This window comes from Nicotiana tabacum, chromosome 1, assembly GCF_000715075.1.
Source record: "Nicotiana tabacum cultivar K326 chromosome 1, ASM71507v2, whole genome shotgun sequence".
Lineage (NCBI taxonomy): Eukaryota > Viridiplantae > Streptophyta > Magnoliopsida > Solanales > Solanaceae > Nicotiana > Nicotiana tabacum.
In genome coordinates this window covers 35,599,502-35,671,590 of record NC_134080.1, presented here as the reverse complement: position 1 = coordinate 35,671,590, position 72,089 = coordinate 35,599,502, and the positions used below count along the sequence as shown (strand labels likewise).

General features: G+C 38.6%; 1 pseudogene; it reads left to right on the top strand.

The window, feature by feature from the left end:
• Positions 1–12,595: 12,595 nt before the first annotated feature.
• Positions 12,596–56,622, top strand: LOC107813849 (putative L-gulonolactone oxidase 6; annotated as a pseudogene).
• Positions 56,623–72,089: the final 15,467 nt, after the last annotated feature.

Sequence of the window (72,089 nt, the reverse complement as noted above, 5' to 3'; positions counted from 1 at the left end):
ATGTCGATCATGTGTACTTCTACCCATCATGGTTGGTAGAAGATATAGCAGGAGATGTCAAGCCGGGAGTCAATCTGAAAAGCAGGATCAGAGATGATACTGTTGAGGCATAGGTTAAGTATAGGAGGCTATGCAAAAAGGATTCGAGTCTGAAGCTAACATCTGGAACAACATAAAGTGGAGATGGAGGCAATTAATGAATAGAAGGAAATCGCCACTAAGTCCACCGAGAGATTGGAATATCTGGAACAAGGATTGATGGAACTTGAGGGGAAGATGAGAAAGAGGCTTTCAGATTGTCAAAACACGGATGGCAGTGAAGGAGGGCATCTAGTGAAGGCTTACTTATTGTTGGATATGCACGATTTGGGGAACTTGATTGATGGAGTCAAAAGAGCCAAGCACGGGGAAGGTCCTTCCGAAACTAAGTAGACTAACAAATAATGTTCTTTATTGTTTTCTAGCTTAGATTTAGATTTCAATTGTAATAAGGCTAAATGCCATTAGTAACTTTATTATTATTGTCGATTTAGTGAAGGTTTGGCTCATTTTCACATTAATTAAATGACACAATTATTGGGATCAATTTTTTGTCAAGTATATGTGTCTCTTAGGCCTACCTCGGGCACAACGAGGTCCCCAAATTAGGACGCGAATTATTTCATGATTTTGCAAAACATGTTTAATATTTTAAGCATTCTTTCAATACTCCTTACTAACTTGGTTACCTTTTGCTTTTTTATTTCTTTTGATTATTCCCACTCCCCAAGATTGGTTCATGCATACTGAAATCATTAGCATATCACACTAGATCCAGAGGTCCTCCACCTCCTCCTTCACCAAGTGATCCTAACGGCAAAAGCAAAGGGAAAGGAAAAATGGATGATTTGAGTGGTATCAGGAAGGACAACGTTACTATAGCAGAAAACGTCGAAACTTTAGATGGCCGAAGTACTCCGGCACAGAATGAACTGGTCTTACATCTCGAACAGAAAATCCTGGAGCTACAAGGAGAACTTAAGCAGGTTCGAAACTTAGTGAACCTTTCTCTCACCCTCAATGTCCTTGATATTAACCACCAAAATTCAAATACCCAAAACTAAGCACCACCCCAAAACACATCAAACCAAAATTCATCGTCAAATCCTCCAGCACCACACCAGTATCCCACACCTCCTCGGAACCTTAACCCTCCACCAATACCTACTCCTCAACAACAACACCATCATCCAACTCAATACACACAAACTACCACTTATCACACTCCTTAGAATGCACCACAACTTACGCCTAATCCCCAAAATTCAACTAATGACCACTCTTATGCCCAAATTCCCAGAGTTCATCAAAGCAATACAATATACTTGGAAACCTTACACCACACTCCGTAGTAAACCCTATACATACCTGAATAGACCGAGAAAGACCTGCTCATTAAGAACATGGTGGAGGAACTCAAGAAGCTCACTAGTAGAGTTTAGAGTGTCGAAAGTGGTAAAGGCATTGAAGGTTTAAATTATGAGGACTTATGCATTCAACCAGATGTGGAACTGTCGGAGGGTTACAAGCCTCCCAAGATCGAAAAGTTCGATGGAACTGGTGATCTGAAAGTGCATCTGAGGACATATTGTAACAAACTCGTACGAGTGGGCAAAGATGAACGAATCCACATGAAAATGTTCATGTGAAGCCTCACAGGAGATGCATTGTCTTGGTATATCAGCCAGAACCCAAAGAAGTGGGTTAATTGGGTAAGCATCACATTTCATGGAGAGATTTAGGTTCAGCACAGAAAATGCACCAGACGTTCTCTACATTCAAACCCTCAAGAAGAAACCAATAGAAACCTTCTGCAAATATGCTACTCGGTGGAGATTTGAAGCCTCGAAAGTATAGCCAACACTTGAAGAAGAACAAATGAATAAGTTCTTCATCAAAGCTCAAGACCTGCAGTACTATGAAAGGCTTATGGTTATTGAAAACCACAAATTCTCCGACATCATCAAGCTTGGAGAAATAATAGAAGAAGGGATTAAGAGTGGGATGGTGACAAATTTTGAGGCACTCTAGGCCACAAATAAATCATTGCAATCGGGAGGTATTTCAAATAAGAAAGAAGTGGGTTCCGTAATGGTGGCCCAGGATCCTAAGTCTCCTCTCACATACCAAACACCTCCACCTACATACCAAACACCTCCACCCACATACCAGCCTTCACCCCCCAGATACCAACAACTTGTTACCACCTACCACGTCTATAACACTCAACCCGCATATTATCACTCACCACCACCCGCCCACCAAAACTATTAAAAACCACGACCAAACTTCGACCGCAGACCACCTAGACAATACACCCCCTTTGTTGAACCCATAGACCAACTATACGAGAGACTGAAGGTTGTCGGTTATGTCATTCCCAGTCCTACTGTTGTTATGGAGAATTCTTCGCAGTTGATTAACCCCAACAAAACATATGCCTATCGTTCAGGAACTAGGTATGCTTTTGATTAATTTTAAGAATCTAAACCTATGTGTTTATTTATTGCCTTAGTTCATCTGACCTGAGTCCATTCTTGCTTCTGTTTACTGCTTACATAGCGTGCCAAATACTGCCTTATTCAAATATGTCATTAGTATGTTTTCACTTTACTTGCTTATTTGATATCTTGTTTAACATGTCTTACATATGTAACTAGCATGTTTGACTGACTATTGTTTATCTAGCATGCCTAAACTTTGCTTTTGTGTAATTAGCATTCCTACGCTTGTTAATACTTGCCTAGCATGTCCATTTAAGTCCTTGCATATTCTGCCTTACTCTTGCTAAGTTATCTAGTCTCCATAGGGTAACTATAGTTGTGTTGTTTATATGTTTCCAATATGTTTCTGATGTGACCTTTGCTTCATGTTTCAATGACCTGCATTACATTTAACCTATTTAGTTCTATAGAACCCCTTAAAAACTCTACGTGCCCTATTGTTTATGTGCTCTATTATGGTGTATTCTTTGTATTCCCGACCCCTCTTTCCTTGTGTGGAAGCTGTTTGCCAAAGTATTTTCTAAAGCTGTTTGTTTTATGACTTGTGTTCTAATTGCAAATTATTTTTCATACTTTTCTCAAACTATTTTATCACTAAATCAGTACTATTTTTCAGAAATTCTTTTCACTCCTAAGACCTTTCTTTATATTGTTTATCAAACTCTTTCAAACCATTATGCACTCTCACTTACTCTTAGATTACTAAGTCCTGCCCCTCTAGTATGTATACTGCTTAGAGACCCTTGAGACCGCTCTGAACTCTGGCATATCAGGGCTGGCACTCCCACACTGCACATAAATCAGTCCTTATTTGAGAAAGGTCTGGGTGTGAGCACTGCCCGAGATCCTTGAGGTCCTTAGGGAACTCTGACACACCTAGACATGAAATCGGCTATGAAATTTTGGGTATTTGTGGAAATCACTTTGGGCCTACTTCAGGCTCCCTATAGCTTAATTTTTGTTCTATTTATGTAATTTTTATTCAATCATCAGTCTGTAATAGTTAATTATAAACAAATATTTGGGTGAGTAGTAAAAAGGGAGGGTAGTTGTATACGATGGGTAAAGTTGGGTAGATAACATGCCTATAGGGTCCAAAATATGTTTTGTTAGATAATATGCCTATAGGGTTCAATTGTGTTTTATTAGACAACATGCCTATAGGATTTTGCTTTGGTTCAAATAAATTCGGCTTGCTTTACTTTACATAATTAGAAGTCATGCCTATAGGATCTGAAATCAGCTCTAATTGTAGAAATCATGCCTATAGGATCTAAAAATTAATTAGACCTAAAATCAGTTTAACTTTAAGTCACGCCTGTAAGTTTTGAATCAGATTAACCAACCCACTCGTTTCTTCAACGTTGTGTTAGTTAACATCACTAGAAAGCATGCCTATAGGATCCAAATTTCCCGTTTAAAATTATTTATTGTCCTGATCAACAATTAGATATCATGCTCATAAGACATCACTATCACACGCCTAGGCAAGCCTATAGGGCGACTAAAATTCCGCAAACTGTAAAACTACGTTCTGTTATCTGTGACTGCTCATATTCAACAGGTCTAAAATCAGTAGGCAAACTGAATAGGTTTTTGACACTTTGGTCCAAATTCAATACTAAATATTCTCTGCTCACCTAGATATCCTGTTCTAGGGCTTCTCTTAAATACCTGAAACTGTGTTTAAGACGTGCACTTGCTTGCTCTGTTTGTGGAGGTAATATTTGAGCCTTTAATTGTTCTCTTTTAGTCCAGTCCTAATTGTTTTGATTGTCTCCTAGATTTTTCTCCTTTAAGTATCTTAGGATGGTCTAGAATTACCCAAACTAGAGGTCCTAAATACCTCCGGGCCACAAGGAAGGGACGGGTGGTGCACGCATAGGATATCTTTTAAGGTTTCTAGAATGCTTTAGGCTATGACCAAGGGGAGGGAATTGGGTAGTAAGGATATGATGACTGCGTGCTAATGTCACATGTAGCCCCTCATTGAGGAGTGATTACCGGGCATTGCATGGGTGTGATCATGTAGGCTAACCAACCTAGGACCCCTCTTTTTCAATTCCTGTGTGTTTTAAATGAAATTCTTTCACAACCTTCTCCAGTCCCTCAATTATATATATATATATATATATATATATATATATATATATATATGCAAGATTGTTCAAACCTTTCCCTTGATTCCATTACTTGAATCATACATGTACTTAGAATGCAAAAACATGCATTTATTTGTGAATATGTGTTGAAATTATTTACTTGTAAAATGACTAATTCACATAGTTTAAGTTCGGCTGGAACCCACTGTTGTGGACCGCTAGGGGTGCCTAACACCTTTCACTCAAGGTTATTTCTAGCCCTTACCCTAATCTTTGGTGATGCGAACTAGTTCATGAGTTAATCGCTCTAGGTGCCCTAACGCACCGTAATTCGTTAGGTGGAGACTCTTCAAATACCCAATTCCCAAGAGGAAATGAGTTGTTCCCCCATGAATGTCGAAATGCGGACTTCCCCATCAAAAAGGGAAAAAAGATGGCGTGACAAGGCCTTGTATAATTTTTTCCCTGAAGAAGTGGCAATAAATTTCTATGTGTTTTGTTCTTTCGTGATACAATGGATTTGCTACAATTTGAATTGCTACTTTACTATCACTAAATACTTCATTTGGTAACTTGATATCAACTCTCACTTCTTTTAGTAAGCCAATTAACCAAATAAGTTCTGCCACAGTTGTTGCAAGACTTCTATACTCAGCTTCTGTTGAGCTTCTGGAAACAATATTTTGCTTTTTGGACTTCCAAAATAACCTGAAACGAACTTTCTAGAAAAAGGACAGGCAGCCTAATTTGCATCACAATAAGCTGAAAGAGTGTTGTTGTCTTTGCTGGAGAGTAGAATTCCTTGCCCTGGACTGTTTTTGATATATTTGACAATCCTTAGAGCTGCTTCCATGTGAGACTTCTTTGTTCTTTGTAGGAACTGACTTAGTATTTGAACACTAAATGAGATATCTGGTCTGTCATTGTTAGATATAAGAGTTTGCCTATCAGTCTTTGATAGGAATTTATATCTGCCAATTCTTCATTCATCAAGGCAGTAGACTTAGTTTTCTTGATATGTTCATCATATTCTGTAGTTGTAAGCTTCATGTTTACATCAAGAGGTGTTATTGCTAGTTTAGCAGCTGCAATATCTGTCTCAGAAATCAATTCTAGTGTATATTTTCTCTGGTGCATGAGAATGCCTTGTTTTGATCTAGCAAATTCTATACCTAGGAAATACTTTAATTCCCCTAGGTCTTTCATCTTAAAGGACTGTTGTAGATGTGATTTGGTTTCCTCTATTAATTTCAGGGAATCACCAGTTATAAGCATGTCATCTACATATATTAGTACCATTGTGATACCTTCTGCAGTTTTCTTAATGAACAAGGACCGATCATACTGACTTTGCTGAAATTGAGACTTTAAAAGAGCTTCTGTTAGTTTAGCATTCCATTGCCTAGGAGCTTGTTTCAATCCATATAAGGATTTGACAAGTCTGTATACTTTATTCTCCCCCTGACTTGTGAATCCTTAGGGCAGATCCATATATATCTCATCTAATAAATCTCCCGGTAAGAATGCAGTATATACATCCATTTGATGTATATACCAGTGTTTTGTAGCAGCTATAGCTAATATAGTTCTGACAGTTTTCAGTTTGATAACTGGGGAGAAGGTTTCTTGATACTCTATCCCCTCCTTTTGACTGAATCCCTTAGCTACTAGCCTAGCCTTAAATCTTTCTATTTTACCAGATGCCTTATATTTGATTTTGTATATCCACTTACAACCTATAGGAGTCTTACCAGTAGGCAGAATTACTATGTCCCATGTGTGATTATTTTGTAAAGCTTCAATCTCAGTCTACATAGCATCTATCCACCTAGGATCCTTTATAGCTTCAGAGTATAGAGTTAGTTCAGTGGTATTTGAGGTTTCTGTTAAGTAGGCTTGATATGTAGGACTTAAGTGTTCATAGGTTAAGTATTTTGATATTGCATATGGTTCATTTTGTTGTGCAGTTAATGACTCAAAATCTTTCATCCATATAGGTGGTTTATTTCCTCTGCTTGACTTCCTTATGTTTAATTGATTAGTAATTGATTGTGGAATTTGATCTGTTTGTTATAGGACTGAGGTTTATTGATTGTTAGTTTGTACAACTTCTGTGGAGTTACGTTCAAAATATTGTGTGAACTCTTGTGTAGTACTAGGTGTAATTAAATCTTCTTATTGATTTGAATACATGTGACCTTCTAGAGTTGTAGTTTATGGTACTGGATCTGTTATGTGTAAGAGTATGTCTGTTATGTTTGGTTGAATAAACACAGATTTGTTATTTTCCTATTTGTTTTTAAAAGGAATTATGTCTTCTCTAAACTGAACATCTCTGTTTACAAAGAATGTTTTATCTACTAGATCATATAACACATATCCTTTTTGATCCGTAGCATATCCCATGTGAACAGAAGGTTTTGCTCTATGCATTAGTTTATCATTCTGATTAACCAATTTTGCATAGCATAAACAACTTATAACCTTAAGATGTTGTAGTGTAGGTTTTCTGTTATATAGTCTTTCATAAGAACTTTTATTATCAATTACAGAACTAGGCAATCTGTTAACAATATATACAACATCAAGCACACAGTATCCCCATAGTTTGATTGGTATATTTGTTTAAAACCTTATAGCTCTAGTGAGTTCTAAGATATGTAGATGCTTCTCTCAGCTACTCCATTTTGCTGAGGAGTATAAGGACATGTCTTTTGATGAATTACTCCTAGATTCTTAAAGAATTTTTCACAAACTGAATTAACAAACTCTGTACCATTATCAGTCCTAACTGTTTTAACAATTTCTCCAAACTGTATTTTCTTACAACCACACACACATCAGATTTCAATTTCAACAAGAAAATCCATGTCATCCTAGAAAAATCATCTACTACAGTTAGAAAGAATCTATTACCATCAACAGTAGGGATTCTGTAAGGACTCTACAAATCCATATGAACTAACTCAAAAATAGTAGTTCTTATGCTACTGATAGGAAAAGGATTTCTAGTTTGCTTTGCACAAGGACAAGTAGTACATAGATCTAATCTAGCAGATATATCTTGTGCATTTACAGATATTAGCTTCTTGAGAACAGTAGCAGATACATGTCCAAGTCTCCTATGCCAAAAATCAATGTCATTTGAACTAACTTCTTTATTGATTTCTGTCTCCTTAGTGTTTAAACTAATTGCTTTATTTCCTGGTAATTTTTGTCTACTGAGAATGTATAAAGCACTATCTTCTCTACCAATCGCTTTCACCCTCCCACTGAAGAGTTCCTGAAATATGCAAAAAACAGGAATGAAAGCAACTGAACATTTCAGTTATTTTGTTATTTTAGAGACAGATATAAAAGATTATACTTAAATTGAGGTATGTAGAACACATTAGTTATAGTGTCATGTTCTATTAATTCACTAGTTCCAATATGAGTAACTTGAGTAGTTTCTCCATTAGGCAAGTGTACTTTCTTTTGCTGATTTGTTTGTATTAAGGATGCCCTATTTAACAATTCTAAATCAGCTATCATATGATTTATAGCCCCTATGTCTATAAACCATTCTTGAAGAGTATTAGAGGCTAATAGAGCACAAGGAATACTTGTTGCATTAGCTGCTGGTGTTGTTGTAGTAGAAGCAGAAGTTGAATTATCTTTGTTGAGTAATTGCACAATGTGATCATACTGCTCTTTAATGAAAGTGCAATTTGCCATCCAAGGAGTATTGTTTACTTGTCCAATGTTCTAAGGATTGTTCACACTCATTGCATTGCTTGTTAGTTGAGAATTCTGAGAACTGTTCTCATTCCAATTGTTGCTAGACACCTGATTACCCTATATACCAATATCAGATAACATGATGTAAGCACTGTGTGTATTTGTGTTCATTTTCCTTTCTCTATATTCGGGAGGATAGCCTACAACTTTGTAGTAATTTTCTTTAGAATGTCCTCTTATTTTGCATACTTCACAGAATAGATTGAAATTTTTCCTAGTCAGTCTCTGATTATTTCCACCAATCTTGGTTAACATGGCTACATCATATTGATTAGTTCCAGATGTAGGATTTGCTCTCAGTAAGCCAGTATTATTAGCAACTGATTTTTGACTCTCATCACTAATCACCATGACATATGCTTGATTAACTGATGGCATTGGACTCATCAGCAGAATTTGACTCCTAGCTTGACCATTGGAATCATTTAATCCCATCAAGAACTGAAACAGTTTTAATTTTTGCAAATGAACCACAAGTTCTCTTGATTTTGGGCAGTCACACCTAGGTGCAGGGACCAGTGCCTCAAACTCTTCCCACAGATCTTTTAGTCTTGAGAAGTATGCAGAGGCAGATGTTGTTCCTTGACTCAGCATTGCAATTTCTTTATGCAAATTATACGATATTGAGCCATCAACTTTATCAAATCTCTCATGCAAATCATTCCATACAGCATGTGCACTTGAGGCATACATTATACCTCCCAGCAACCCACTGCTAACAGAATTCATCAACCAAGAAAGTACTATGGCATTCACTCGTTCCCAATGATTCCACAAATTTTCTAGGTAACTTTCTTTGGTACAGGACCCATCAACTAATCCTAACTTATTCCTTCCTAACAACGCCATTCTCATAGATCTAAACCATAAGGAATAATTTCAATCCCAGTTAGTTGAAACGATATGATTTGAATGCCACTAACATCAGATGGACGTAAAAACAACAAATGATTATAATCAAGTACATGCAAACCTCCTTGGTTAGGAATTGAAGTAGGTACTCCAGGAGGAACAGTTGGAACTCCATTAGGAACCGTTGGAACTCCAGAAGGAACAGTTTGTTGTTCATTTCCAGCCCTAGCGATCAAGAATTTTCAAGGATTGAAATGACGAAGAAGCAGATTTTAGAACTATTTCGATTTTTTGAATCAAGAAGTTGAATCGAGGTTTCATCTACTGAATTAGCTGATCCTGCTCTGATACCATGAACTAATATCTGGGTTGAACCCAATTTGGATGAATGAAGAAGAAGATGAAAGAAGAAGAAACAGATAGGAAGGTCGATAGAAACTAAGAGAGAAAGAAGTGATACTTATTATCTGAATGAATTACATAGTGGTGTATATCAATATATACATGTAGCTTACCAATTAATTGTCAACAATTAAATAGAAGCTACTAACTAACTAACTAACATTAGGAATGGTTGTTAGTAACAAACTAACCAACTAATATGAAATTACTAGATTGCCCTTTCTAGACTATGTTATATCTTTGTCTACGTCACAATATTAATAAGGGATTTTTATACAAATAGTTGGTTATATTCATCGTTTATTTTTTCTAGCAATATACATAAATTATATATTGATTATACATAATTATGTATATATTATACCTTCACCGACTAATTTTAGTTTAAATGACTTGGTGAACGGATTTTTGGGTTTATTCTTCTATTAATAAAGTTGATGGTCAGAAACAAGGTATAAATGTATAATTTTGTTGAGTGCTTATGCTGCAATGATTTTGGACTTGAGTTTGACAACTTCAACTGCAAAGTCGTTTTTGGTAATTGTACAGAGACGATCCGATTTTATTTTTTTTACCGCACAACGTTGTGTTTAGTGTTGGTATTAGCATATACATGTTTAAGTTGAAAAATAATAGATAGTGCAGTGTACCAAAATAAATTGTACATTTTGGTAAAGAAAAGCACAATCAAAGTAAAACAACACAATTGAGTAGACAAAAAAGTTACGTTTGATAAGAATATTTATTATGTAGTGAGAGTACATGGTCGATGGTTCATTTTGTCGTGATGAGATATTTGGCACTTTTTCTTTCAAAAAAATCGGCTCCTTTTCTCATTATTCTTTATATGGGGAAATATTACTCGATAATAAATTTACTGTTTCGCTTAGGTTAATCATTTGACTTAAGTTAATTGTCTTTCTGCAAAGTTTGTTATTTTATTGGAACGAACTTTTAGATTTTATTTTGTACTCTTTTAAGTAGGTGTGTGCATGGATCGGGTTGGTTCGGTTTTTATCAAAACCAAACCAAACCAACTATATCCGTTTGGATTGGTTTGGTTTTGTCAGGTTTTCAGGTTTTTTGTTATTTATTTTTTTAGTCGTTTGACAATAATATTTCGTTGATATACACTTTCAGGTTAACCGAATTTAGTAATTAAACATAAAAATCAATATGATACCTAAATATTAGTAATAACCACTTCACATTCGAAAAAGATATAAGAATTTAATAGATCTTAACATGATATGAATACGAAAGAACAAAGAGATAGACGTATTCCAGTAATACTTCATAAGAAAGTCATCATATAACTCATTATTTAAGGTCAATAAATATGGAGCACTTCATATTCTATTAAAATTTATATCCCACAAGAGAATCCCAAACATTTCTAGACATTTTTTAAAGAAAATTTTGTACAAAATCTTTAAAAAATATAGTATAAAAATTATATATTTATATGTCGGTTGGTTCGGGTTTTTTACTCAATACCAAACCAAGTCAGGTTTTTTAATCGGTTTGGTTTGACTTTTCGGTTTGGTGCGATTTTTCGATTCGGTTTGCACATCCTTACTTTTAAGCATACACGTGCAACGCACGTGCCGAGAGACTAGTCCCTTAAATATTGATGTGGCAAAGAAAATATATTCAACTGTCGAGAAGCAAAACGAATTGTTAAAACTTACTAATTCTTCTCTTCTTTTTTCTTTTCTTTTTTTCTTTTTCTTCTCCTCTTTTCTCTTCTCTTTCAATAGGCTCGCCGCATTTTCAGTTCCTCAGAAAATAGTTTTAGTCTTTTACCATAGCCGACACCCCTTCCACCATCACCATAAGCCTCCACCCCTTCCCCCATCACCTAATAATGCAGGGGGGTTATTAGGACCCCGTGAACAACAGGTTAGGGCAGTATTTAAAAAGAGTAGTTGGATGACCCAAGCCAATATGATTTTTGTATATATTTTTCATTTTTTTTTTTTTTGCTTTTACTTGTTCTATAGTTTATACATGCTTAGTTTGTTGATGTGATAAAGAGATTGATTTGGTAACTTTAGCTGCACAACAAAGCCATTGATGCTTCAATTTTTCTTGAAATCCACACAAAATGGTCGCTCTAGTTTTTTTTTCCAACGAATATACCGTCAGATAAGGTGTCTAGCGATTATTATTGTTATTTTAGTAAAAAAACTGTGAACTATTACTATTAATAAGCAAAGTATTACACCTAAAGAGCACCTAGAATCATAACTCCCTTTTAGGAAGGTTGTTCTAAATTCTTAGGCCTCCAGCAAAAGAAACTAATTACACCACTGATGAATCGATGTACACATATAAGCTCTCTTTGAGGCTCAAGAATTAATAGTTCCTTACATCCTATTAAAAAATAGGAGCTTACAAGTAATGGTGGTAAAATAGTTAAAAAAATAGTAGTTATAATTTTTCACTCATATTATCCATTAAAATGGATTGGATAATGAATTTTTTAAAACGGATAAAAATAATATTATTCACTTAGAAAATGGATAACTAATGGGTTTAACCTTTATATTATAAAGCATCAAATTTGGGGTTTTTCAAGTTTGGGATACTAGAGATTCTCCCAAAAGTTATCATATTCAAGAAGCCATGAATAATGTGGATATCCATATTATCCGCCGGTCATCACCCTTTTTTATCCGTATTAAATATAGGTATGGTCGGACAATTTATCCGTTTTGTATTTCCTGTTTTTGACCCGCTCATATCCGACTCGACCCGTACGTTTACTATGTTCATACAATTTAAGAAACCCACGTGACACATCCGCCCATGTATCCACTGGTCAATATATGAAACCCAGTCTATTATCCGTAGTACTACTTGTGACTTGTCTATATATTGGAATTGGCTCCCGTAGAAAGAAAGGAACAAGAACGAAAATCACCAATTAACCATGAAAAACGTACGCTTTCAAAACGGCGTTATACGCCAAATTTTGACATCAAACTGCATTTTCTTGATCATGATTTACTTGGTTGAATATACCCTTCCTCAAGATCCCATCAAGTGTATAACCAAAAATTCAAACTGCACCATCACAAATATCTATGGCTCATTTCCGGATCGGAGCATTTGTCGTGCAGCTGAAGTCACGTATCCTACCAGAGAAGAAGAGCTCATATCAGCAGTGGGAAAAGCAACTAAGGAGAAAAGGAAAGTGAGAGTAGCGAGTATTCCTAAGTTGGTTTGTCCTGGCGAGGATGATGGCCTCATTATCAGTACAAAACTCCTTAATAAGGTACTACATACTGTCGTACTCTAAAAAGCTTAAACTATTAAAAATTGCACCCTTTTAAATTATTTTAATTATATTATGTCTCAACAGGTACAGATAAAGGATCGACAAAACATGAAGATGAGGGTGGATAGTGGGACTAATACTAAGGGATTTGATCGATGAGGCAGCACGGGTTGATCTGGCGCTGCCTCATTCACCTTATTGGTGGGGAATGAGTGTTGGTGGTTTGCTAGGTACCGGTGTACATGGCAGCTCTCTTTGGGGCCTGGGAAGTGCAGTGAATAACTATGTAGTTGAGCTTCGGATCGTCACACCAGCTACAGAAGAAGAAGGCTATGCAAAAGTCCGGACCCTTGACACTGCTAATCCTGAGTTCTATGCAGCTAAATTGTCACTTGGAGTTCTTGGAGTCATTTCACAGGTATATAAATCACCTTATTTTCCTTCTTAATTATCTGTATAATATGCAACATGTTCTGAAATTATCAGGAGTTACGTAAAATCTCATAGTAAAATATAGTGGTCGCCAGGTAGTGGAACTAACTTTTGTACATTTTTGTATCATTTGTGAATTGTGATAGAGTATACGTGAAAAAGGGACCTAAAGCCAAAGTTTAATATGAGGCCTAAAAAAAAAACTTGTTAATAATTTTTTTATAATCGATTTCCTCTAATAATTCCCTTTCAATTGATAATATAGCCAACAAATTTAATCTATCTTGAGACATTGTTAATCTTAGGTAAGATTTGTAAATTCTAATCTTGAAAACTTCTTTTCTTTGAGGCAACTGCAACAGAAAAACTTTATTTTTATACGAAAAGTGCTAAATATTTTTTTTAAATACCTATAAATCTATTATTTTAAAAAAAATGGCTCCCCAAAATTTAGGGCCTAACACAAAAGCCTTACTTGGATGTACATTAGAGCCGGCCCTGCCTATATAAAACCCCATGCAATATCAAATGACATGGAGAGTAGCTTTGCTCTCTTTGTTGTTACACAATTAAGGATAGATAAGTATAACATTAATTTACTAAGAACTTTAATCCTTTCTTATTGACTTTGGTAATTACATCCCTTCATGTTGATATATATATATATACCTTTCTTAACACGGTTTTAGAACATATATTATATTACATGTCTGCACCCTTCTTCACACGGTTTTAGAAAATTAGTATTGTTACTCTCTCCGTTCTCATTTAGTTATAATATTAAGTTTTGTTTTTCGAGAGTTAAATTATATAAATTTTGAGTACTTAATATTTTAATATGTATTTTTCACCATATTGATAAAGCAATTGTAATTCATACTTTAATACTTTTTGTATAGTTTTTAAATATTTAAATTTTAATATTAAAACATTGAAATATTGTAATTCATATGTTAGCTTCAATAATTAGTTGGAAATTTACAATCAGTTGACCACTATTTTTAACATTAATGTAATGGACGTATAAGTCTTAACAACCCATTGCACACCAACTAATAGAGCTGTTAGGGGTCGTTTCGTTTAGAAACAAGTTAGGTAGAGATTTTAACACGAAAATCATTTGTATATGAATCAAGGCCGACTCTAATGCTTTAGCTAATAAGGCTTGTGTCTTAGACTCCAAATTCGGAGTTCAATTATTTTTTAGAAATAATAGGTATACAATTATTTAAATAAAATAAATTTAGATTTTTAGTATAAAAATAGACTGTATCGTATAAAAGGAACGATTTTTTTTTAAATATGTAAATAAAGTAACCGTTTGATTATTTAAAAAAACTTGTAAAGTGTGAATTGAAATTGATTTGAAAAAAAAATAGTATAAATAGAAGATATTATATACTCAACCAAATAAAAAGGCTTGATTTTTTTCAAATGTTTATATTGCTTAAAAAATAGGGTTATCAGTTCCTATAATAATTTTCTCAGCGGAAACAAGTTTTTCAAAATTAAAATTGACAAATCCTAGTTAAGATAACCAATGTCTCAAGATTAGCTATAATATCAATTGAAAAGGATTTTTTGGAAGAGATCGATTACAAAATAATAATTAACAACTTTGCATCTCAAAAGGTTAGAAGAATAGACTTTAAACAAAAATATATATTAGAATCTTTAAAAAAAAATTAGGTCTCATATCAAACTTTAGTTTTAGGCCACATATGAGCTTGAGCCGCCCCTGATATGAATTAGTAATATAGGTATTGTGATACAAAGATTATTTGTATCGGACGCTTGGTTATTTGTACATAAAATGAGATATACGAGATAAAAGATAAAAATATGAGTTAATTTTTCAAACCCCAAAACAGACAGAAAGAGTATGAGGGAAGGGAGGGAACTATGGACCCTCCTACATTCTTTTGACGTTAACAAGCTCGGGACGGATACACCTTGGGGCAAGCGGACGTAATACTGTTTCGTCAAATTTTTTATTAAATATGTATATATAGATAGTATACAAAATAAAGAAAGAACACTGTTCGCTACTATAGTGATTTATTCATTCGTTCATTTCTTCAAATATTGATACTGTTTACTAAAAATTCTGCATACGATACTGAACGAGCTTCTCTGTTTTATATATGTAGGTTACTTTCAAGTTACAACCAATGTTCAAACGCAATATCACATTTGTAGAAAAGAGTGATTCAAACTTGGGAGGTCGTCACCCAAGGAAGAAAACATGAATTCGCAGATTTCTCTTGGTTCCCAAGTCAAAGAAAAGTACTTTACAAGAAGGAAAGAAGAACAACTTATCAAAAATATTGTGTCGTGGCAAGCACACACACATAAAAGTGACCCCACTAGACACGGCTTCGTAGACCCCCTAGGACTCCTGAATCTAGGCTCTGATACCAAGATTTGTCACGCCCCGAACCATGGCCTGGGCATAACGCGACACTCGATGCCTGACTGCATATGACCGAGCGAACCAACTGTATGGCTGGATAAACATGTGGTATAACTGTAAGTTAGATGTAAATATATAATATGATGATCTACTAAAGAGTCTGACTGAAATATCATAAATACGGAAAATACTGAAAGGTCTGCAAGTATAAACGAGTAGCCGGCAAGGCTAACACATAAAAGCCTGCTAATATCTGACTGACTGGGTTATGGTCTACGAAGCCTCTAAAGAATACTAAAAATGCTAACTGTTTGCCGGGACAAGGTCCCCGGTATACCTTATTAAATGAAATACTATAATGACTGAAAAAGAGAGGGATAGTGCCCCGAAAGACTGGGGCTCACTAATAGATGATACGAGATGTCCTAGCAAGCAAAATCGTCAACCTGAAAATTGTTACCTGCCTCGCGAGATGCAGGCCTCGGGCAAAAAGGGACGTTAATGCATTTGAATTGCATTGGTATGTAAAACAATTGAAGGAAAGAATTGTAAATATCGTAACTGAAAATGATAACTGATAACTCATAACTGCCAGGGCATACAAGCGGTTTCGACCACCGCTTGCATTACTAGACTTTGTTGCACCGTGCCCTTGTTGGGCCTGAGAGTTATGAGGGGCTATTGAATTGGTGGACTGAGCTACATTGCCTCCATTGTTCTGCTTTGCTGATGGATAATCCCTCAAGAAGTGGCCCTGCTGACCACACCCAAAGCAACCATTTGTGCCCGAACGACACAACCCTGGGTGCCTCCACACGTGTTGCAAATAGGGAAACCAGAGACTCTGTAGCCCACATTAGCATGTGATTGTGAGCCTACTATTTTGAAATTCTGATTTTTCTTGTTGAACTTTGACCTCTGAACTGGTGCACTAGCTGAAGATGGAGCAAGTCCTGATTTTGATTTCTAGAAAAACTGGCGATTGCCTCCTACTTGAGATCTCCCATGGTTGAAATTTCCTGCAAACTTAGCTCTCTTGCTGAATTCCCTGTCCTTTTCTCTCTGTAGCCGCTCTTCTTCCTTCAACCTTTCTTCGTTCCCTTGAACAAAGGCAACCATCTTAGTGATGGTCATGTCATTATTCTAAGCAGCTATATTAGCATTATCAAACAAGTCATCTGAAAGCCCTAAAATAAACCGCCTAACTCTGGCCCTCATATCACGTACCATTTCTGGAGCATACTTAGCCAGAGAGACGAACTTGAGGTAGTACTCATTCACACTCATATCATTCTGTTTAAGTCTCTCAAACTCCAAAGTCTTAGCTTCCAAGACCTCAATGGGTAGAAAATGCTCAAGAAACATATTTGTAAACTCCTTCCAAGTTGCAGAAGCTGAATCCTCCCCTCGGGACTCTTCCCATATTTCATACCAAGTGTTGGAAAAATTCTTCAGCTGGTACGCGGCAAGCTCTGCTGCCTTAGTATCTGTAGCACGCATCACTCGAAATATCTTGTCACGCTCTGAACTATGGCCTGAGCGTAACACGACACTCGGTGCCTGACTGCATGTGACCAAGCAAACCAACTGTATGGTTGGATCAACATATGGTATAACTGTAAGCTAGATGTAAATATATAACATGATGATCTACTAAATAGTCTGACTGAAATATCATAGATGTGGAAAATACTGAAAGGTCTGCAAGTATAAATGAGTAGCCGATAAGGCTAGCACATAAAAGCCTGCTAATATCTGACTGACTGGGTTATGGTCTACGAAGCCTCTAAAGAATACTGAAAATACTAACTGTTTACCGGGACAAGGTCCCCGGTATACCTTATTAACTGAAATACTATAATGACTGAAAAAGGGAGGGATAGTGCCCCGAAAGACTGGGGCTCACCAATAGCAGATACGAGATGTCCTAGCAAGAAGAATCATCAACCTGAAAAATCGTTACTTGCATTGCGAGATGCAGGCCCCGGGAAAAAAGGACGTCATTGTATTTGAGCTGCACTGGTATGTAAAACAACTACAGGAAAGAACTGTAAATACTGTAACTAAAACTGATAACTGATAACTGAACTAAACATAGGAAGTAAGGTTATGAATACTCCCTCTTCTGAATGATGAACCAACTGTTTATCTGAATAAATAGACTGCGGCCTCGGGCCCAAGTATACATATACATAACTGTGCCCTCAGGCCCACAATGCGTAAAGTATTGTCATATATATATATATATGTGTGTGTGTGTGTGTGTATGTATGTGTGTGTGTATGTATGCGTGTGTGTATGTGTGTGTGTGCAACCTCGGTCCCAAGTATACGTATACATAACTGCGACCTTAGGCCCAAATATAGGCGTTCAACATTCAGGAACTTAGAATCAGGAACTCATAAATCATACTACAATACATCAAACTGAAATACATGATACTAGAATAATGAATAGGGCTAGATTGAGATGTATATTCATAATAAGTTGATTTGTCATAATTGAAACTCATAGAATATCGAATGATTATGACAATGTGCCATCTAGAGAATAGAAGTTCTGCTATTATTCATGTAGCTAGGCATAATTACTTTCCGAAAAAACTAGTAATAGTCATAATGAATGGGACGTAGGGAGAATCATAGACATTCCCAAACCTAAAGAGTTAGCCTCACATACCTTAGTTTTGCCCCTTAGTGATACTATAATGATCCACAATACTAAGAACCTTCAATCTACAATAACAACATCTAATGGAACCAATATTAGTAACAAATTCCATAACTTAAGCCATTTAGGCATATTATCAAACACCTTGTAGGCATAAATCTCTATATCCCATTACCATATAATTAGTACATCCAACTACCACCAGTAATCAACAATTTATCCCACCATCATGATTAACCAATTTATAACTTCCAACATCACATATGTGACCATCCATCCACACCCAACCAACAAAGTTCTATTAAATAATCACTTGTTCTATCTCTACCATAGTTATGTAATTAAATTGGGAATTTAATGAATTCCAATCACCATACCAATATTTCTATTACTTATTCATACTCATATTCCCTTAATAAAACCATACATGTAAGTCTAAGGGTGTAGAATTACTTTTTTGGAAGAAATCTTACAAAAACCTCCTTTGAGTTCTTGAAGAAATTTCTTGAAGATCTATCTATGTTATGTGTAGATTTCATCAATACTAGTGTAGAAATAATGGAATTTCATACCAAGATAATGGGGATTGCTTACTTTGAAGAGGGTAGGAGTTGGTGCTCTTGAGTGGGTGAAGAAGAACCCCAAGGGTTGTCCAAATAGAATAGGGAAAATAATCCTGAAATTGTGTTTATAATCCCAGATTTCGGATGCAGACGTGGATGCTTCGCATTCGAGAAGTCCTCTACTCAGGAGCTCGGATGATATGCGGATGCTATGGGATCACTTCATGCCAGCCCCTCTGTTCGGACGCGGCCTCGGATTTTTCGTATCCGCACAGTCCTTTGTCAGCCTTTGGTAATTTGGTCATAACTTCTTGTAGGAAAGTCTAAATGACGAACGGTTTGAATAATTAGAAACTAGACTCAAATACCTTTCATTTGATAGGTTGTGAATCATCTAAAACCTTATATGTCTGTATATATGCTCGTCGAAAATATGGTCGTGTGCGCACTCATTTGGAATTTTAGTCTATCATGTAATTTTCCGACTTGGCTAAGACTTAGGTCTCTCCTTGGGCCCTAAATCCCTTATGATATACCTCGTACACTTATTATCATCACAAATTAATTACCATCACGTTAATACTCATTTAATGGATCCACAACCGATTCAAATTTACGGGGTGTTACATTATCTCCCCCTTGGGATCATTTGTCCTCGAATGATTGTCCTTGTTGTATCTTCGGCTATCTCCAGACCTTAAATGGGTCTAGTTGGAACATGAATATTAATTAACACTTTCATACTAAACTAAATGAATACAAGATTACTGAAGCTGATGAGATACTGAACTGGATAGGTGCTAGACTGAATGGCTACTAAACTGACTAAATATTGAAAGACATGAAGATTGTTATATAAGGTCTGAGGGAGAAGGTTAGTTACCGTCTAGATTCTCTGCTTGCTCTTCAAAAAGATGGGGATATATGGACTTCATGTCTCCTTCAGCTTCCCACGTTGCCTCTTCAACCTTTTGATTTCTCCAAAGCACTTTCACTGAAGCAATTTTCTTAGTTCTGAGCTTGCGAATTTTACGATCAAGGATAGCCACTGGAATTTCTACATAAGTCATGATGTCTTTAACCCCTATAGTCTCCATAGGAACCACAAGAGAAGGGTCTCCCATGAATTTCTTTAACATAGAAACGTGAAACACTGGGTGTACAACAAAAAATTCTTGTGGCAATTCTAACTCATAAGCCACTTGCCCGATCCTTCGCAGGATTCTATATGGCCCAATATAGCGGGGACAAAGCTTCCCCTTCTTCCCAAATCTCATAACTCCTTTCATAGACAAAACTTTCAAAAACACCCAATCATCCACTTGAAACTCTAGGTCTCTACGTCGCACGTCCGAATAGGACTTTTGGCGACTCTGAGCCATCTTCAAATGCTCTTGAATTAACTTGACCTTGTCCATCGCCTGATAGATCAAATTGGGTCCTAACAACTCCGCTTCACCAACTTTGAACCAACTAATTGGTGACCTACACATTCGCCCATACAGAGCTTCGCACTATGCCATCTTTATACTAGATTGATATCTGTTATTATAAGCAAACTCAGTGAGGGGTAGATGATCATCCCAATTACCTTTAAAATCGATAACACACACCCTCAACATATCCTCAAGAGTTTGAATGGTGCGTTCCGCCTGGCCATCTGTTTGAGGATGAAAAGCGAAGCTGAGGTTCACCCTTGTGCCCAACCCCTTCTGAAAGGATTTCCAAAAGTTTGATGTGAACTAAGCATCACGATCTGGGATGTTGGACAAAGGAGTCCCATGCAATTAGACAATTTCTTGGATATACAACTTGGCATAATCCTCAGCTGAATTTGTAGTCTTCACTGGCAAGAAGTGAGTTGACTTGGTAAGTTGGTCTACAATCACCCAAATCGAATTATGCTTCCGAAACGAGTGAGGTAGAACTGTTATGAAGTCCATGTTTAACATCTCCCATTTCCAAACGGGAATTTCTATACCCTGAGTTAAACTACTAGGCCTCTGGTGTTCGCTTTCACTTGCTGACAGTTTGGACACTTAGCCACAAAACCTGCTATGTTCTTTTTCATATCGTTCCACCAATAAATCTCCTTAAGATCATGATACATCTTTGTGGAACCTTGGTGAATAGAATACCTGGAATCGTGGGCTTCTGACATAATTTACTCTTTGAGACTATCTACGTCTGGAACGCATAGTCTGCCTTTGTACCTTAAAGTACCATCATTTCCCCCTTGTTCAAAAGCTGTAGTCTTGTGTTTGTGAATTCCCTCCTTTAATTACAATAAGTAGGGATCACTGAACTGCTTTTTCTTCACTTCGGCTACTAAGGAGGATTCAGCCTTGTTCTGAAAAACAACGCCACCATCTTCGGAGTCCAAAAGTCAAACTCCTATACTTGCTAAGCGATGGACTTCCTTCATCATAGTTCATTTGTCTGCCTCAACATGAGGTAAGCTTCCCATAGAACGCCGACTGAGAGCATCGACTACAACATTGGTCTTCCCCGGATGATAGAGGATATCAACATCATAATCTTTAAGTAATTCGAGCCACCTCCTCTGACATAGATTCAATTCTCTTTGATTGAAGATGTAATGGAGGCTCTTGTGATCTGTAAAAAATGTCAACATGCACCCCATACAAATAATGGCGCCAGATCTTAAGTGCAAACAACATAGCTGCTAATTCAAGATCATGAGTCGGATAATTCTTCTCGTGAGCCTTGAGTTGTCTCGATGAGTAGGCTTTGACTTTACCATGTTGCATTAACTAAGACCAAACCCTGAAGCATCACAATAAACAACGAACCCTTCAGTTCTTTCCAGTAGTATTAAGACTGGAGCTGAAGTCAACCTCTTCTTTAACTCATCGAAACTTTTCTCGCAAGCGTCCGACCATTGAAACATGACTTTCTTCTAAGTTAATCTAGTCAAAGGGGACGAGATAGAAGAAAATCTCTTTACGACACGCCTATAATAGCCTGCTAGACCCAAGAAACTTCTTATATAGGATACTGAGGTGGGTCTGGGCCAATTCTTCACTGCATCTATTTATTGAAAGTCTACTTACACGCCTTCCCCTGAGATGACGTGGCCCAAAAATGCTACTGATTTTAACCAGAATTCACACTTAGAAAATTTCGCATATAACTTGTGATCCTGCAGTGTCTGCAACACAATTCTGAGATGTTCTACATTGTCAGTATCGCTACGGGAATAAATCAAGATATCATCAATAAACACAATAACTAACAAATCAAGATAGGGCTTAAAGGCCCTATTCATAAGGTCCATGAAAACTGCTGGTGCATTCGTTAAACCAAATGATATTACCAAAAATTCAAAATGCCCATACCGAGTCCTGAAAGCTGTTTTTGGAATATCGACTTCCTTAACCTTCAACTGATAGTATCCCGATCTGAGGTCAATCTTGGAATAACACTGGGCACCCTGAAGTTGATCAAATAAATTATCCATTCTAGGAAGAGGGTACTTGTTCTTGATGGTGACTTTATTCAACTGACGATAGTCAATGCACATGCGCAAAGACTCATCCTTCTTTCGGACAAACAAGACCGGTGCGCCCCAAGGTGAGAAACTTGGCCTTATAAATCCCTTATCTAGAAGATCTTTCAACTGGACTTTTAGCTCTTTCAACTCTCCTGGAGCCATTCTATAAGGTGGAATAGATATAGGCTTGGTGCCGGGGAGTAGATCAATTCCAAAGTCAATCTCTCTATCGGGAGGGACTCCGGGAAGATCTTCGGGAAACACTTTGAGAACTCATTTACAATTGGTACCGACTGGAGAGTGGGAATTTGAGTATCTGCATTCTTAACCTGAACCACGTGATAGATATATCCTTTGGAGATCATCTTTCTGGCTTTAATATAGGAAATAAACCTACCCCTAGGTGTTACTGCATCACCTTTCCATTCTAAGACTGGTTCACCGAGAAATTCAAAACTCACTATTTTAGTTCTACAACCCACTGTGGCATAACAAGACTCTAACCAATCCATGACCATGATCACATCGAAGTCTACCATCTCTAATTCTACTAAGTCTGCTACAGTAAGGCGATGATACACTTTGACTGGACATCCCCTATAGATACATCTTGCTATAATTGATTCTCCAACTGGAGTGGATACTTCAAAAGTTTCACACAACTTTTCTAGTTCTATCCCAAATTTCTTAGAAATATATGGAGTTACATAAGAGAGGGTAGATCCCGGATCTATAAGAGCGTAGACATCAAAAGTGAATATCGTTAGCATACCTGTGACAATATATCCCCAAGCCTCCGTATCCTGACGGTCTTCCAGGGCATACAAGCGGTTTCGACCACAACCTACATTACTAGACTTTGCTACACCGTGCCCTTATTGGGCCTGAGAGTTATGAGGGGCTGTTGAATTAGTGGACTAAGCTACATTGCCTCCATTGTTCTGCTTTGTTGATGGACAATCCCTCAAGAAGTGGCCCCGCTGACCGCACCCAAAGCAACCATTTGTTCCCGAACGACACAACCCTAGGTGCCTCTTACCACATGTGTTGCAAATAGGGAAATCAGGGACTCTGTAGCCCACACTAGCATGTGATTGTGAGTCTGCTGTTTTGAAATTCTCATTTTTCTTGTTGAACTTTGACCTCTGAACTGGTGCACTAGCTGAAGATGGAGCAGGTCCTGATTTTGATTTCTTAAAAAACTGGCGATTGCCTCCTGCTTGAGATCTCCCATGGTTGAAATTTGTTGCAGACTTAGCTCTCTTGTTGAATTATCTGTCCTTCTCTCTATGTAGTCGCTCTTCTTCCTTCAACCTGTCTTCATTCCCTTGAACAAAGGCAACCATCTTAGTGATGGTCATGTCATTATTCTGAGAAGCTATATTAGCATCATCAAACAAGTCATCTGAAAGCCCAAAACAAATCGCCTAACTCTGGCCCTCATATCACGTACCATTTCTGAAGCATACTTAGCCAGAGAGACGAACTTGAGTTAGTACTCATTCACACTCATATCATTCTGTTTAAGTGTCTCAAACTCCAAAGCCTTAGTTTCCAAGACCTCAATGGGTAGAAAATGCTCAAGAAACGCATCTGTAAACCCTTTCCAAGTTGCAGAAGCTGCATACTCCCCTCGGGACTCTTCCCATGTTTCATACCAAGTGTTGGCAACATCTTTCAGCTTACTGCCTCAGTGTCTATAGCATGTATCAATGAATTTTTGTGGATCCTCATATAGTTTTGACCCTGAGAATACTGGAGGTTTCATGTTGAAGAATTCCCTATACCTGGAACTACCCGTCTCATGAACAACACATGTTCCCTTCCTTTGAACCTGGGTAGCCACAATCTGGGTGAGCAATTGGATAGCTCCCTTGACATCTATGTTTGAAGCACTAGGCATTGAGCTCAATGAAACCCCTGGGCCGGAGTGTCCTCCTTTTGAACAACATTAGTCGTACCCTCTGGCTAGAAGCTGAGGACCTCCTGGGTACTTTCTCTTTGTAGATATTTTTCTGAAATACACAATTCGCAAGAGTTAGAAAGATTAATGAAAGCATAGCTCTAACTGCACGATCTAGAGTACGAAAGAAATGGAACAATCCTAGATGTCTTGGTGGTTAACTGTTTACACGTTTGGCATGAACACACACATAAAAGTGACCCCACTGGACACGGCTTCATAGGGTACCTAAGACTCCTGACCCTGGGCTCTGATACCAACCTTTGTCACGCTCCGAACCATGGCCTGGGCGTAACATGTCACTCGGTGCCTGACTGCATGTGACCAAGCGAACCAACTATATGGCTGGATCAACATGTGGTATAACTGTAAGCTAGATGTAAATATATAATATGATGATCTACTAAAGAATCTGACTTAAATATCTGCGAAAAATAGTGAAAGGACTGCAAGTATAAACGAGTAGCCGACAAGGCTAACACATAAAAGTCTACTAATATCTGACTGACTGGTTTATGGTCTATGAAGCCTCTAAAGAATACTGAAAATGCTAACTGTTTACCAGGACAAGGTCCCCGGTATACCTTATTAACTGAAATACTATAATGACTGAAAAAGGGAGGGATAGTGCCCCTAAAGACTGGGGCTCACCAATAGCTGATACGAGATGTCCTAGCAAGCAGAATCGTCAACCTAAAAATTGTTACCTGAATTGCGAGATGCAGGCCCCGGGCAAAAAGGGACGTTAGTGCATTTGAATTGCACTTGTATGTAAAACAACTCAAGAAAAGATTTGTAAATACTGTAACTGAAACTAATAACTGATAACTGAACTAAACATAGGAAGTAAGGTTATGAATACTCCCTCTTCTAAATGATGAACCAATTGTTTATCTGAATAAATAGACTGTGGCTTAAGGCCCTATATATATATATAGGCACAAACAGCGGCCTCGGGCCCGAGTATACGTATACATAATTGCGGCCTCAGGCCAAAATACAGATGTTCAACATTCAGGAACTTAGAATCAGGAACTGAGAATCATACTGCAATACATCATACTGAAATACATCATACCGGAATAATGAATAGGGCTAGATTGAGATGTGTATTCATAATAAGTTGATTTGTCATAATTGAAACTCATAGAATATCGAATTATTATGAAACTATGCCCTATAGAGAATAGAAGCTTTGCTACTATTCATGGAACTAGGCATAATTACTTTCCGAGGAAACTAGTAATAGTCATTATGAATGGGACGTAGGGAGAATCATAAACATTTCCAAATGTAAAGAGTTAGCCTCACATACCTCAATTTTTTCCCTTGGTGATACTACAATGATCGACAACACTAAGAACCTTCAATCTACAATAGCAACATCCAGTGGAACCAATATTAGTAACAAATTCCATAAGTTAAGCCATTTAGGCATAATATCAAACACCTTGTAGGCATAAATCTCTATATCCCATCATCATATATTTAGTTCATCCAACTACTACCATTCATCAACAATTTATCCCACTATCATGATTAACCAATTTATAACTTCCAACATCACATATGTGACCATCCATCCACACCCAACCAATAAAGTTCCATTAAATAATCATCTATTCTATCTCTACCATAATTATGTAATTAAATTGGGAATTTAATGCCTTCCAATCACCATACCAAGAGTTCTATTACTTATTCATACTTATATTCCCTTAATAAATCCATACATGTAATTCTAAAGGTGTAAGATTACCTTTTTGTAAGAAATCTTACAAAAACCTCCTTTGAGTTCTTGAAGAAATTTCTTGAAGATCTATATATGTTATGTGTAGATTTCATTAATACTAGTGTAGAAATGATGGAATTTTACATCAAGATAATAGGGATTTTTACCTTGAAGAGGGTAGGAGTTGGTGCTCTTGAGTGGGTGAAGAAGAACCCCAAGCGTCGTCCAAATAGAATGGGAAAATGAATCCCGAAATTGTGTTTATAAGCTCAGATTCCGGACGCGGACGTGGATGCTTAGCATCCTAGCAGTCCTCCGCTCAGGAGCTCGAATGCTACGCAGATCTATCGAAGCACTTCACTGCCAGTCCTTCTTTTCGGATGCGGCCTCGGATGCTTCGCATTCGTGCAGTCCTCCGCCAGTCTTTGGTAATTTTATCATAACTTCTTGTAGAAAAGTCTAAATGATGAAGGTTTGAAAGTAGACTCAAAGACCTTTAATTTGATAGGTTATGCATCATCTAACACCTTATATATATGTAGATATGCTCGTCGAAAGTATGGTCTTGTACGCACTCATTTGGAATTTTAGTCTATCATATAATTTTCCGGCTTGGCTAAGACTTAGGTCTCTCCTTGGACCCTAAATCACTTATGATATGCCTCATACACTTATTATCATAACAAATTGATTACCACCATGTTAATACTCATTTAATGCATCCACAACAAATTCAAATTTACGGGGTGTTACAGTAATGATTAGCAAGATGAATTCTTGATTAAGAATTGAGTGAATATGATGGCTAATGACCATGTAAGAAGCCACTTGGATTGTAAGAAGCCATGATAGATTTGCATATCTATCATGGAGACACATGATAGATTTGCATAGCCACTTGTCGAAGTCATTCAACACTTAACTTTAAGGCTTCATGCAAGAAGCCACTTGGAAATAGATAGAATATTTAAAAAATAAAAAGACACATGATTATTGGTTGTAAATGGATTTTCAAAAAGAAATTTTTGACTTTGCATTATAAATAATACCAACAATAAAGACAGAGCAAGTATTTGAATTTTATAGGTTCTAGATGCTAAGATAATGACATTAGGTGTTAATATCTGGTTTATGAATAATGATATTTGTTCATATTTAGTTAATTTTTTGATACAAAATAAAAAAATTATACTATAGTTATTACCTAACCTTCTAGCTCCGCCTACAATTAATGAAAAATAGCATACAAGGGAGATCACCATTATAATTAAACATATTTGTTTTTTTTTCTTTTTTTCATATGTTGTTTAACATCTATCCTCTTAAATATTTATTTTTAAATAGAGGAGACTCAAGAAGCTCTACGTGATTCTGATGGAAAATGCGAAGTGGAAAACTCACCAAGTCGTTATTGGACACAGCAAAGTATGGGTACACAAACAATGGTGAGTATTTCAATATGCATTAGAATGTTCATATTATAAGTACGTAATCAAGAGAACTATTGTTGAGAGATTATAATTTGTTAAATTCAGGGTGTGTTTGGTATGAAGAATTTTTTTTTGAAAATCAATTTTTAATTTTTTTTTCCGGGTTTTGTTGACTTAAATTTTTTGAAAAGTCCTCCAATTGAAGAAATATTACTTACTTACCAAAAGGAGGAAAAATATTTTTCAAAACTCTTTCTCAACCTTACTCACCCCTCACCCCGCGCCTGTGCCCACTCCCCCCACCCCCCATCCCCACATCGTCACTGCCACTCCAACTCCTAAACTCTGACCTACCACCATCCCCCGCCCTTATCCATTTCGTCTCATACAGTGTTTGCTTAAAATATATATTTTTCAAAAATATTTTTTGCTACCGAATCAATCGCCAAAAAATAAGTATGAAAATCACTTATTTTTCAAGAAAATAGTTTCCTTCGTACCAAAAACACCCTTAAAGATAGTAGAGCACCTGTTTTTTTCCCGCAGCATTTTCAGTCAGCCTCATAAAACCAAAAGCAGTAATATAATAATCTAGAGTAAATCCAGAATTTCAGATATGGTGCAAAACTGCAAACTATATAAGGGAAAAACATATGCATAATAGTGACTTACTATATCTATATTATATTAAAAGGAGAGTAGTGAAGCATGTGGTTAAGCCAAGTGGCAAGCTAAAAAGAAGCCACTTGGCAATTTAAAGACAACATTAAAAATTTGAATCATAAATGGAAACATAATTAATGGAAGTAGTTAATGAATCTTATACTTAATCTAAATAGATCTTAGACAAATTTAATCTATATATCTACATTTAAATTTATATTTATAAGTATATTTATATCTATATTGATTCACCCATAGATTATTTTTTTATTAGCTAGAGATATTGGAGGTAAAAATTAATTAAAAATTCTAATCGAAAAAAATAAAAAAATATAGAAAGACGTAATTGAGATAACCTACGACTATTTATACATTAGAGTAAGTTAAAGTATAAAATAAAATTAAAATTTACTTAAGTTATTAAAGATATATTGAGTTTAAAAATTAAATAAATTCAAGCAGCAAAATAAGATCTTAAATAAAGTATATAAATTATTTATAAGGTAAGAAAAAACTTAAATAATCAGTAAAAAAATATTTTAAAAATAAGAATAATAAAGTCATATTAATATTGATAAATCGGGCAAACGAATATTTTATACGTAAATATTACTACAACATTCAGATATAATGTGTTCAAACAATTAAGAAAATATTTTTTTATTAATATTTGAATTGAGTACAGTAAGTTTAAGTTTGAAAGTATAACATAATTCTTTAAAAATGTAGTCAAATATAGAAAATAGAATAATAAAACTTATTTGAATTTGAGAAAGTTTTTAAATTTTTATCTATATTATATTAGAATGAATGTAGTAGAAATAAATATTAAATTCAAACAAGCTAATAAAAATCCACATGACAATGTAATAATATTAGGTATTTAATAATATAATATCAAAAATAAATAATAAATATAGAAAAAATAAAATTCAGATTTTTTATCATAGAGAAGAAGGGTAAAACTTATTTACATTTGAGATGGGAAAGTTTTTTATATTATGATAAGAAAATTCATAATATGGATAAGTCCACGTAACTCAAGTCTAATGAATAAAATTAAAAACTAAAAATATTGAATAATAGAAATAAATTAGAGATAATATGAGATATTTATAAATCATAAGTTTAAAAAATAAAATAAATTAAATATACAATGCTTAAAATCTTATTAAAATTTAAATAATTTAAAATTTTCGAGCAATATTTTTAAAACAAAATAAATATTTATTTTATGATTAGAAATTATATATTTATCTATATTATATTAAAGAATAGTAGATTATAATGATATTAAAAAAATTATAAGTTAATGAAAAGCCACATAAAACGTAATAAGACTATATAATAGATTAAAATTTGCAAAATTATTAAAAAATTATTATTAGAAATGAAAGGGAAAGGCTATTTGAATTTGAAATTAGAAATTTATTAAAACTACGATTAGAATGTCCAAACTATGGATAATATCACGAAATTGAAGTCTTATTTATGAAAAAATATTAAAATAGAAAATAAATTTCTAATATAGGTAATTTTACTAATAAAAATTAAAGATTAAATTTGTATTAAATCTAAAAAAGAAAGAAAATTTACGTAAGAAATAAAATGATAATGAAAATATTACTACAACATTAACATATAATGTGTTCAAACAACAAAGAAAATATTTTTCTATGATTAATATCTGAATTGAGTGCAGTTAGTTTAAGTTTGAATATATAGTATAATATTTTAAAAATGCGGTCCAATTTAGAAAATAGAATGATAAGAATTATTTGAATTTGAGATGAGATTTTTTTTATTTCATAAGTTTTTATTTTTTAAAATATTATGTAAAGAAATAAAATGACAATAAACATATTACTACATATATATAATATGTTCAAACAATTAAGAAATTATTTTTCTATGATTAAAATAAAATTTTAATAATATAAATAACTTTCTAATATAGGTAATTTTACTAATGAAAATTAAAAATTAAATTTGTATCTTAAAGTTAAAAAAAAAAGTAACTGCATCGAATACAAAAATAATTATAAGAGAACTCAATATATTTGTAACATAATCATCAAATATATGTATTAATATTTTAGACTAATTCAATTTTACAATTTAAAATAAAATATGATATTGTCACACCTCCTTTTTGCGCGCCCGGCCCCGAAGGGTTAAATGCGCGAGGGGAGTTTTTCCAATTTAAGTGACAATATTCGAAATGGGATTATTTATTTAATTCAGAGTCGCCACTTGGGAAAGGTTTGGCTTTTGGTGTCCCAAGTCACCGGTTTATCTTGAATCCCAAATCGAGGAAATTTTCGACTTTTCCAAATGAAGTCTGCGAACCAGAAATTCTAAGTAAGGAATTCTGTTGACCCGAGGGAAGGTGTTAGGCACCCTCGAATCCCGTGGTTCTAGCACGGTCGCTTAAATTGTTATAATGGCTAAATATCTGATTTAAATACAATGTTATGACTTACATGCTTTTATTAAGTTTAAACCGCTTTATCATTATCACTTATTTTTTTTATAGAATTGCAACGTCGTGAAAATGCATCTCGAACCACGTCACAATCAATGCGCCCGTGATCGTCAACACATTTTGACTTCGTTGAGATTTGGATTTGGGTCACATCAATGTGCACCCGAATTTAAGAATATGATTTAATTAAGCCGCGCCTAAAGAGCCTAACGCGTTATTATTTTTTGAGAAGGCCATGAGATTCACTAAACGGCCTAGCCTGAATTCTAAATATTTATTATGATTATTTATCGAGGGCCCCGCAATTTTGCATTTTTATTTGGCGAGGCTCGTCTCTATTTTAGAAAGGATATCCTAAAGTGGCTACATTTCTAATACATTTGTCCCTAAAACTAGAAGAAGAGGTACATGCTAATTTAATTATATGCTTTGGCCTGATCCAGATTCTTATGATTAATTATTTACAAAGTTAAGAAAACATTATACTTTAATGGAAAAATGCTTTAATTTGACAAGAAATCACATACGAGCTAACGAAATATAACACTTAATCCGAACAATTCTTGAGTTGACCTTAACTAAACTTATTTAGGCTAGATTAAAGGATTTAGCTACTAGATATTGTTACTAATGGGACTTTGAATGTGACCCTATGTACTGCCTAACGGAACCCAAAAAAAAACTAAATGAAACAGAAACAGCATTGTATAAGGTCAGAGTATACATACCCCGTACTAACAAACAACTACCGAACTAAAACACAAAGGGCTAAACTCAGTCGAGTATCAGTACATACTTTCATACTATTGAATTATAAACTAATCAATTTTTACAGACCCGTTAATGTACCATGAATATTACAACAAATACTTGAACTTCTTCAACCTTTTTCATTTCATGCTTTCGAACTGTTTCAGTTACATCACTATAGGGACTCGAAATGTGTACCTGGAATGCTGGAATGCTGAAATGCAAAGAAGAAGAGGAGAATAACAGGGAAGATCAGCAGCAGCAGGAGTCAGAGTAACAGCAGTAATCAAAACAACACAGCAGAGCAAATTCTATTGCAAGGGATGGAACTATGGTTGAAGAGAAAATAGCCAAATGATAGCAGCACACAGTGTGGTGGAAACAGAACTCCAGACAATCCAATTCCGAGATACACCAAATGCAACAAAACACTGCCAGTAATCTCGATTGAAACTTAGAAGAAGCAATACTACCTAACAAATTGACAACAGATGAACTTCAGACAGACAAAACTAAGTTTCTGATTTCCTATCTATTTTATTTTTTCTTGCTCTCTTTCTATTTCTGTATATATGTGTATCTATGTATGTCTCCAAACCTCTCTTCTCAGATCTCTCCCAGTTCTCTCTGTCTGTCTGTGTGTGTCAATGTGTGTGTATCTCTATGTCTATGTGTGTATATCTTTCTTAGAACTTCAGCTCTCCTTCTTCTTAATTCCCCTTTTTTTCTCACAATTTCCCTCTGTCCCCCTCTTATGTGTGTCTGTCTCTCCTCCTCTCTCTCTCTCAATGTGCCTCCCTTTTATAAGCCTTAACATCACCCCTTTTACAGCTTGATAGACAATTAGAACACCCTCACATGTGCTCTCTTATTTTCAGATTCCACTTACTATTTAAATAAGAACACAACCCCATGATATTCCCTGGCAGACTTACCTTTAAGTAAGGTTTAATATTTCTAAACTAAAGCAGGATGTGGGCAGCATGGTATAATCTGACAGCATATGCTGTCAAACTATTTCAAATGTAACAAAGGCCTTTATGCCCATGTTGTGCACAAGTGCACATGCCCTCCAATTCTGACTGCAGCTAAACAAAACCAAACTTTTTATATTTCTGATTCAGATTAACAACTATAAGTAGCTAAATTCAATTCCTAACTGATTCAGACAATGCTTAACAGAAGCAGATCAATTTGTTTATTGTTCAAACATCTGAAACTAATTGACGACACATGTCGACTCGAATATATTAGTTATAACACATACAATCAAAACCAAAATCAGACATTTAACAGTATAGGACACATGATTCGAATTGTATTGACTAAGCAGAATTGTGCCCGGGGAATCAGTTAATCAGTTCAAATTTGAAATTTAACTAATTGCACAATAAATACATACATACATATTATCAGAACAAGTAGAAGAAGAAACTCAATCAAACAACAAAGGTTCGGGCAAGGTGGATAGGACACAGTTAATAAAACTCGAAACACAGATTTCACAAAACATGAACAGCTTTTAGAACAATCGCATGGACTAAAACAAATAAAGAAAAGAAAGCAAACTCGCCTTAAAACCCGAAAAATCAAAAGCCTTAACTTGGATTCGGATAGACCTTTCTTAAGGCCGAACGGACTTTAATCGAAGTGTTTCTCAGAAGTGTTTCTCAGATGAGAAACACTTCGATTAAGGTCCATTAGACCTTAATCTCTTCGGCTTGAACAGATACGGAACATGCACGGAGAAACCTAGGGTTCAAAAAAAATTAGATCTGGGATTCGTGTTTCCCTGGTTAGATTCGGACCAAACCAAGCATGGTTTGGTCACGGGGAGGGGTCTGGGGACTGTCTGGTGTGAAGTTGAGGTTGATTGGTGTAAATCGGGTTCCAACTCGAATCTTCAAATAAAGATTCGAGAAGGTGGGAAGGGATTCGAACTAAACGGCCAACAGATCAATGTTTAGGGCGGTGAGGGGGTTCTATGGTGTTAAGGTGAAGGCCACCGGCGTTCATGCCGCCGGCTTTCATGGTGAAGGTGTACAGAGGCGGCTCTAGGGTTTGGGGTTCTTGTGAAGACGATGAAGGCTGGGGTTCGGATAGGGGGGCAGGGTAATGTTATGAGTTTATATAGTTAGTGGGTAGGTGGATCTTGGCCGTTGGATGAGATGTGATGAAGGGCCAGGATCCTTTGACTAACAGGGAACGGCGTCGTTTCAAGGGTAAAGGGTTGGGGTCGGTCCGGGTGAGACGGGTCGGGTCTGTTAGTGGGTTCGGGGTGAGAGATCTTGGCCGTTGATCTTTCAGAGATCAACGGCTCAGATCAGCCTGGATAAAAACGACGTCGTTTGTATGTTCTCGAAGTAGGCTAGTTACGGACCGGACAGGCCTGGGTTTTGGGCTGAGTTTGTTTGGGCCAATTTGTTTAAAATTGGCCCAAGTCCGAAAAAAGATTTTTTTTTATTATTTTTTATTTTAAAAACAAAACCTACGTAAATCAAATTAAAATTAAATAAACACTTAATACAATTATTTGCACACATATTAAAATATTTTAAAACAGGTAAAATCAAACAAAAACAAAATCACGGACAAAGATGCCTATTTATGATTTTCTATTTAACAACCGGATTACGGTTCAAATTATGCATGACACATACATTTTTTGTATTTTGTTTTAATAAAAAATAAAAAAGGGCAAAAATCATAAATAATTAACAAAGTGCCATGTAAAATCCAAATTTGTACAGCAGGACCATTTGTTATTATTTTTTTTATTCTTTTGGAGCGATTGTCGCGCAAGACAAAAATCACGTGCTCATAGCTGCCCCTCTTTGTTCGGAAACACGAAGGGTTTTCGTGCAAAGATAAAGTGAGCGGATATGAGCGATTTTTGCCTATGGACTACTCCGTGTGAAACATGTTTTGAAAGTTTTGACCGAATCTTGCTTCAAAGATTTCCTACATATCCCGGGCTAAACAGGAATCAGGTCAATGTAGTTCGGAAAGCTTTGGTAGTCGGGGCTACCATGGGATTGCAATGCTTGCTGTTACTGCTGTTGATGTTGTTACCGCTGCTTTACTGACCGCCTTATTAATACCAAAGAAAAATTGAAACTGAACTAAACACTTATATGCATGTCAACTGCTAGTTACAAGATTCCTATCTATGATTCTTTTGCGACTTGATCTTGGGTCTTAGCTGATTCTGCTTGTAGACTCCGATCTGAATCTTGATGCTTGCAAGTTGTAGGCGCCTATTTATTTCTGCGATACTGAATAGGACGGGGTTGGTAGAACTCGGGACCTTGATCAAATCTTGGAGCGATCCGCCTTCCATTTTCTCCGGTGTCTCGGGACATCTTTTTTCTTTTTCTTCTTAGATTCTGAGTTGAGACTCATCTTGTGGGTCGTTTCGATCCGTGTGGCTCGAGGTTAGACCTGCGGGAAAAACAAATGAACGAAATTTTCTGCCCCAGTTTCACTAGGAAAATTTTGTGAATTATTTGCCAGGAAGTTCATAAAATTGATGAAAGAGGATATGCATGCTCAGTTCAGGGTTGGAGCCCTAATATCGACTAGCTGGGGAAAGGTTCAGTTTAGAGTTGAAACTCTAATACTGACCAACTGGGGAAAAGTTCAGTTTAGGGTTTAAAACTCTAATGCTGACCAAAGGAAAAATTCAGTTTAGGGTTTAAAACTATAATGCTGACTGAAAGGGAAAGGTTCAGTTTAGGGTTTAAAACCCTAATGCTGACTGAAAGGGAAAGGTTCAGTTTAGGGTTTAAAATCCTAATGCTGACTGAAAGGGAAAAGTTCAGTTTATGGTTTAAAACCTTAATGCTGACTGAAAGGGAAAAGTTCAGTTTAGGGTTTAAAACCCTAATGCTGACTGAAAGGAAAAGTGCAGTTTAGGGTTTAAAACCCTAATGCTGACTACATGGAAAAGCTCAGTTTAGGGTTTAAAACCCTAATGCTGGCTGAATGAAAGAGTTTAGTTTAGGGTTTAAAACCCTAATGCTGACTAAAGGAAAAATTCAGTTTAGGGTTTAAAACCCTAATGCTGATTGCATGGAAAAGCTCAGTTTAGGGTTTAAAACCCTAATGCTGGCTGAATGGAAAAAAGTTCAGTTTAGGGTTTAAAACCCTAATGCTGATTGCATGGAAAAGCTCAGTTTAGGGTTTAAAACCCTAATGCTGGCTGAATGGAAAAAGTTCAGTTTAGGGTTTAAAACCCTAATGCTGACTAAAGGAAAAAGTTCAGTTTAGGGTTTAAAACCCTAATGCTGACTAAAGGAAAAGTTCAGTTTAGGATTTAAAACCCTAATGCTGACTGAAGGGAAAATTCAGTTTAGGGTTTAAAACCCTAATGTTGATTGCATGGAAAAGCTCAGTTTAGGGTTTAAAACCCTAATGCTGATTGCATGGAAAATCTCAGTTTAAGGTTTAAAACCCTAATGCTGGCTAAAGGAAAAAGTTCAGTTTAGGGTTTAAAACCCTAACGCTGACTAAAGGGAAAATTCAGTTTAGGGTTTAAAACCCTAATGCTGATTAAAGAAAAAATTCAGTTTAGGGTTTAAAACCCTAATGCGGACTGCATGGAAAAGCTCAGTTTATGGTTTAAAACCTTAATGCTGGCTGAATGGAAAAAGTTCAGTTTAGGGTTTAAAACCCTAATGCTGACTAAAGGAAAAATTCAGTTTAGGGTTTAAAACCCTAATGCTGACTGCATGGAAAAGCTCAGTTTAGGGTTTAAAACCCTAATGCTGGCTGAATGGAAAAAGTTCAGTTTAGGGTTTAAAACCCTAATGCTGACTAAAAGGAAAAATTCGGTTTAGGGTTTAAAACCCTAATGCTGACTGCATGGAAAAGCTCAGTTTAGGGTTTAAAACCCTAATGCTGGCTGAATTGAAAAAGTTCAGTTTAGGGTTTAAAACCCTAATGCTGACTAAAAGGAAAAATTTAGTTTAGGGTTTAAAACCCTAATGCTGACTGCATGGAAAAGCTCAGTTTAGGGTTTAAAACCCTAATGCTGGCTGAATGGAAAAATTCAGTTTAGGGTTTAAAACCCTAATGCTGATTGAAAGGAAAAATTCAGTTTAGGGTTCAAAACCCTAATGCTGACTGCATGGAAAAGCTCAGTTTAGGGTTTAAAACCCTAATGCTGGCTGAATGGAAAAAGTTCAGTTTAGGGTTTAAAACCCTAATGCTGACTAAAAGGAAAAATTCAGTTTAGGGTTTAAAACCCTAATGCTGACTGCATGGAAAGCTCAGTTTAGGGTTTTAAAACCCTAATGTTGGCTGAATGGAAAAATTCAGTTTAGGGTTTGAAACCCTAATGCTGATTGAAAGGAAAAATTCAGTTTAGGGTTTAATACCCTAATGCTGACTGCATGGAAAAGCTCAGTTTAGGGTTTAAAACCCTAATGCTAGCTGAATGGAAAAAGTTCAGATTAGGGTTTAAAACCCTAATGCTGACTAAAAGGAAAAATTCAGTTTAGGGTTTAAAACCCTAATGCTGACTGCATGGAAAAGCTCAGTTTAGGGTTTAAAACCCTAATGCTGGCTGAATGGAAAAAGTTCAGTTTAGGGTTTAAAACCCTAATGCTGACTAAAGGGAAAAATTCAGTTTAGGGTTTAAAACCCTAATGCTGACTGCATGGAAAGTTCAGTTTAAGGTTTTAAAACCCTAATGTTGGCTGAATGGAAAAATTCAGTTTAGGATTTAAAACCCTAATGCTGACTAAAGGAAAAATTCAGTTTAGGGTTTAAAACCCTAATGCTGATTAGCTTGGGACAAATTCGAGAACAACAACTGACCTCTTTTTTTTTTGAATTTTCTTGTTTTAGTAAAAAAACAAAAGAGAGTTTCGTGGAAACTTACCTTTCGAGTGAGTTCCTTATTGCCAAGATATTTCTTGTACCCATGTACCTCCTTCTTCGGGCGACACCTGCTTCTTGCACGGTTGTCTTGGATTATACCTGTTTCAACTTTTCAGACAAAGAACAATTATTAGTTTGGAAATGACGGTCGGTTCGGTGACCTAGGTCGTTCCCAGTTGCTTTGTTGCGTCCTCATTCCTGTTGCGAAATCCTGCCCTTGATTTGATTCAAATGGTGAAACTTTTTTGACTTCTCAGGCTTTGTATTTCCAGATTCTGTGATGATTTGCCTCGTAAGGCTCTTTTCTTTTCTCTCTTTTTTTGTCCCGTTTTGCTTGGAGATTCTCAACGGGGATTTTATTGGAGGTGTTCTGTGGGGATTTGTACCAAAGGAAGCCCCGTGGGGGAATATTTACAAAGTGGATTCTTTGTGTGGATTTTTGTACAATGGGGCATGCTGGGGATTTGTTTCGAAGCGGGCTTTCTAGGATTTGTTGGGGTAAGCTTGTTGGGGAATTTTTACAAAGGGACTCGCTGGGGATGTGCTGGGGAAATTCCAACAGGATTTTTTTTTCTACTTTTTTTTTTATTTTTATATTGGGGAGACTCTGTGGGAGGATTGTACAAGGAGAGACTCTGTGGGGATTCGTCCGAAGGCGGACTTGCTAGGGGAAATTTCTCTTTTTCCCTCTTTACTTCGAACGCCATCAAACGTCATGATTCATCAAGTTTGGACAGACGTACCAACGAAATGGGGTGTTTTCCTTCATGAAACGGAACTCCGTGAAAACAAACCTGCCACCTGCCCTCTCCGGTGTATCCTGAACTTGGGGTTAAAACATAAAAGGGATTCAAAAAGAAACAAAGAAAGGATAAAACAAATTTCAGGAAGGAAGTGTCCCTTTTGGGACGAGAAAGACTTATCTGAGGAAGATAACGCTGGCTTTAAATGACATGACATGCTCTTTGTACTGGACGCCTGACCTTCCATGAACTTGCGTTTCTCCGAACCAGAACGGATCTGTAATTCCAAACCGGTGGAACTTTGCCGAGACCTCCTTGGGGTGGAGTCATTCTTTTCGGCCAACAACGCCCTTTGCGGGTTTTCGCCGGCTGACCTCTCTCATTTCTCTTCCTGTAATCGCTTGATAGCACTCTTTGTGAGTTTTTACTAAACAAGCTCTCTCATTTTGGTTTCTCTACTCCCGTCGCCTCGTGGTGCCCGAAGGTTTTCACCGACGAGACTCTCTCATTTTATCTCTCTCAATTCAGAGTGTGCCGGTCTCCATTTGTGACGCTTATTGGTTCCCCACTATCTTTGGTAATTGATTTGAAGGCTTGTGCTTGGTAAAGAGAGGTGGATGATACTAACTTCTAAACTGCTCGACGTGCCCCGGTTTCAATTTCAGGGTGAATGGGATTTTATTGTTGGTGTGACTGAACCTTAGGGAGAGGCTGCCTATGTAACGTAGTTCAGGCCTCAATCAATGTTTTTGTTTTGTTGTTGTTGTTTTTTTTTGTAAGCGGATCAAAGGTTTGTAGAGAGAATTGGGCAGTGTTTGGGGAGTAGTGGGGAATAAAACCTTCATCATTTCAAATGTGTCAAGACTACTGGAGTATAATTCAGACGTAGTATCTCTTGACTGCATCCGCATTTACTGCTGTGTCGGGGTCATTTCCTTCGATATCACCTAAATACAATGCTCCTCTCGGCAATATCTTCCTTATGATGTATGGGCCTTTCCAATTTGGAGCAAACTTCCCTTTTGCTTCCTCATGATGCGGCAGAATACGCCTCAGTACCAGCTGACCTACTTCGAAATTCCTGGGTCGGACTTTCTTGTTGTAAGCACGGGCCATCCTTCGTTGGTACAACTGTCCGTGACAAACCGCGGCCATTCGCTTTTCATCAATCAAAGTCAATTGCTCTAACCGAGTCTTGACCCACTCGCTGTCTTCGATTTCTGCTTCGACAATGGTTCGAAGCGAAGGAATTTCTACCTCTGCCGGTATTACAGCCTCGGTCCCATAAACCAAAAGATAAGGAGTCGCTCCTACTGATGTGCGTACCGTAGTGCGATACCCCAACAATGCAAATGGTAACTGCTCATGCCACTGTCGGGAACTTTGGATCGTTTTCCTCAAAATCTTCTTGATGTTTTTGTTCGCCGCTTCCACAGCACCATTGGCTTTCGGCCGATAAGGAGTAGAATTCCTATGCGTTATCTTGAATTGCTCGCATACATCTCCCATTAAGTGACTGTTCAAGTTGGCTGCGTTATCTGTAATGATAGTCGCAGGAATACCGAAACGACAGATAAGATTTGAGTGTACAAAATCCACTATAGCCTTTTTAGTGACCGACTTGAGAGTGACAGCTTCTACCCATTTTGTGAAGTAATCGATGGCAACCAGTATAAACCTGTGTCCATTCGAAGCCTTCGGTTCGATTGGTCCAATGACGTCTATGCCCCAGGCAACAAATGGCCAAGGTGCAGACATGGGATGCTGCTCCGTGGGAGGTGCATGAATCAAATCACCGTGCACCTGACACTGATGACACTTCCGAACGAAGCTAAAGCAATCCTTTTCCATGGTCATCCAGTAATAACCTGCTCGAAGGATTTTCTTTGCTAAGACATACCCGTTCATGTGAGGTCCGCACACACCTGCGTGTACTTCGTGCATGATCTTTCTTGCCTCCTCGATATCGACACATCTTAGAAGATTGAGGTCCGGGGTCCTCTTATACAACAATTCACCGCTTAGAAAGAAACCACTTGCATGCCGCCTAATGGTCCTCTTTTGATCTCCAGTAGCGTACTCGGGGTATTCTTGTGTCTTCAGGAACCTTTTGATGTCATGGTACCAAGGCTGCGTATTTGATCCCGCCTCGATTACATTGCAGTAACCATGTCTTTCCTTGATTTGGATTTCCAAAGGATCGACGTGGGCGTTGCCCGGGTAGGGTAGCATTGAAGCCAAAGTAGCAAGTGCATCTGCCAGTTCATTGTGACACCTCGGGATATACCTGAACTCTATTGATGTAAAGCGCTCGCTGAGGTCCTCCACATGCTGTCGATAAGGGATAAGTTTGACATCCCGAGTTTCCTATTCGCCTTGGGCTTGCCGGATAATCAGGTCAGAATTTCCCATAATCAGTAAGTCTTCGACATCCTGATCGATTGCCATATGCATGCCCATGATGCAGGCTTCATATTCAGCTGTATTATTTGTGCAAAAGAAACGAAGTCTAGCTGTGGCGGGATAATGCTGACCAGAAGGCGAGATCAAAATTGCCCCAATCCCTACACCCTTGGCGTTCACAGCTCCATCAAAGAACATCTTCCAAACATGAGCTTCCTCCGAGACCACTTCTACGGTGTTTACTTCTTCATCTGGAAAGTAGGTATCCAATGGCTCGTATTCCTCATCGACCGGATTTTCGGCCAAATGATCTGCTAGCGTCTGGGCTTTCATTGCCGTGCGAGTGACATAGACTATGTCGAATTCCGTAAGCAAGATTTGCCATTTAGCCAGTCTCCCAGTAGGCATTGGTTTCTGAAATATATACTTCAAAGGATCCAACCTGCTTATGAGGAATGTAGTGTGGGCTTGGAGATAATGTCTCAGCTTTTGAGCAACCCATGTGAGAGCGCAGCATGTCCTTTCCAGCAGAGTGTATTTGGCCTCGTAGCCGGTGAATTTCTTGCTCAAGTAGTAGATTGCTTGCTCCTTCTTTCCGGTTACGTCGTGTTGCCCGAGGACGCAACCGAAAGAGTTCTCCAAGACTGTCAGATACAAGAAAAGTGGCCTCCCCGGTTCTGGAGGGACCAAGACTGGGGGATTCGAAAGGTATTCTTTGACTTTATCAAAGGCTTCTTGACACTCAGTTGTCCATTTAATCGCCGCATCTTTCCTTAACAGCTTGAATATGGGCTCACACGTGCTTGTCAGCTGGGCAATAAACCGACTGATGTAGTTCAACCTGCCCAACAGACTCATCACGTCTTTCTTTGTTCTCGGGGGAGGTAGATCTCTGATGGATTTTATCTTAGTTGGATCTAGCTCGATACCTCTCCTGCTTACGATGAAGCCCAAAAGTTTGCCCGACGGAACTCCGAAAGCGCATTTGGCTGGGTTCAGCTTCAAGTCATACTTCCTTAATCTCTCGAAGAATTTCCTCAAGTCTTGGATGTGATTATCCTGCGTCCTGGACTTGACTATCACGTCGTCCATGTACACCTCTATTTCCTGATGCATCATGTCATGGAAAATGGCAGTCATGGCCCTCATGTAAGTAGCCCCAGCATTCTTCAAACCAAATGGCATGACCCGGTAACAGTAGGTGCCCCAAGGCGTGGTGAAAGCAGTTTTCTCGGCGTCCTCTTCATCCATCAATACCTGATGATATCCAGCGTAACAATCTACGAAAGACTGTATCTCGTGTTTGGCGCAATTATCGACGAGGATGTGGATGTTGGGCAGCGGGAAATTATCTTTAGGACTTGCTCTGTTCAGATCTCGGTAATCTACACATACCCGAGTTTTCCCGTCCTTTTTTGGTACTGGAACCACATTCGCCAACCATGTTGTATATTGGACTACCCGAATCACTCCCGTTTTCAGTTGTTTGGTGATCTCCTCTTTAATCTTGTCACTGACCTCAGTTTTGAACTTTCGTTGCTTTTGTTGAACTGGAGGACAATCAGGATGAATCGGCAATTTATAAACCACTAGATCAACACCTAGTCCCGGCATGTCATCATACGACCAAGCAAACACGTCTTTAAATTCAAAAAGAAGTTGAATTATTGCCTCTCGCGTTTTCTTGTCCGTGTGAATGCTTATCTTGGTCTCCCGGATTTCTTCCGGGGTTCCTAAATTTACCGATTCAGTATCATTCAAATTTGGCTTAGGTTTATTCTCGAAATGTTCCAACTCTCGGTTTATTTCCCTAAAAGCTTCTTCCGCATCATATTCTGGTTCTGGGTTCATTAATTCGCAGTTAAATAGCTCATTGTGATCTGGGCATGAAATCCGCAAGCATGTCATATTTAAAGCCGCATTATTATAACTGAAAAGAAAGATAAAAGGAAAAATAACAAAAATCAGAACAAAAGAAAGAATGGGAAAGCAACGATGATGATTTTTTTTATTTTTCTTTGGGAAGTTGGAAGACAACACCGTTTACAACTTAGGAATTCAAAACAACAATTGAAAGGAAGAAAACGTTCAAGTTATGTCCTGGAGATAACTTGTGACACAGGAAAGGTGGCAGGACAGGTCTACCCGGACTTCCGTTTAGTCGGGAATGGCGTGGCCTCCCAGTTTTGAAGTTTGGCGTTCGGCCCCACGTACATCATCTCAGCAATGTTTGTGCCTTCACCTGGTTGAACCATGTGGACCTCGTAGAGCATATTTCTCATCGCCCCACATATCTCCTCGATTTCCTCAGCTGTGAAGACCTCATCATCTTCTTCTTCAGCGTACCTTGGCCTGATGAAAGTTGCATATAAATCCGGCAGTGGTCGAGGTAACTTCCAACCCTCATTTTTTCTTTTCTTTGCCCACTCTTCGTCTGCTGGAGTAGGTTTGAAACCTAGTCCAAAAAGTTTCTTGGTGACTAGCAAGGTAATGGGTTCTGTTATTCCCTGAAGGGTTCGTCCAAGCCCCTTCCCTGGCATGAATCCGTGCCGGATCATCTCTTTAGCCACCATAACCGAGGCGTTAGACAAGAAAGGCTGGGGCAGGGTATTCCCTCTTCGTGCTGCTCTGCCAGTACAATCTCAAAAGCTTGATAGACCGTATGTTCGCTCCCTTCTCTCGGTTCCAGATATGGAATGGATGGGTCCCGATAAATAGCATGCTCGTCTTCCCCATGGACCACAATCTCTCGGTCTTCGTACTCGAACTTCACCATCTGGTGAAGAGTGGAAGGCACGGCTCCTGCCGCATGGATCCAAGGTCTGCCAAGGAGAAAATTGTAGGACGTATCCATGTCGAGCACCTGAAAGGTTACTTGAAATTCGACTGGTCCTATGACCAATAACAGGTCTATTTCTCCCATGGTATCTCTCTTGATGCCGTCGAAAGCCCTTACGCAAACATTGTTGGGTCGGATTCTTCCGGTCCCAATTTCCATTCTTTGTAGCGTGGAGAGCGGGCAAATGTCAATGCCTGAGCCCCCATCCAACATTACCCGCTTGACATAATAGTCTTCGCATTTAACTGTTAGATGAAAAGCCTTGTTGTGTGCCGCTCCTTCCGGGGGTAGATCGTTCTTGCTGAAAGAGATATGGTTGACGGCGAAGAATCTTTCTGTCATCCGCTCTAATTGTTCCACCGAGGTTTCAACTGGCACATATGCTTCATTCAGGGTCTTTAGTAAGATCTTTTGATGCTCGGTCGACCTCATTAACAATGACAGCATGGACACTTGCTCGGGGTACTTGCGCAGTTGATCTATCACTTCGTAATCCGGCATTTTCATTTGTTGGAAGAACACTTCCGCTTCTTCAACACTCACGGGCTTCTTTGGCGGGAAGCGCCTTTGTGTGGCGTCGTTTAGTTCTTGGGTATTTGAATACCTTCCAATGAAAGTATTCTCTGGAAGTTCTCCCATGACCTCTTTACCTTTGTACATTACCAAAGTCTTTTGATAATTCCACGGCACTATGGACGGGTTGGTCATTGGCTTTTGTGGCACGCGTCCGATAACCACTGGCTCGTTTAGCCGAGGTGGTTGAATCGTTCCCCGGACCACATAGGCCCCTTTTGGCACGTACATAGGTTTTGTCTTTTTGATTCCGAAGTTCTGCGTCTTCTCAGCTCGACCTCGTGGTATGTAAAGAACTCCATCCTTTACCGGTACCACTTTCTTCTCCACCTTCTTTTCAGGCACTTTCTTTATAGCTTTGGCCTCCTCCCCTTTTTCTGGTTTCTGGTCTGTTTCGGGCCTTTTTCCCGTGTCGACAATGGCAATTATGGCTTTCAGAGCAGGGTCGAACTCTTTGTCTTCACAAATCATTCCGATCAGCGGCCCATTATGGTGAGCAGGTAATGGATTGTTAGTTACATTCGGGATCTCCTCGTCCCTTAGCACTATTTTCCCTTGCTCTATCAAGTTTTCGACCACTCTTTTCAAAGACCAGCAGTCATTTGTATCATGTCCCTCGGCCCCTGAATGATAGGCGCATCTGACTCCAGCTTTGTAAGAAGGTGACGTCGGGTTTTGCCTTGTTTGAGGGATTGGTTGCAAGAAACCCAACTGGACCAGCTTTGGGAACAAAGTTGAGTATGGTTCACCGATGGGCGTGAAAGTCCGCCTTCTAGGTGGCTCCTGAGGGCGGAAGTTATTCTGCGGGGGTTGTGGGTTATAGTGGTTGCGGTAAGGAGGCTGATTTCTGGGAGGTGGAGCTGGGCCTCGGTTGGCTTGTTGTGGCGGATGGGTATAAGGTTGGGCATTCATGACCATATAAGGTTGATGAGCATATGCCAAATTTGAGTGGGGGTAGTAGTGTTGTGGGGCTCTTTCCGGAAAATGGGGCCTGGGATGACGATACTCCCTTGCTTCCGAGGCTGCCATAGTTGTATCTTCCTTCTTCTTCCCTCTTGTCATTCCTCCGGACCCGCTTTGGATGGCCTGGGAAGTCGCCCTTATGGCTGCTTGACTCAGAATCCTACCTGTTTTCAGGCCATTTTCCACCATCTCTCCAATCTTGATCGCTTCCGCGAATGGCTTACCCATGGCTGACATCATGTTTTGGAAATAATCAGACTCTTGAGCCTGGAGAAAAGTAGTGACCATCTCCACTTCATCCATGGGAGGCTTCACTCTTGACGCCTGTTCACGCCACTTAATAGCATATTCTCTGAAGCTTTCTGAAGGTTTCTTCTTCAAATTCGACAGAGAGTTTCGGTCTGGCGCAATGTCGATGTTATACTGGAATTGTTTTACAAAATCTCTGGCGAGATCATCCCATATATGCCATCGGGACATTTCCTGATCCATATACCATTCCGAAGCTATCCCTACTAGACTTTCCCCAAAATACTCCATCAGCAGTTCTTCTTTTCCGCCGGCTCCCCGCAATTGGTTGCAGTATTTCTTAAGATGTGCAATGGGGTCACCGTGCCCATCGTATTTCTCGAACTTTGGGGTCTTGAAACCCGTTGGCAGGTGCACGTAAGGGAACATGCACAGGTCGGCGTAAGAGACGCTCTTTTGTCCGCTCAATCCTTGCATATTCTTCAAACTTTGTTCAAGGCTTCTCATTCTCTTGGAAATCTCATTTTGTTCTGCAATTCTTGGGTTCTGATCCTGCCCGGGTGCAAGCTCGCACTGAGGCGGTAGAGGATTAGTGCTGGTAGCGAACCTGGTTGGTTCCATTGAGAACGATGGTGCTTGGAATGTAAAAGAAGATGAGTCAAAGCTTGGCTTGTACGTGGCAGGCTGTGTCGTAATCGGGCAAGGCGATGCAGTAAAGATGTTCATGCTTGCATCGGTGGATGACATTCGGGGACGAGGCTCAGAAGGCGATCCAGCAGAGAAGGCTGAGGTGGCCGGGTACCCGAATGGGGTGGCAGGATAATTTATGGGGACATTAGAAGTCCCACTTGACCTGGAGAATAATTCGGGGAATCCTGGGACGGCACTTGGCGGCTCTTTCCCATTGTTCCAGTCATCTAGCATTTCCAACATGCGGAGCCGTAGGATTCTATTTTCCTCCGCAGTCGCGGATTCAGGTGTGAGGACGGCTGAGATCGAGCTTTCCTTGGAAACAGGGATTGTTTGCAATGGGATTTCCGAAGACATTTCCACACTTCCTTTTGACCTGGTGAAGTAAGAGTGAGTACTGCTTCTGGTCCTAACAACAGGTAGTTGAACACTTCTCCTTGACCTCGTGAAATATGAGTGTGAGGCCAGACTTTCACCAAACCAACCGTCTTTTCAAAAACCCTAGAAATGCTCAACGACAAACGCACGGTTAATTTGCAGCAAATAACAGATAGTCAATCTCACGTTGGGCATGATGCACCTATACAGTTAAGTGGATTACTACATGTTTGCTACGAGAGCATGCGTCATTCCGGCATTTTCCTCTTATTAGTTTTCCCCCATTTTTTTTTTTTTTCTTTTTTTTTTATTATTATTAATTTTTTATTATTTTGCAGTAAAAGAAATGCGACCGGATCCGATGAGGATTGCCTACGTATCACGATGCCTACGTGAATCAGATCATTACGTAGTTCAAAAAACACAAATGAGCGTAAAAGAAGCAACCTCTTTATTGTTGAAATGGTCTATTACAAACTACATTTTGCGAAAGAAAAAGCAAACTTCGAAAATAAACCTAGACTCAAAATAGGCTAAAAATCACCCTGATGGGAAAAATAGGCAGAAAATGCTAAGATACAGATTTGACTTATGAGTGCATTATGGTTTTGAAAATTGGTGTCCGCGGGGCATCGTCCGGCCTCGCCGCGGTCCTAGGCGTGAGATCCCTCTCAAGTTGCTCCAGCTCGTGCATAGTCTGCTTGACATAACCCATCACTGCCGAGAGGACGGTAACGCTGGACATGTTCTTACATTGTAGACATCTTCTGGTGATGGCATGGGCAATGGCCTTGATCCTATCTCTGGTTTGCTTCTTCTCTACGAGTAGGCGTTTTATCTGATCGCTGCATATCTTGAAGACTTGAGCATCCTGTACATGCTGATGCTTCAGTCGCCGTACTTCCAACTTCATCTGGGCTATTGAGTCGTACCAGTATCTTCTCTCAATTTGGAAATCCTTGGCCTGATTAACTGTTTTGATCTCAAGTGCAGCCATTTCTCTCTTTATTTTAGCAACAGTTTTCTCGTGGTCGCCTTCCAATTGATTCAGGTATCGGCGATGCTTATCTACTCTTGTATCCCACTGTGCCCTGAGCTCGGCTATGACGTTTTCAGATTTCTCCAAACCATCTTGCCATTCCCTGATTTCACTTTTTAACCTTTTTATCAGCTGCTCGTCTGATCGACGCCTTGGCTGTTTATCTGCATCCACCCTTATCTGTTTGACCTGGGCTCTGAGCATTTTGTTTTCCTGAATTAACCTGTTCCGTTCTCCCAGATTGGTAGCAGCTTGCACGTTGTGCTCATATTTCAAGCCTTCTACTTGTTGCTTTAACCTGCTGATTTCGGCGCAATAGCCTCTTTCCTTTGCTAACCAATCCCACTGCCTTTGCGATGATTCAGTGAAATTCCGGATGTGGGGTCTCTTAGCCGGCCTTTCATGCTCAAATTCCCTTCTATACCATGCAAGGTAACCTGGCGTTGTCTCTCCTTTGGCTCGATCCCGCACGCAAGTATCTGATTTCAAATATTGACACTCACTCCAGATTTGGCGAATTTTCGCTTCTGGGAATTGTCCGTTAGGACTTATCTCAACTGCTTGAGTGCTAAGATCTTCCTCATGAGGTACTGTCTGGCATCTTCCGAACTGTCTCAAAACTCGGCAGGGTGCGTAAGGTTGAATGCTCTTAAGCCCCATCAGTAAGAAATGAGTTTTAGCTGCAGACATATATAGGATCTCATCAATAGGCAACCATCCTAGCGTCCATTGTATTTGGCTGGCAGTAAGAGCTTGAAAGAACGAGGTCCATGCCATGACTCCTTTGGGCAAACTGATCTCTTTGGTTCTCGTGTAAGATTCTTCTATGCAGGTCTTTGCCGGGGAACCATGGCCCAAAATCTCGGAATGATGGCAGAGGTGCTCGGTCATCCATATCTGTAGGAGCAAGTTACAACCTTCGAAGAAATTTCCCCCAGCTTTACAAACTGTAAGAGCTCGAAAGATGTCAGATACCACCATAGGCGCGAGAGTACTGTCATTTTGCGTGAGTAAAGTGCTGACGACCCCGGATATCTTCAAATCAATGTTTCCGTCTTTCCTTGGAAATACCAGAAGGCCCAGGAACATCATTATGAACGCTACCCGTCTGTGCTTGTCCCACTTCTGACGAACACCTTTGCTGCACAGTTTGTTGATTGGATTGTTGAATCCCCCCTCATGACCGTACCTATCATATATGAAGCATGGAGTACAAAATCCGGCTGCCAGATCCGGGTTGTGGACTGTTCTGGGTATCTTCAATGAATCTAGGAACCGATGTACCGTGACGACTCTTGGGGCGACCAAGTATTTTTGCCTTAACGGAAGTTCAGCATTCCCGATGTACCCAGCCATTTCTTCCAAAGTCGGGGTGAGTTCAAAATCAGAGAAATGGAAAACATTGTGCGCCGGGTCCCAGTAGGTAATCAAAGCTCTTATGATATCTCCCCGAGGCTGGATTTCCAACAAACCCACGAAACCTTTCAGATATTTCTTGACCTCATTTTATCCTTCAACACCTAGATCATTCCATCATAGTCGTAACTTGACAGGGATTTTGGTCATTATTGAAAAATGTTCATTTTGCATCGTGCTCATTCTGCACATTTATTAAGGTGATTTTAACAAAAATGAATTGACTCAAAAAATATTTTACAAAGGGGATCAAGTTTTGAATACGGCCTTTAAACACTTTGGGGACGAAGATTTTAAGGCTGTGTGGGTCAACTGGACAAAAATGCTAAACAAGACCCAAAGGTGGCTGTTTATGCAAAGTCAGCCTTCCGGCGTCCCTTTTTCGGAAACATTCAGCCATTTATGATAAAACAGCGTCACCCGACTTATTTATGACTCTTTTTATCGTTTTTTTTTTCAAATTAGAAAACTCAATATTGCCAACACGACCTTTCAACGCCTCAGTGACGAAGATTTTAAGGTTGTGTGGGTCAACTGGACCAAACCTTAAAAAAAACCTTATGCAAAGTCAGCCTTCCGGCGTCCCTTTCGGGAACATTCGGCTATTTACGACAAAACAGCATCACCCGACTTATTTATGACAGATTTAAAATTTGACATATATTTTTGGCTATTTTTAGCAAAAGGGAAGGTTGGACACCACCCCACTTATTTATGGCAAAATTTAAAATTTGACACGTTTTTATTTATTTATTGATTTTTGGCTATTTTAGCAAAAGGTGGGGTTGGACCCGATGAGGGTTGCCTACGTATCTCACATCCGGTGAGAATCAAACCGGCGTAGTTCTCGCTATCGTGAATAGAGAAAATCAAATAAACCTAGAAAACAAGAATGTATATTTTTATACTATTTTTGAAAAGAGATAAAGACTAAAGAAAATATTTACTATTATTTTTTTTTTTAGGAAATATTTGGATTATTAGTCTGAATTTATAAAAGGGGTACTACAAAAGAAACAACATTTTTTTTTGAATTATGAATTTTCCGTTTTTTTTTACTTTTAAATAAATACCTTCTCTTTTTTTTTGATTTTGAAAATGATAAAAGGAAAATTTTTATATATTTTTTTTTAAAAATCAAACCAGAAGACCATCTCTTTTTTTATATATATTTTAGAAGAAATTCCGGCGAGGTTTCGACACTACTTGGACATTGGTTTTTCCAAAAGAAGTAATTATCTCCCTACGCTGCTATTTTTCCTTTTTAATTTTTTTAAAAACCGGTCAGCATGCGGAACTGAAGCAAATAAATGCGCAAAACAAATAGGATGCAGCAGGATGGTCTTTTCATTTCCGGTTGCCTGTCCTAGACGGACCCAACCCCTGTGTTGAGTCCCCTAAGTCAAATGCAACATGATGCAAATAAGCGTTCCTACTAGGGATCCGGCATGAAGTCAAGTTATTCTAGGTTCGTAACCTGGGTATTTGTTCTAGACTGTGTACCCGAGCGGACAACTCGAGTCGAGGAGGGGGCTACGTACCGGGGACCCGCGAGATCGTCCGGCTTTGTAACTTGTCCGGCCTCTTTCTTATTTCAGGTATTGACATTAACAGAATAGGGAGTCTCGACCAGCGAGCTTCTCCCCGGAGGTAAGGAGAGAAGGGTTTCGGCACAGTTTATATATAGTTCAGATAATATCAAAGCGGTAAAAGACAACTTTTAGCACGTTATGCAAAAACATGTAATAAAGATCAGATAATAAAGCCAAATATAACAATTATTCTAAGCTCGAATTCTTGAACCCTGAACCAGTGGTTCTGGGTTAACCAATTTCCCCAGCAGAGTCGCCATAGCTGTCACACCTCCTTTTCGCGCGCCCGGCCCCGAAGGGTTAAATGCGCGAGGGGAGTTTTTCCAATTTAAGTGACAATATTCGAAATGGGATTATTTATTTAATTCAGAGTCGCCACTTGGGAAAGGTTTGGCTTTTGGTGTCCCAAGTCACCGGTTTATCTTGAATCCCAAATCGAGGAAATTTTCGACTTTTCCAAATGAAGTCTGCGAACCAGAAATTCTAAGTAAGGAATTCTGTTGACCCGAGGGAAGGTGTTAGGCACCCTCGAATCCCGTGGTTCTAGCACGGTCGCTTAAATTGTTATAATGGCTAAATATCTGATTTAAATACAATGTTATGACTTACATGCTTTTATTAAGTTTAAACCGCTTTATCATTATCACTTATTTTTTTTATAGAATTGCAACGTCGTGAAAATGCATCTCGAACCACGTCACAATCAATGCGCCCGTGATCGTCAACACATTTTGACTTCGTTGAGATTTGGATTTGGGTCACATCAATGTGCACCCGAATTTAAGAATATGATTTAATTAAGCCGCGCCTAAAGAGCCTAACGCGTTATTATTTTTTGAGAAGGCCATGAGATTCACTAAACGGCCTAGCCTGAATTCTAAATATTTATTATGATTATTTATCGAGGGCCCCGCAATTTTGCATTTTTATTTGGCGAGGCTCGTCTCTATTTTAGAAAGGATATCCTAAAGTGGCTACATTTCTAATACATTTGTCCCTAAAACTAGAAGAAGAGGTACATGCTAATTTAATTATATGCTTTGGCCTGATCCAGATTCTTATGATTAATTATTTACAAAGTTAAGAAAACATTATACTTTAATGGAAAAATGCTTTAATTTGACAAGAAATCACATACGAGCTAACGAAATATAACACTTAATCCGAACAATTCTTGAGTTGACCTTAACTAAACTTATTTAGGCTAGATTAAAGGATTTAGCTACTAGATATTGTTACTAATGGGACTTTGAATGTGGCCCTATGTACTGCCTAACGGAACCCAAAAAAAAACTAAATGAAACAGAAACAGCATTGTATAAGGTCAGAGTATACATACCCCGTACTAACAAACAACTACCGAACTAAAACACAAAGGGCTAAACTCAGTCGAGTATCAGTACATACTTTCATACTATTGAATTATAAACTAATCAATTTTTACAGACCCGTTAATGTACCATGAATATTACAACAAATACTTGAACTTCTTCAACCTTTTTCATTTCATGCTTTCGAACTGTTTCAGTTACATCACTATAGGGACTCGAAATGTGTACCTGGAATGCTGGAATGCTGAAATGCAAAGAAGAAGAGGAGAATAACAGGGAAGATCAGCAGCAGCAGGAGTCAGAGTAACAGCAGTAATCAAAACAACACAGCAGAGCAAATTCTATTGCAAGGGATGGAACTATGGTTGAAGAGAAAATAGCCAAATGATAGCAGCACACAGTGTGGTGGAAACAGAACTCCAGACAATCCAATTCCGAGATACACCAAATGCAACAAAACACTGCCAGTAATCTCGATTGAAACTTAGAAGAAGCAATACTACCTAACAAATTGACAACAGATGAACTTCAGACAGACAAAACTAAGTTTCTGATTTCCTATCTATTTTATTTTTTCTTGCTCTCTTTCTATTTCTGTATATATGTGTATCTATGTATGTCTCCAAACCTCTCTTCTCAGATCTCTCCCAGTTCTCTCTGTCTGTCTGTGTGTGTCAATGTGTGTGTATCTCTATGTCTATGTGTGTATATCTTTCTTAGAACTTCAGCTCTCCTTCTTCTTAATTCCCCTTTTTTTCTCACAATTTCCCTCTGTCCCCCTCTTATGTGTGTCTGTCTCTCCTCCTCTCTCTCTCTCAATGTGCCTCCCTTTTATAAGCCTTAACATCACCCCTTTTACAGCCTGATAGACAATTAGAACACCCTCACATGTGCTCTCTTATTTTCAGATTCCACTTACTATTTAAATAAGAACACAACCCCATGATATTCCCTGGCAGACTTACCTTTAAGTAAGGTTTAATATTTCTAAACTAAAGCAGGATGTGGGCAGCATGGTATAATCTGACAGCATATGCTGTCAAACTATTTCAAATGTAACAAAGGCCTTTATGCCTATGTTGTGCACAAGTGCACATGTTGTGCACAAGTGCACATGCCCTCCAATTCTGACTATAGCCAAACAAAACCAAACTTTTTATATTTCTGATTCAGATTAACAACTATAAGTAGCTAAATTCAATTCCTAACTGATTCAGACAATGCTTAACAGAAGCAGATCGATTTGTTTATTGTTCAAACATCTGAAACTAATTGACGACACATGTCGACTCGACTATATTAGTTATAACACATACAATCAAAACCAAAATCAGACATTTAACAGTATAGGACACATGATTCGAATTGTATTGACTATGCAGAATTGTACCCGGGGAATCAGTTAATCAGTTCAAATTTGAAATTTAACTAATTGCACAATAAATACATACATACATATTATCAGAACAAGTAGAAGAAGAAACTCAATCAAACAACAAAGGTTCGGGCAAGGTGGACAGGACACAGTTAATAAAACTCGAAACACAGATTTCACAAAACATGAACAGCTTTTAGAACAATCGCATGGACTAAAACAAATAAAGAAAAGAAAGCAAACTCACCTTAAAACCCGAAAAATCAAAAGCCTTAACTTGGATTCGGACAGACCTTTCTTAAGGCCGAACGGACTTTAATCGAAGTGTTTCTCAGATGAGAAACACTTCGATTAAGGTCCATTAGACCTTAATCTCTTCGGCTTGAACAGATACGGAACATGCACGGAGAAACCTAGGGTTCAAAAAAAATTAGATCTGGGATTCGTGTTTCCCTGGTTAGATTCGGACCAAACCAAGCATGGTTTGGTCACGGGGAGGACGAGGGGGGTCTGGGGACTGTCTGGTGTGAAGTTGAGGTCGATTGGTGTAAATCGGGTTCCAACTCGAATCTTCAAATGAAGATTCGAGAAGGTGGGAAGGGATTCGAACTAAACGGCCAACAGATCAATGTTCAGGGCAGTGAGGGGGTTCTATGGTGTTAAGGTGAAGGCCACCGGCGTTCATGCCGCCGGCTTTCATGGTGAAGGTGTACAGAGGCGGCTCTAGGGTTTGGGGTTCTTGTGAAGACGATGAAGGCTAGGGTTCGGATAGGGGGGCAGGGTAATGTTATGAGTTTATATAGTTAGTGGGTAGGTGGATCCTGGCCGTTGGATGAGATGTGATGAAGGGCCAGGATCCTTCGACTAACAGGGAACGGCGTCGTTTCAAGGGTAAAGGGTTGGGGTCGGTCCGGGTGAGACGGGTCGGGTCTGTTAGTGGGTTCGGGGTGAGAGATCTTGGCCGTTGATCTTTCAGAGATCAACGGCTCAGATCAGCCTGGATAAAAACGACGTCGTTTGTATGTTCTCGAAGTAGGCTGGTTACGGACCGGGCAGGCCTGGATTTTGGGCTGAGTTTGTTTGGGCCAATTTGTTTAAAATTGGCCCAAGTCCGAAAAAAAAAAATTTTATTATTATTTTTCTTCTTTATTTTAAAAACAAAACCTAAGTAAATCAAATTAAAATTAAATAAACACTTAATACAGTTATTTGCACACACATTAAAATATTTTAAAACAGGTAAAATCAAACAAAAACAAAATCACGGACAAAGATGCCTATTTATGATTTTCTATTTAACAACCGGATTACGGTTCAAATTATGCATGACACATACATTTTTTGTATTTTGTTTTAATAAAAAATAAAAATGGGCAAAAATCATAAATAATTAACAAAGTGCCATGTAAAATCCAAATTTGTACAGCAGGACCATTTGTTATTATTTTTTTTTTATTCTTTTGGAGCGATTGTCGCGCGAGACAAAAATCACGTGCTCACAGATATTATTCTGGTTAAAGGTAAAAATTAATATAAAAATAATTAAAATTTATAGTAGGGAAGAGAATGTAGTAAAACAATAGAGATAGTGTGAGGATACTTATACATTAAATTAATTTAAAAATAAATAAATTTAAAAATTTAATTATATAAGTTTAAATGATTAAAAAAATTGAATGCATAAAAATATACCAAATTTCAAGAATAAAATATTTATAGTTATTAAAGACTATTAAAAGAATAATAAGAAAGATATTAATTAAGATAATAAAAAATTATATGATAGTAAAATAATTTTAAATAATAAATAATACAATAACTATAAGAAAAAATAAAAAAAAAAGAATTTGCATAAAAATAATGTGATGAATAAGACATATTTAACTTTTAGATAAAAATAAAGTGATAGTAAGAAGTTTGTTAAAATAATATGATCTAATGTGCTCAAACAAGACAGATCGCAACATGATATATTTAATATTCTTTGATACTGACAGCAAAACGAAGTGCAAGTATTAAAATCAAGTAGTTAGGTTGCTACAAATAAAAAACAAAATAGGTTGTGCACTACGAGATTTGAACAATAATTTCATATCTTACTTCATATTTAATATCTAATGTTATATAATTTTTATCTGAGAGGTTTATATTTTAAGGTTATTTGCACATTATTCAAATAACCAACATCACAGTTTAACATGATTTGTGTCCGCGCATCGCGCGGGTACTAATACTAATACTATTAGAAAGGATTTTATTCAAAAAGAACAATCTTGGGATCCTTCTCTTATTTGCAAAACTAAAAAGGAATATTACAGCTAAGTCTCTGCATCCACCTGTTGGTACAGCTAGTCCGACAGCAAAATGTCCCCATTAGAAAATAAATTTGCAGATTTTATGTTTTAACACCTTTGCACATAGAAACCCAAACAGTTGCTGATTTACAGATTATTCCTCTCTTTAAATTTAGCTTCAAATCGAAAATTTTGTATCCTGGAGGTAGACTAAGAATGTGTTTGATACGATGAAAATCATTTTCCATAAGAATACTTTTCATAGAAAATATTTTCTTAAAATATATTTTTCGATGTTTTGTTGTGGACAAAAAATATTTTCTAAGACACACACACATATATATATATATATATATATATATATATATATATTATAATAATAGTAGCAAATAGGAGTGAGTTTTGTTGAAATTCTTAACTATGCTAGATATTAATAACAATGTCTTAAGTGTTAGTTGAAGAAAAGTAATATAAAGTTTCAAGTATAGATAGATGTAAGGAGATTGACGTCTCGATCATAAGTTAGGAAGTCACTTTTTACAATTTGATAAAAAAAAATTAGTTGAACACATATTCTGTCAACTAAACACAGAAAATGATTTCCTCGTGGAAAATATATATTTTCATGGAAAAAATATTTTCGTTGTACCAAATGCACCCTTTCCACTTACTTATTAGTTATTATCTAGCTTGTGAAGAAAATTTTTAGATTGAAAACTAAAGTTATTCTTATTATATTCATCTTACTAGGTATTCTTTTCACGGGCTATCCTTTGATCGGACCACAAAATCGTCTACAAGCATCTGGCAGTTGCCTAATCAATGATGGAATTCTTGACGATTTAGTATGCCCTTGGGATCCAAGAATAAAGGGTCTATTTGTTCACCAAACAACATTCAGTATTGGTTTGTCCAAAGTAAAAAACTTTAAACAAGATGTGCAAAAACTTGTGGTTTTACGGCCTAAGGCATTATGTGGTTTAGACCTTTACATTGGAATCCTAATGTGGTATGTCACAGCTTCAAATAATTACTTGGGACATCAAGAAGATGCAGTGGATTATGATCCTTTAGGGTTATTTTCTAATGATTGGACAGATCAAATACTTGGGTTAAGGAGTGGATTGTCCATTGTAAAGGGAGGTTGTGCTTTAGAAGGACTATGCATTTGTTCAGAGGATAGCCATTGTGCACCAAAGAAGGGCTACTTTTGCAAACCTGGGAAGGTTTATGTAGAAGCAAGAGTTTGTACTCTGTTATCGTCTAATATTCTTTAGTATTTATGATGAAACTAATTAATTTGCCTGCGCTTCACGCGGTCCTTAAGATTGATTTTATTATAATTTTATTGACATCCACATATTTTTATTCAAATAATAACATATTTTTATCTCAAGAGTATTCAATGAATTATTAGGGAAATAATACTCTCTAAACAATCTTATTTTGCGCATCTTATCCAACCACAACATTTTCTTACTAATCTAATTAACTGGGATTTGTACTGGATAAGCCCTTAGTAAAACCCTCCCTATCAGCTACAAAGAAGTTTTCCGCTACAAATAAAATCTAAACGCAACTTTTATATATATATTATGATATTACATTAATTTTAAGAATACTATATAAAAAGAATCTACTAACATGTGTTTGGTGCTGGTTGCATGAAAAGCTCAACATTTCACTGTTTCAAGCCAACCCTCTTTCCTCTAACTTTAAGAGAACATTCTAAAATTTACAAACTCATTTCATTTAACTCTCATAAATTCCAAGACGCATGCTATAAAGGAAAATCAAGAAGTAACAATTGTACCCGTCCATTAAATGTTGGAGAATACAAAAGCTAAAATATATTGAAGATTATCTGTGTGAACATAGGATTTTATCTCCTCTTTTGCAAATGAAAAACTTGTTCTTCAATTCCTTGCTAATCCCATAAATGAAGTGTCACGACCCCAAACCGAATTCAGTCGTGATGGTGCCTCTCGTGAAACAAGGTCAGCCGACACAAACCCTCAAACCATTTAAGACAGTTATAATAATTGATTTTAAGTCATAAATAAACTATAAATCCCAAAATAAAGAGTGAAATAGAATAATTACAGAAACAACACAGCCCGACATCGGGGTATCACCAGTCATGAGCATCTAAACATCCGTCTAAGAGTATGAAAAGATTACACAGTCTAGTACAAGAAAAGTAAAGATAGGAAGGAGAAGCAATGGGCTGCGAACGCCGAGCAGCTACCTAGTCAACTCCGGATAAGCCTGCGGTGGAAACAAATCAGCCATCGCTAGCGTGGCCCGAGACTCCTGAATCTGCACACAGGGTGCAGGGAGTAATGTGAGTATGCCAACTCAGTAAGTAATAAAAGTAAAGGCAGCTGAGCAATAAGAAAATATATAAAACACAGCAAAATGATACAACGAGGCAGTATAAAACCAGAACAATGCAGTAAAATGGTAAAAGCTCGTAGAAACACCTTAGTTCAATAAAAACCTCTTTAAAACATCTTTTAGCAGTTTAAACGAGTGAATGAAAAACAGGGAGAAAAGATAGATACATAAAATTAGCCCCTCGGGCAAAATACCAACAGAATCAGCCCCTCGGGCTATCTCACAATCACTTGTATCAGCCCCTCGGGCTATATCACATCTTACACTGGGTACCCGCGCTCACTGGGGGTGTACAGACTCCGGGAAAGGCCCTTTACGACCCAAGCACAATAACAAGCCATCTCGTGGCATAATCAAACAGGCTCTCGGCCTCATAATCATGAATCAGTATAATATTGATGTGGCGCGCAGCCCGATCCCATAGTATCCTCACAACACAGGTCATTGGCCTCACTCAGTTAGAATCTCACAAGCCACTTGGGTAACAGTAATACATGATGCTCAGCCCAAAAATATCATTTAAATTATCAAAAACGAGTAAATATAGATGAGTTGTGAAAACAGTAGAATACAACATGACTGAGTACAAATATGAAGTCAAAAACAGTGAGGAATAGTAGTAAAAATTCCCTAAGGGTCCAAAATAGTTGGTACGAGGCCCAAATATGGCATTCAACTCAAAACATGATGATAGCAAATAGTTTTCAATTAAATACGCGGTTAAACAATCATATGGGACGGACTAAGTCACAATCCCCAACGGTGCACGACCCCCACACTCGTCATATAGCGTGTGCGTCACCTCAAAGTAGCACAGCAATGTGAAATTCGGGGTTTCATACCCTCAGGACAGCATTTACAATCATTACTTACCTCTATCCAGTCCAAACTCTAGCCTGTGATGCCTTTGCCTCTCGACTCGGCCTCCGGATGCTCCAAATCTAACCAAATCAGTATATAATCATCAAAATATGCTAAGGGAACAACGCCCACTCGAAAATAATCAAATTACAACACAAATTCCGAAATTTACCAAACTCGACCCCCGGACCCACATCTCGGAATCCGACAACATTTATATCAATGGAATGCTTATTCCCACACGAGTTCATTCATATCAAAAGTACCAAAATCCTCCCACAAATGACTCTTCAACTCCCTAATTTTAGGTCTCCAATTTTCCAAGCCCTAACTTCCAATTTGCTACTGATTTTCCATAGATTTCAAGCTTACAACCTTAAAAATCATCATAAAAACGAGTTTAGGGACCAAGGAAATTGAATTCTCCCTTCAATTAGCTCTCCAAAGCTTCTTCCCGAATGAAATATGGTGAAAATCCACTCAAAATTGCGAAGGGTGAAATATATATATGTTTTGACCCAGGATTTTTGCACCTGCGGTCCTTTCACCACACCTGCGTTACCGCATCTGCGTCCAAAACACCGCATCTGCGGTTTTCACTTAAAATCAGAAGTCCGCACCTGCGCCTCACCCTCTGCACCTGCGGTCTCGCAGGTGCAACCAATCATCCGCACATGCGATTCAGCTCCTTCATGCCAACTTCCGCATCTGCGACTCGCCTTCCACTTCTTTGGGCTCGCACCTGCGGTCCCCAAGCCGTAAGTGCGGTTATGACAGACTTCAGCAGCTTCAGCTGCAAGTCTCCAACTCCAACTCCCCGTCAACCATCCGAAATCACCCCGAGGCCCCCGGAACCCTAACCAAAAGCACGAACAAGTCATATACCACTATCCACACTTATACCAATCTCCGAAATGCCTAAAGAAACATCGAATCAACCAAATGACATCGGATTCAAGCCTACGGTTCCAAAAATCTTCCGAATTCTGCTTTTGATCAAAAAGTCTATCAAACCTCGTCTGAATGACCTAAACTTTTGCGTACACATCATAAATGACACAACGGACCAACTCCAACTTCCGGAATTCCATTCCGACCCCTATATCAAATCTCACCTATCAACCGGAAACGCTAAGATTCCAATTTTGCCAATTCAAACCTAACTCTACTCCGGACCTCCAAAACACATTCTGATCACGCTCCTAAGTCCCAAATCACCTCCCGAAGCTATCCAAACCATCAGATTCACATCCGAGCCTTTTTCACATAAGTCAACATCCGATTGACTTTTCCAACTTAAGCTTACTCAAAAGAGACTAAGTGCCACAAACATTACCAAAACCTCTCCGAACCCGAGCCAACCAACCTGATAACACATAATACAGCTGAACAAGGCAATAAGAAGCAGAAATGGGGGAAACAGAGCGCTAACTCATGAAACGACCAGCTGGGTCGTTACATCTTCCCCCTCTTAAACAAACGTTCGTCCTCGAACGAGTCAAGAAACATACCTGAAGCCTCAAATAGGTGAGGATATCTACTCCGCATCTCCCGCTCGGTCTCCCAGATAGCCTCCTCTATGGGCCGACCTCTCCACTGCACTTTCACTAAAGCAATATCTTTTGACCTCAACTTTCGAACCTGACGCTCCAAAATGGCTACTGGCTCCACATCATAAGTCAAATCATCATCTAACTGAACCGTGCTAAAATCCAAAACATGAGACGGATTGCCAATATATTTTCAGAGCATAGAAACATGAAATACCGGATGCACACTCGATAAGATGGGTGGCAAAGCAAGCTCATAAGTCACCTCCCCAATCCTCCGAAGCACCTCAAAAGGCCCAATGAACCGAGGACTCAATTTACCCTTATTCCCAAATCTCATAACACTTTTCCTGGGTGAAACCTTCAATAGAACCTTCTCACTAACAATGTAGGACACATCCTGAACCTTCCTGTCAGCATAACTCTTTTATCTCGATTGCACTGTACGAAGCCTCTCTTGAATCACCTTCACCTTGTCTAAAGCATCCTGCACCAAATCTGTACCCAATAGCCTAGCCTCACCCAGCTCAAACCAACTAACTGGAGATCTACACCGCCTCCCGTACAAAGCCTCATATGGAGCCATCTGAATACTCGACTGGTAACTGTTGTTATAAGCAAACTCTGCGAGCAGTAGAAATGGATCCCATGACCCTCCAAAATTAATGACACAATCACGCAACATGTCCTCTAATATCTGAATAGTGTGCTCCGTCTGGAGGTGAAACGTTGTGCTCAACTCAACCTGAGTACCCAACTCTCGCTGTACAGACCTCCAAAACTGTAAAACAAATTGAGTGCCCCTATCTGAAATGATGGAAACTGGGACACCATGCAAACAAACAATCTCCCGGATATAGATCTCTGCCAATCGCTCTAAAGAATAGGTAGTACACACAGGAATGATGTGGGAGGACTTAGTCAGCCAATCCACAATCACCCAAATAGCATCGAACTTCTTCAAAGTTTGTGGGAGCCCAACTACAAAGTCCATAGTGATATGCTCCCACTTTTACTCTGGAATAGCCATCTGCCTAAGCAAGCCACCCGGTCTATGATGCTCATATTTCACCTACTGACAATTGAGACACCGAGCTACAAATCCCACAATATTCTTCTTCATTCTCCTCTACCAATAATGCTGTCTTAGATCCTGATACATCTTTGCGGCAATCGGATGAATAGAATACCGTGAGCTATGATCCTCCTCTAGAATCAACTCCCGAAGTCTATCTACATTGGGCACACATATCCGGCCCTGCATCCTCAATACCCCATCATCACCAATAGTCACATATCTAGCATCACCGTACTAAACTCTGTCCTTAAAGACAAGCAAATGAGGATCATCATATTGGGGCTCTCTGATGCGATTAAATAAAGAAGACCGAGAAATCATACAAGCCAATACCCGACTGGGCTCCGAAATATCCAACCTCACGAACCGATTGGCCAAGTCCTGAACATCAACTACAAGAGGTTTCTCTCCAACTGGAATATACGCCAAACTCCCCATACTCACCGCCTTCCTACTCAAAGCGTCGGCCACCACATTGACCTTCCCCGGATGGTACAAAATAGTGATATCATAGTCCTTTAGCAGCTCCAACTATCTTCGCTGCCTCAAATTAAGATCCTTCTGCTTGAACAAGTGTTGGAGGCTACGATGATCAGTAAATACCTCTCAAGACATACCATACAAGTAATGCTTCCAAATATTCAACGTGTGAACAATGGCAGCCAACTCCAAATCATGAATAGGGTAGTTCTTCTCATTGGGCTTCAACTGACGAGAAGCATAAGCAATAACTCTACCCTTCTGCATCAATACACACCCAATACCAACTCTCGAAGCATCACAATACACGGTATATGAACCTGAAGCTGATGGCAAAACCAACACTAGAGCTGTGGTCAAGGCAGTCTTGAGCTTCTGAAAGCTCTTCTCACACTCATCCGACCACCTGAATGGAGTACCCTTTTGAGTCAACTTGGTCAAGGGTGATGCGATAGATGAAAATCCCTGACTAAACCGACGGTAATAACCCGCCAAACCAAGAAAGTTGTGAATCTCTGTGGCTGAGGATGGTCTGGGCCAACTTTAAATCACCTCTATCTTCTTCGGATCAACCTGAATACTCTCACTGGACACCACGTGCCCTAAGAAAGCCACTAAACTGAGCTAAAACTCACACTTGGAGAACTTTACATAAAGCTTCTCCTCCCTCAATCTCTGCAACACAACTTTCAAATGCTCCACGTGTTCCTCCTGACTACGTGAATACACTAGAATATCATCAATAAAAACTATGGCAAACGAGTCGAGATAAGACCGAAACACGTTGTTCATCAAATGCATGAACGTTGTTGGGGCATTGGTCAGCCCAAAAGACATCACCAAGAACTCATAATGACCATATCGGGTTCTGTAAGTTGTCTTAAGAATATCTGAGTACATGATCTTTAGGTGTTGATAACCTGAACGAAGATCAATCTTGGAGAACATTCTCGCTCCCTGAAGCTGGTCAAACAAATCATTGATACGAGGCAAAAGATACTTGTTCTTGATTCTTACCTTGTTCAACTGCCTGTAATCAATGCACATCATCATCGTGTCATCCTTCTTCTTCATAAATAGAACAGGCTCACTCCAAGGCGACACACTAGGCTGAATAAACCCCTTATCAAGGAGTTCCTGAAGATGCTCCTTCAACTCCATTGGTGCCATACGATACGGTGTTATAGAAATGGGCTGAGTGCCCGGCACCATATCAATACCAAAATCAATATCCCTATCTGGTGGCATGCCCGACAGGTCTGCAAGAAACACATAGGAAAAATCCCGCACAACAGGAATAGAATCAATACTAGGAGTCTCTACACCGATATCCCTTACAAAGGCCAAGTATGAAAGACAACCTTTCCCAACTATCCGTTGGGCCTTCAAGAACGAAATCACCCTACTGGGGACAAAATCAGTCGAACCTCACCACTCAATCCATGGCACACCCAGCATAGCCAATGTCACTGTCTTAGCATGACAGTCCAAAATAGCACGTCACGGAGATAGTCAATCCATGCCTAATATCACATCAAAGTACACCATACAAAGCAATAACATGTCCACTCGGGTCTCCAGACCCCCAATAGTCACCACACACGACCAGTACACATGGTCCACAACAATAGTATCGCCCACCGGGGTAGATACACGAACAAATGAAACAAGAGACTCACGGGACGTATCCAAATAACGAACAAAATATGATGACACATATGAAAAAGTGAAACCGGAATCAAATAACACAAAGGCATCTCTGTGGCAGACTGAGACAATACCTGTAATCACAGCATCTAAAGCAATAACATCGGGTCTAGCTGGAAGTGCATAGAAACGGGCCTTACCATCACCTGATCGACCTCCCCCTCTAGGGTGACCCCTAGCTAACTGACCTCCACCCCTAGCTGGGTGGGTGGGTGGTGGTGAAGTAACTGGCATTGAAGCCGATGGCTAACTCCTCTGCTGAGATGAACCCCCAAAACGTCGAGGACACTGCCTCCACATATGACCCAACTCTCCTTTTTCACATAAGTCAACATCCGGTTGACTTTTCCAATTTAAGCTTACTCAAAAGAGACTAAGTGACTCAAATCTTACCAAAACCTTTCCGAACCCGAGCCAACCAACCCGATAACACATAATACAGCTGAACAAGGCAATAAGAAGCAGAAATGGAGAAAACAAAACGGTAACTCATGAAACGACCGGTCGGGTCGTTACATGAAGTCTTTTTTCTAAATACGGTGACCATTCTTTGATGGTGCCTTCATATGTTCAAGATTTTTTTTTCATAAATATATGTTTAACCCAGCATCAGTAATATATATATATATATGAACCAGACAAATTATATTAAAACTTAATCTACCAACAAAGAAAGGGGAAAAAAGACACCAACGATTGATCCCTAGCTAATGGATATTGGAGAAATATAATATGATAATCTTACGTCTTGAACTTCGTGTCTCGAGATCTTGCTATCCAACCTACAAGAATCAGACGTAATAGAAGAAGAAACAATAATGAAGAGATCCTAAAAGATATTACCTATGAACCTAAATACATTTTTCGTGTTAGTAAGAACTCACACATTTATATACCCAAAAAAATTAACCCAACCAGTTAAGCACCATGTTACCACCCTGAAGTTCAATGCATATGAATAAACCAACTTAATAACAGAGTAATACAATAACATAAAAAAAAGTTGTACGAAAGCATATTAAAATGCTAAAACTCATAAACAATTGAGTTCAATGCATATGAATAAACCAATTTAATAACAGAGTAATACAATAACATAAAAAAAGTTGTACGAAAGCATATTAAAATGGTAAAACTCATAAACAATTGAGTTGGCCAATATTTGTATAAAATTAGCAAACAAACGTAAGATCTAACATAAGAGTTGGACCTTTTTATAAGCCAAAACATTCTTGAATTATTATGCATATTGAATCTCCATCAGACTTGTCAAATGGGTCGGGTCGACCCACAAACCGCCCCACATAACCCATTAAAATTGGCCCTTTAACCGGCTCATGACCCACGAAACCCTAATCGGACCAACCCATTAATTTAAGGGGCCTAGGCCGAGCTATAATATTTTGACCCACTAAACCGGACCGGACCCGAACCGATAGCTGACCCACGGGTCAACCGGCCTAGATCAGCTCTCATATATATATTTTCAGATAAGTGGTAAAAAAATTGAATTCAAACATTGAAGAAAGAATATAGTGCCAGACACTACGAGGCGTCTTGTCGAAACAGTCGAATTCTATATGTTTCTTAAGTTTTGATGTTAATAAAGTATGATCTTTCTTTCATTTTTATTCTAACTGGCTTCAAGCTAAGACATGTAGTAATTTCAAGTTCGTATGATTTTTCTTTCATTTTTATTCTAACTGGCTTCAAATACATGTAGTAATTTCAAATTTGTATATATGTATGAAGTTTGAAATTTTATCATTTACATTTGTTTTAAACTTTTTAAATTAAATTGGATTCGGCCCATTAGGGACCGGGTTAAGGGGTTACGGGTTACGGGTCCGAGTCGGGCCAATATATTTTGATTAATGGGTCAAAATTCTCTGCCATGCCTGTTCCAACATACGCTCACCATATCAATAACTACACGCAACACCAACACATGGCTGCATACCTTAGCTGAATTCACAACTTGCACCACGTTACTCACAGGACCACAATAACATTCTCTGATCAAATAATTCAGAATTCCACGAATCTGATGCTCCCATTGCACCTCATGACCTACATAGTTCTTGCTCTAACTCTTACAATACCGCCACGACAGAAGAGATGTGTAGAAATTCATAACCGATTGCCGAATCAACAAATTATTGGTTCTACACCTCTAACAAGAACCATCACCTCATTCTGAACCAAATAGTGGTCTTAGCTCCTTAATATACTTCATATAATCAGATTGCACTGATCCTAAATCCAATGATATCATCTCACCCAATACGAACTGCTCAGGAAATAAGCCACCCCAGACATGATCAAAAGTCTCATATGATGCCACAACGTGCCAATAGGCTTCCAATTCGAATGTGATACAAAAGGAAAACGAACTCTGGAAGGGACTACTCAACTCACGCTGCTAATATGGATTTCCTCGAAAATGGAAAACAAGACACACAAAAATTAGAATACAGAAGACTGCAGTCAACATCACACTGTTGTGGCGTGCAACCTGATCCAAATACATACCCATGGAGGCGTGCCACCAGATCCACACATAGAATTCACATAAGGAGATATACATCGAGTTAAATTTCTCATTACAACAAAATATCGAATATCGATCACAAGTATGCTTAGTGCATAATACCATCCCTAGGGAGATATATAGTGCCATAGGCTACAAAACTCAAGCACAACTGAGGTGCGATATATGATCTGAATCTTGAGAGTCATCCTGCTCATATAACATCATCACTACGCGGAACCTCAACACATAAAAAATTCACCAAGCCATCTCACAACTCATACGGTGAAATATATCATTACATGAAATAACTGACGACAAAATAGTACCCCGACTACTTGTCCAAAGGAGCGCATTGCTGAAATGAACACATCTGGCCTGATATAGAGCCCATATTCACATTTAGATTCATCCACAGACCTCAAGCTTATTCTGATCACACTGAACTAGGCTAATAACCTTTCAAAGGTCCATAATAACTCCCCTTTTCTCATAACACACAAGAACAACCATCATAACCGGAGTAATCCTCCACAGTCCACACCCAATAAACCGAGTGCCCTCCAGGCATCAATTCTCAATTTAACAACATCACCACAATCTTCATACTTGGTTTAACTCTTCAATCAATCCAGTGACTACATGCCACACTTATACAACCCTCCTGTGGGGCACGCTCCTACAACCTTCCGTAACAGATGACAGGTCTGTACATCTAAACTACCGGCCGCACTAACGCTGAAAAGCGATCTAGAATCCTTAACCAGGATGCAAATCCTTTTTCACAAAAACAGCGATCTCAGGTGACGCTGAAGACAATACCAACTTACTTTAAACATCAAAACTCCTTTCCTACTCATCCGAGCTCATGACATTCTTGCCAATACCTAACTGCAACCTTGATCCTCACTTCCAAATCCATACCACTCACTGCACCCATCATGCCAATATACGTTAGGACACGATTTTCATCACAACTCCAGAACCACTAATAGATTAACATTTCATCATATAAAACATTTCACTTAACTCACTTCAGGAGAACCATAGCAACATACAAGTGAAATCTCATAACCATAAAATATACAAATCTTCAAGTAGTGATCTAAGCCACCATAGCCCTTCTGGGATCCACCTACACATAACAGGCCATAACAGTGGAATACTTATGAATAACATCAATTACGGCGGCCGACAGGTCTCACCCATACCGTCACAAATCACTTGCATAACTTAATCACACTAAAGGATCTAGTCACTATCATCATCATGCCAATTCAATCATGGTTAACCAATCTACTTCTTCTAACTTAACCTCAATTGCCTTAGGAATAATAATAGTTCCATTCAACACATAGCGAACTCAATCCGCACTCATCCCGAGTGACCTTGAATCACGAGACCCTGCTCTCTCAAATCCCACGAACCATTTCATACCTCCCTTGTGCACGCATTCACATCCTCAACTGGTATGCCCATTCTGATAATCCCACTACGGATCCGAAGTCTTTTCTAATTTTCCTCCCAAATGCTAGGCTGCAAGTCAAAACATCATAGAACATCCTGGGTCTCTTCTCATAAGCTGCTACAAAAGCTTGATTCTTATCCGTACCTATAGGCTCGAAATCATTAGGCACCACACTTTACCCCTATGAATCCACTAGGAGCGTTGTTGAGAGCCACCCGCTCTGACTTGGCCTCTAATATAATCAACTCCATGAATCTTCTAGTACATGAATACCTTCTAGGCGAAGCACTCGACAAAATCACTTCTCTTGAAACCCGCATCTATACAAGTCATAATTCCTAAATCCTTCCCCAAGTATGAACATGAGCCAAATAAAGCCAACCATAGCACACATTTAACAATTCCTTTGCTCGAATTACCACTTATGTTCCTTTCCCGTAGCTGAAATAACCCATCAATATGCTAATAACCAGAAATCTCGCAAGTAGTTAACCATGCAACCCAATCATAGGCGGTGGGACTCTCCCACTTAGCTTGAAGCCACTATTATACGCCTCTAGAATTCACCAAGATTCTTTATCTCTTATTGACATGACCTCACGCAATTAAACCGCCAGATCCCTTGAAATCATTCCATTAGCACTTCACATATTCGACCTCTTACCGGAATAGCCAGTAAAATCCTCCGCAGAAGCTTCGCCAACCATGCGACCGCTAACCTACTCACAGGGAATAACCCACCTATGGAAATCACTTTCCGACATCTTCCAACGCTGCTGCATGGGGTACAATCACTACGACATCAATAACCCATCCCGAGTCCGAGCTCACTCTCTAGATGCACAAGTCCATTCACCCCTCGTGGACATCAATTAGATATGCGGCAACATCCTTCCAATTCAAAGTTATGTTGTATCCTTCTTCATGTCAAGTAGCTCCTTTCCATTATATCAAATCTCCTGCCGCATAATAGCCTATGCTCCAAATTAAATTCGTAGGCCCTAATCACCAATCTCTAAAATGCCCAAATCATTCCAAACTCCACTCAAGGTGTGTGGTCATCCTACCACCAAGCCCATATGCAACTCTGCCACTCTCCCACTTTGGCGGAACTCACCCCTTTAATCGACTACTCGACCTTTTCCTCTTATACTTGGTCTTCTAGAAATTTTAACCACCGCCTGACACTCCCAACATGTCCTTCCTCATCCTTTGTTGCTCAGTTGTTGCCTTAAATAAAATCCATCTTCGTAACACTTGAATCCACAAATTGCTACTAACTTTAAACCTTTCCGAAGATCATCGATCTCGAGCCATCAACATTAGAAACACCGATTCAATCCTGATTCACCACCCATCGCGATCTCTGACAGTCTCCTCTTCATTATTATTTCACAATATCCCTCCCTAAAGGCGAATTGAAGAAAACCATAACACCGGCGATCTCAACATATTTAATCGAGGACGACGATACCACGTCACAGATGAAAATTCCACCACGCTCGAAAATACCAAGCCTCGTTACTCCATCAACCCTAATCTGAACATCCTTAGCCTGATTGCCTTTCCCCCGCCGAGAATAAAATATCGAATCTCTAAATCATGCACTGAGTAAACCTCCCTTCAAGCCGTCCACTGCCCCGACACAGAGGCAAGTATCCTACCATCACATTAATACTGCGCGATAATTGTTCATAAGCATCATCGCGACTTGTGCCTAGCCTCAGAGCTCTCACAAGTACAACTACTGAGCTAAAACGACATAATATCTTTCCACAAGGCAACGACAATAGCTCACCCAACTATATCGGGAGAAACATCCCGCACCACATTTGTAGTACTATTACAATTCTTCAATTCTCGATTTATAACAAGCGATTCGCGTCGCATAAGATTGAGTAGGAAGGAAACAAGGGCATAAGCCTCAAGGAATCAAATTGCACGATGAGGAATCAAGAAGGGAGGTGCTCCTATCAGTCTTGTAGCCTCTCAAAGATAAGTACAAACGTCTCCGTACCGATCCGCGAGACTCTACTAGACTTGCTCATGACTCATGAGACCTAAGGGAGCCTAGTGCTCTGATACCATGTTGTCACGACCCAAATTCCACTAAGGGTCATGATGGCACCGAACACCGCTGTCAGTCAAGCCAACCAAAATACTTAATTAAATTCTCGTTTTAATAATTTTTGAAAACTATGATTTTCTTTCAATTTTTCCAGTAAAAGATAAGCGTTTCAAATCAAATATAAATGTTAAGAAGTTAATACAAGATACCCCATAACCATCCCAGAATCCGGTGTCACAAGTGCATGAGAATTTACTAGGAATGAAATAAAAATATAGTAACTGTCTGGAACATAAGTAGACAGAAATGAAAATACAGTACAATACTCTGAAGGAGACTCTGCTGGCTATGGTCGTCTCGATAAATGCAACTCACCTGAGTCTCTGTATCAACCATGCCGCTATGCCACTAGCCACACATAAACCTGTGCAACAAAAATGCACAACAAGCATAGTATGAGTACGAAAACAACGTGTACCTAATGAGTATCCCGTCTAATCTCGAAGAAGTAGAGACGAGAGGTCGACTTCGACATTTACTAGTGGTCCAATAGTAATATATTTTTAATGCGAGTAGTCATGGATTTATTAAGAACGACAGTAATTTTAAATAAATCCCGAACATGTAAAAGTTCCTTTTTATATGAAGAGTCTCCGGATTCATAATCTATTAATTAACAATTGTCTCAAGTCGGGGAGAGCAAATATCAATATCAATAAATCTCCAGGCAAGCAATACAAGCATGCGCAAATCATGTCGAGGTCGTATGGCCCGATCCAACATAAATGTAAAATGTGCACTGCCGAGGGTCGAACGGCGCGAACCATAGATGCATCTATATAATCTACCGAGGTGTTCGGTTCTTCCGAAATTAAACACACACAGACAGTCAACCAAAGAGTCAACATGGAACAATTATCCAAAGAAAAGCCAATTCTCTTTTAACAATTTAAGAAAATGAAGTTTAAATCTTTTTAAAAATTCATTTACTAATCTGATATGATTTAAGTAATTCAAATTGTCAACAAGGTTACAAATATTTCAAGTATAGCATGTTTTTGGGCCCTAGACTACCCGGACAATAGCATAATAGTAGCTACGCACAGACTATCATCACCTTGTGCATACGTAGCCCCCACAAATATGAGCACATAACCAATTATTTCACCTATGGGGACAATTCCCTCTTACAAGGTTAGGAAGGAGACTCACCTCGCTCTGAAGATCCATAACCGCCATTCCACGCTCTTCCGAAGACTCGAATCGATGCACAATGCTCCAAAACTATCCAATAATTATGCAAATCCATTAATATATGTTCAATTACTCATTACAATCCGATTTATAACAATTCCTAACCCCGATCGAAAAGTTGACAAAATTACCCTCGGGCCCACGTGCTCGGCTTCCTAAATTTTTCGAAGATAAAATTTACCCATAAACTCACGAACTCAAATATATGAGTTTCTCTTAATTTTATACCTAAAATCGTGGTCAAAATCCAAGAATACGAATTTTCTAGGTTTTCCCTCAAACCCCAAGTTTCTACTAATTTCCATGTCCAAATTTGTATATAATCATGTATTTTAACTAAAAACTAGCATAAATTACTTACCTCATGCTTGGTAGTGAAAATGTCACCTCAGAGTTGCTCCAAAATCGGCTCCAATGGAAGAAATGGGGTTGAAATTAACCCAACCCCCCATTTAAAAGAACCTCACTGCTTCCAGCATTTCTGCAACTGCGGTCCCTTGACCGCTTTTGTGGTTCCGCAGGTGCGGCCTTTCTACCGTTCCTGCGATTTCTCACTAGGCCCCCTTTTCTGCTTCTGCGCCTCAACAACCGCAGGTGCGGTCCTGCTTCTGCGGCTACATGACCACATCTGCGGTCTCTTCACTTCTGGTCAAAATCGTGTTTGCGCCCCTCCTAGCCACTTCTGCGGCTCTGCACCTGCGGCCCAATTCTTGCAGGTGCGGTTATACTAGAAGGCAGCAACTTCAGCTCTTCCTTCAAATTCTAATTCGATCCGTTAACCATCCGGAATCCACCCGAGGTCCCCGGGACCCCAACCAATCATACCAACCAGCCCCAAAACACATTACGGACTTGCTCGAGGCCTCAAATCATATCAAACAATGCTAAAATCATGAATCGACCCCCAATCCAAGCTTAAGGAACTTTAGAATTTCAAACTTCTACATTCGATGACGAAACCTATCAAATCACGTCCGATTGACCTCAAATTTTGCACACAAGTCATATTTGACATTACGGACCTACTCCAACTTCCGGAATTGGATTCCTACCCCGATATCAAAAAGTCCACTTCCGGTCAAACTTCTCAAAACCTTCAAATTTCTATCTTTAGCCAAATGACTCCAAAATGACCCCACGGACCTCCGAATTCACTTCCAATCGCGCTTCCAACACCAGAATCACCATACGGAGCTATTCCTAGACTCGGAATCCCAAACGGATATTGATAACCCTGAAATGCACATCAACCCAAACTTATGAAATTCTTATAAAATGCTAACTTCTACAATAGGTGCCGCAACATTCCTGGGTCTTCCAAAACCCGATCGGAACATACGCCCAAGTCTGA